We start from the raw sequence: 72,089 nt of genomic DNA, 5'->3' as shown, positions 1-72,089 counted from the left end.
CTAATAGAGATGAGCCTCCAATTCTCCCTGAGTCCCCATGTTTTAGAGAGCGTAACTTTCAAATCAGCAACTTTCCAAGGTTTGTCCCCTTTATTCAAGACAATTTGTCCGATCAAAGAAAAAGCACGTAGAGCTATCCGTCTGTCATATGCCGTCTGAGAAATCCGGATCGTCTTAATCCCTCCAATGTCCGTCACCGTAGCCGAAGAGGCTGGATTAGGAGCCACATTTTTCTGGAGGGTCGTAGCATAAGAGATAGGCGTAAGAACCGGTTGATGCGAAGTAGTTGTCTGCGCAATTGCGGTATCAAATCGCAGTTTTGGATTGAAGAGAACTCCGATTCCAATATAGGAATCAAGTGATTGATGATGAGGGTCTGCCATGGTAAGGAGATCGGCGTGCGGCGGCTGTAAGAAGAACCGCAAGAGACGCAGCGGTCGCAGGGGGGAGCGGCTAGGGTTTTTCCTTATCGCTTTTCTTCTTCTCCAGTCTTGTCTCACTTTTCCCAAAACTCATTTCCACCTTGTTTGTGTCAGTGTTATTTGTAGGCTATTTTAGAAATAACATTTTCAGTGTCCTTTTCCATAATACAGGGAAGGAAGTGAAAACTAGATTAGAAGCGAAAGCTAGCTCCTTTGTTCTTGAACATCCTCATTGTGTAATTGAACTATCACGAGACAGCTTCATAAGAACTGAATTGGAAAATATTCTCTTATGTGCATTACATATTTATTTTTTTCAAACAAGCTAATTATTTGTGTTAAATCAGTATGTTCCCCGAACATTTGCAAGGAAACAGGGTCTATATAGTCGAAGTTGTTCAATGATTCTTCAGGATGAAGAAGGGAAATGTTGGCCATCAAAACTAAAATTCAGAAGTTCAAGTGGTAAAACATTAATTATAGGTGCTTGGAAATCCTTACGCGTTGCTCATAAGCTGAAGATTGGAGATTCCATCATTGTGAGCTTGCTAAAAATGGGCAGGAACCTGTTCTCAAACTAACAAGTATGTTTTCAAAACACAGAATTCACTTAATGATCAATAGTAGAAATCAAGATGGATCCGGTAATGAATGGTTTCATCTTCAATTCTCCCAAATGCATATTTAGCCTTAGAATGGAATTTATTTTGCATATTTTCCTTTGAAAATCCACAAGTTTTAATGTGGTCCGGGACTAGTTGATCCTGACCTCTCACATGATGACATGTCAACAGCTATGTTGCACGGCAACGGATACCAAGAAATGTTACTTTTAAAACGATGTAGCTAGGAAACGGTAATAGAAGCAGAAAAGAAATCTTGATGTGTCACATTAGGTTGTAATAGGGCAACAACTCAACAAGTTTTTTTAAGCTGCAACTCTGTGGGTGAAAATACGTGAGAACAATGGAGAACTTGACGGAGAGCTTCCTTCAATCCAAAATTTAAAATACAAACTGCTGTTATTAATCAACGAAAGCTGCGCCTTCTCTGTTGCGGGTAACAGACCACCCCCCGACCCAGACTACACGGTTGTTCGTTGGCTTGCCCCGCCAACCAGTTGGGTGAAGGTAAACACAGATGGAGCCTCTAGTAATTCGGGCAATGCAGGGGCAGGAGGAGTGTTTCGCAATAGCAGGGGTTTTGTAACTAGATGTTTCGCTTTTCCTATACAAAACTCCCCGGCGCACATAGCAGAATTAGAAGCGATCGCCTATGCAATCAAAGCAGCATGGGAAAGAAATTGGCGAAAACTATGGATTGAATCGGACTCACTCTACGCGGTTCACCTGTTAAACAACAATAATAGAGAGGTCCCATGGAGAATCAAAAGGGAATGGCAAACATGCTTAAATTACCTCTCGTCTATGAATTGGAGAGCCACACATATATTCAGGGAAGGGAATCAAACAGCGGACAGACTTGCAAGCCACGGGCAATCGGCTTCTTCTATTTGCTGGTGGCATTCGGCACCTCACTTCTGTCAGGCTTTTGTGTTTGACGACATGTGCAATGTAGCCCATATCCATTTTCTGTAATTTTTCACATTATTTTCTTCTTCTTTTTTTTTTGCTTTTCTCCCCCCCTTCTGTAATTTTTTCATTTTTTTAATAATATTCGGGATGTTGGTAGTGCTGGGGTGCCAACCTAGTTGGGATGTCCGGCCTTCCTTCGAGTCCCAACCTTTATAAAATAAAAAAAATGGAGAACTTGCTGAGTTCTGCATAAGAACTCAGCGAGTTCTTGTTGTTTCAGCAACTCGTTACTCCCGACTTGCTTTGTTGGATTTGACCACAAATGACTAAAAAACACATGAGAAACGCCAACCACAAGAAAAACTTAAATATGATACAAAAGCAACAAAATACATCCAGAAGTACTTAAATGATGCTATGCACTCTACTTAACTGCTGCTTTTGATTAAAAACATCCAGAAGTTATGAAGGAAGTCAATGATCAGAATAATGCAGTAGCTCAAAAATCTCATATTCGAAATCAATTGTAGAAAAATCATGAAGAAGTAGCAAAAGAATCTGGCTCCAGTCGCTGTAAGTTCATTTCTTTCCTAGCATTTGTATGCCAAATGGAAGGTTGCAAATATTTTGTAACTCTAATTATTTTATTGTAATTTCATGTTATTAAAAGCAATTAGTCTGTTTGTTTTTCTTTTCAGATTAATATTATCTAATAATCTTAAGACAGAATCTTATATATTCTATAAAAGGCGGACAATGCTACTTTAAACGTTGAATTACCTTGACTACCGACTTAACAGATAGTACCTTGACTACGAATTTTATGAACTGTACCTTGATTATCGAATTTACGGGATGTACCTTGACTATTGGTTTTTTACGGGACTGTTTGGTAAAAATATGAACGAATTCTAATTAATTTATTTATTTTTAAAGTTGTACGCAATGCACTTACATTAAACAAATGAAAATTACATTAAAGACAGAAAAACCCTCAACCCACCCCACCCCATGTGATTCGAACCCATGACCACAAGTGTAACATCCGAATAATTAATTACAATTAATAAAAATAAAAATAAATAAATAAATAAATAATTGAGGAAATGAAATAAGTTTTCGTGTAAAACAAAAGAGGAGCAAAAGAAATAAAACAAAGTCGAGGGACCATTCCAATATTTATAATATTAATTATTAGTTATATTATTATTATTATTATATTATAATAATTAGGTTGATTTGTTCCTGGAACATCTTTCCAGAACCAAACCCTTTCTCTGTGCGCAGGCTAAGTTTTATTTTCTTTTCATCTCCTAATTCCCCTCGTAACTCCTTATTCTGATCAACTCTTGAAGCAAAAATCATACCATTAAATTCCTTATTCCGTAAGGAAGATTTTGAGACCACTATTCATATTTTTCTAATCAAAAAGTGTGGTGATCGGAGCGGGTATTTTTCACCAAAAAAGTGCTAGATCCCGATCTTTTAGGCGATTTTAGTAGTGAAAGGAGTGTATTTTTGGACTCCTCTGAACGTTGGCTATTTCGTGGTAGTCTCGGTTCGCGTTTCCGACAAGTCTGACGGAATTCCGGCAACCGACCACCGCGTTCCGGCGAGACTCCGGTGAGCGTTTTTCAATCAGAATTTTACCCGGTATAGATTCTAATATATATGATGGTTTTTCTAAATTATTAGTCTTCTATGATAATTGAATTTTTAAAGGGTTAGAATTTTAGATTTAAGTAGATGGTTATTGATTAATTAGGAGGGTTAGGAACTTTTAGAACATACATTACATATCTATCATTTTTCTTAAAACACGAATTAATTATAGGAATGCAATTTTATATTTATAGGAGAGGAAGAAACGGGTGAACAAGAACTCGAACAGTTTGATTAACTTGAAACGAGAGGTAATCCTAATTATTAATATTGATATGTTTATATATATATATATATATATATATATATATCCATATGAATTGTTCAAAGAATGATATATGTGTGATGTGATGAAAACTATGCTATGAATATTTACATGTGTACAAAATGGTCTAGGAAAGTGAAAATTATTATATAGTTGTGATGCTTTGGGGAATGGCCTGCTGATTCCGATTTTGGAGTTGTTTTTAGTCTTGTTGGTCAGATGGTGGAGAAGAGTTATAGCTGAATGGAATCAAATTTAAAATCATAGATTACGTAACGAGGAGTATATAAATGTCCGAAATTTGGATATGGGTGTGCTTAAATTCGCAGATGATGTATATTATTTTGATCATATGTTGAAGTAATTATTTTACAAGGTGATTGTCTATGGTAGAATAATAATACGTCTCATTTTAAAATCTCACTTAATTAGCTAGCTTAAGTGGATAGGTACAATGGTCTGGAGGTTTGTTGATACTGTGATCACAGGCACCTGGGTAGGGTGTCCTGAAACTGGGGGCGATAGCAGTACCGTATTATTTGGATGATTATTATGTTATCCAGTTAAATATAATAGGTGTGGAATGATATGTATTGATATATGTATATGTATAAATATTTGTAATTATGATTATTGAGTAGGCAGCTCACCCTTTGCCATATTTTTCAGGCTAGGTTCAGAGGTTCTCCTATTTGCTAGATTTTCAGGGTTATCCTGCGTTTAGATGGCAAGCATAAGCGTCTCATTCCCATTAACAATTTTGTAGACATTCATTAGGATTTATTATATTATTGGTTTGGATTATTTGCTTAAATTTAAGTGAATATTGTCGATGGATTAAATTATTTGGTTGGTTATTTAACCTTATGGTTATGAGATTTTGATAGACGGAAATAAATGGAGAGCCTTTATTTAGTTATGTTGGTGTTTATGCTTAAATATGATAATTGTTTGGTTCCCTATGCGTTTTCAATGTGCCCGGGGACGGGGGTTACAACAAGGGTCATAATTAATTTGTTTGCATGAACATTAATTAAAATACATAAACGAACTTTAATTTCTTTTTTGTTAAACATGTTGTATTTTCTTGCTAACTTTATTTGTTCTAAATCCAGATATTAAATGGTTGGAATTATTAGTGATTCCATCTGGTCCGCCAAGGAACCAACAATCATTTCTAAGGCTCCACGCCTAGCCTTATCATTGGAAATGCCTATTAGCCACAACGAAAAGTCAGAGAAATTCACTGGTGTGAATTACAAGACATGACAAGGGAACCAGAACTATGATTTTCCAGATGACTTCTAGAAAAGAAGTGAAGCTCCAAAACATCTTATATGTGCCTCATATTCGAAAGAATCTAGTTTCAGGAAGCCTCCTTTGCGCTCATGAAGTAGAGAGGTTTATTTTATCTAAAGGTGGAATTTATATGGGTAAGGGTTATGTATCCAATGGATTGTGAAAATTTAGTGCAATTTCTTATAAGTCCAAGCATTTACTATTAATAAGAATAACATTGCTTCTAATTATATCATTGAGTCATTTAATTTAGGGTAAATTCCAAAAACAACCCCTGTGGTTTCATGTTGTTCACAAAAAACTCCTGTGGTTTGTTTTTACCAAAAAAAAGGACCGTGTTATACGCCGTTACACGAAATAAGGAAAATGACTTAACACCGTTAAATTGGCTGACGTGGCAAAGGGTAAAATTGTCCATTCTTCTTCCTCCTCCTTCTTCTTCTCCTCCTCCTCAAAAAACCAAGAAGCTATGTTCGAATCTTTGATTCCAAATGCAATTTGGGGTTTTCTCTGCAATTTCAACAGCGAATTCGTCATCGTCGAACGCCTGAAATTCGTCACCGTCCTTCTCCCTCTCAAGCAATTGCTCCATCTGTTCTTCCTCTTTTAGAAATTTCCAGAAATTCTGGAAATTTCTAAACGTCTGAAATCCAACAATTGCAAAACTCGCGGTTTCTTATCCAACAATCTGAAATCCAACAATCACAAAACGTCTGAAATGTAGAGAAGAAGGGAATGAGTGAAATGGAATCCGGCGGAAAAATGTCGAGAAGAAGGGAATGAGTGAAATGGGTCTGCTCGAAGAAGAAGAAGACCACCGAATCAATCTCTTTCCTTTCTCGCCTTTATCCTAACCAAATCGAATTATTTTCGCCATAGGAACTGGAAATCTTGAAATTCCGGCGAAAAAATAGGAGAAAATGTGCTCTCCAAACGAAAATGGGAATTGGGTATTTGATTATGGGTTAATAGAAGATATTCCTGTCCTTGGTGGTGTTCCTTCTCTTGAAATCCCAGGAGGAGCAATTTGGTCTTCTTCTTTTGATGATACTGCCTCTATCAGGTGATTTGATTTTTTTTCCCTTTTTCTTCCAATTGCCAATTTTTAATTTCTAATAACAACAATTAATTTGCTGTGTTTATGGAATTCTTGTTTGGGTGATTATTGTTTCAGATGAAATGTATAGTTTCCGCCCTTCTAAACAGCTTTTTCTGGGTTCAATATCCTTTGTAAATCAGAGATCGAAGCTTACTTCAATGGAAATATAGACTGTGTTGTGACGTCTGGATTATTTCGAATCGATAATCTCTAGCACTATTATTTCGAATCTTCCATTGCAGAAGAGTTTCAGATCTTCAACGGCGACAACAGAGCCCATATCTTCAACGGCGACAACGGAGCCCAAATCTCCATTGCAGAAGACGAAGCCCAGAAGAAGAAGAAGAAGAAGACTCTAGAGCAACAACCGATCGGAGACGGCCAAGTGAAACGAGCGAAGAAGGCCTTGAGTTCGTTGCTGGCGTTGATGGCGGTCGACGATAAAGAAGGAGGCGAAGAAGAAGAAGAAGAAGGCCCTGAAGAAGATTTGGGTTTGTTTTAATGATTTTAATTTTTTTTTTCTTTTTTCTTTTTTGTTATTTTTATTTTTTTATTTTAATTCGGACAATTTTGCCCCTTGTCACATCATCAGATTTAACACTGTTAAGCCATTTTCCTTATTTCGTGTAACGGCGTATAACACGGTCCTTTTTTTTGGTAAAAACAAACCACAGGGGTTTTTTGTGAACAACATGAAACCACAGAGGTTGTTTTTGGAATTTACCCTTTAATTTATGGCATATTAGACTTGGACATGTTAGACTTGGACATGTTAATTATGATGCTTTGAGTAGATTAATTAATTTAGAAATATCCATTAATTCCAAATTGATTAACATAAAAGTGAAATTTATGTTGAGACAAAATTAACGAGGTCTTCCTTCAACACAGTGGCAAGAAATACATAACCACTTGATCTTATACATAGTGATATTTGTGACTTAAAGTTTATTTAAATTAGATGAGGTAATAAATATTTCATTACTATAGATAAATTTATTCTCTATAAGCAGGAAGTAGAAAATAAACTTAATAAAAACATTAAAGTGGTTAGAAATGATCGTGGTGGTGAATATGTTGAACCAATTGGCAAGTTTTGCTCCAAATATGGAATTATTCACGAGGTAACACCATCATATTGTCCTCAAAATAGAGCAGAACATAAGAATCGTACTTTGAAGGAAATGATGAAGGAAATGATGAACAACCCTGAGTTGCCACAAAACATGTGGGGAGAGGGGGGAGTTGTTTTATCAGTTATTCTCCTTTTAAATAAATTGCCCGCAAGAAATCAGATAAAACACCACATGAGTTATGAAATTAACAAAGAAAATAAATATAGGTCCAAAAACAGTGGATTGTATTTTCATTGATTATGCCCTTCACAGTTCATTGGTTGAGCCTTTGATCCAAGTTTAAGGCGGGTGTGTATATGCCTTTCTTATTTAAATTTAATGTTTTACTAAGTATGGGGTTATTAATTTCTCTTAATATTAATCAAAATCAGTATGGAAATTGTGTTTCAACATTCCGGATCAAATCGGCCTTCATGGCTTGGACTCGGCTTTTGAATTCATCTAGCAATTGGGCCAGAATTGAGTCTTGGACGTTTAGTCCATTTGAAGGCCTTTCCTTAATTTTATTTCTTTCTCTTATCTCATCAAACACACCTAACAAACAATTAATCCAATTAACTCAATATTTAATTTCAATATTTAAACTAATTATGGAATATTAATTTTCTTATAATATTATCATAATCAAAATTAAGTGTGGAAATTGTGTTTCGACACTTATTTCTTTCTTATTTATTTTAGTATGAACCAAAGGGAATAGCCATAGGTGAGGGATAAGGGAGAGGGAGGATCTCTACAAGAGAAAATGGTTCGGTTGAATGAAATAAAGGGGTTGAGGGGTTAAGAATAGTAGGGTTTATATAGGAGGAGAATTAGGATTAGGTTAAGGATTAATGTCAGTTTTGGTCCCTAGTAAAATAGTATTTATTCGATTCAGCCCAATAAGAATAGTTGATTACTTATTGTTACCATAAATTAAATACAACAACAACAACAAAGCCTTAGTCCGCAAATGATTCGGGGTCGGCTAACATGAACCATCATATAAAACCATGAAATCAAGTCGTGTCAGCGACACAAATTCTCTCCCTCCACTATTTCCTATCCACTACCATATTTTCCTCAATCCCCAATAAACTCATATCACTCTCGATCACCCTCCTCCAAGTATGCTTAGGTCATCCCTTACCCCTCACCACTACATCCCTTTGTCACTCTTCAGTCCTCCTAACCGGCACATCAAGCGCTCTTCGTCTTACATGGCCAAACCATCTTAGTCGGTTTTCCCTCATTTTATTCTCAGTAGATGTAACCCCTACTTTTGTCCTAATTATTTCATTACTCACCCGTATACCATAAATTAAATACAATCAATTAAATAAAACCTCATAAATAAAATTATCCTTAATGCATGTGCGATTAATTTAATAAATCAGATTAATTCCCGTACCCCGGTTTTTTCATCCCGGCTCCGATATTAATTAGTCATGATGCTTGTAAATATCTTGGAAAATTCATCATTTACCCTAAATAGCCATTATCAATAAAAATCACCTGTTGGTAAATTAACAAAAATGCAAACACTATTATATTAAATATACGTAGTTAAAATTCGCCTCGAGATTTATGTTATAAACCTCATTCAAAGTAGGCTTAATAGGCACCCAACCCCCTAAACTTGTAACTTTTTTCACCTGACCTCCTCAACTTAGGGGACAACCTCTCAACCCCTCAACTCTCCAAAAACATTACATACAACCCCTTACACCCAACCCGCCTAAGGAACAAATTTGATTTGTTTTCTGACAAGTCAAATAAAAGTGACACTCATCACTATAATCCAGAATAATACTAAACAATTCTAGTGCAGTACCGAACAATTGCTGTTGATGCTTCAGTGCGGTTAACATGTTCAAAATCTTCTCCTATGCCTTCTTGATTACTACCAATCTCTTGTTTTGTAGCTTCCAAAACAAAGAAAAACAAATAGTTAGGCTGCTTGTAGAAACTTCAAAACCCATGGATAAATTATATCTATAACCTCTAAACTAAAACATCATTAACATCATAGGTGATAACAACCCAAATTATTCTTGAATAAGGAATAAGGGAAAATTAATAGAAATAATGGCAAACCGTTATTTCTTCTAAAAGAGATATTTATGCATGATTAATGTAGAATTAATGATAATTAATGCAGGGGCGAATATGCAAATAATGAGGAAAAGGAAGGAGTCTCTAGCATTATGCCACGCCACGTGGACCATGGAGAGATATGCCATAACGAGATACGCACGATGAGAGCGAGTAGCGGAGACCCGCCATAGCTCTCAAGGAGAGCGTACATACGCCTTGACGGATCAAAGAATACGAAAAGGCGCCTTTATTACCATCCATGGATGGGAATAAATACAATTAAATGGCAATTAATAGCCATTAAAGGGGAATAAAGACTTGACTGTTCGAATACCTCAACTCTGAGGCTTTCAATGCTAAATGCTGGGATTAATGGAGAATTGATAGCCATTAAAGATGAGTAATGACATGACTCTTCACCTGCTTCCCCATTAATGCTGAAGGTTACAGAAACCTATATAAATACCCCAGCTTCCTAGGATCAAGGATTTTTCCATAAGTTATCAATTGGTGCGGTGAACATGGATCTCTAACAAACAGAAGATCACAAAATCTTGATTGTATAGAGTTTCACAAAGAACAAAACAATGGAGTCAACAGAATAGAAATCACAATCTCAAACTTTGGCTCAATCAGTACAACAAATCTATCCAAAGATACAGTTCTCCATATATTGGTGGGAAAGAGTTTTCTACATTAAATCTGGAATTTTATGATGAAAAAGATAAGTTTCCTCCCCTTTCTTATTCCATTTTTAATTAAAGAAAATTGAGATCCCTCACTCTTATAAAGTGCTTTGAATATCATTACATGTTATTATGATAAATCTAATAAACTGTGAAAGATGAAGTCATAGACACAAATCTTTCATTAAATCTTGCATGCTTACTATGCCCTCATATTTTTATGCATGACAAGTGTAATATGATATTATCATTGAATTAGTACAAACGCATGTATAAGACCCGTAATCTTGGGATTTACAAAAAAAAATCATCCATTCAATGTGATTTTTTCATTTGATATTAAAATATCATAAAAGGGCTCATGTAATTACAATTGATTTAGATCTGGTCGGTCTTTTGGATGAACATGCATTTAACTATTAGAAGAAATTACAAAAAAATTATATTTGGTTTTTCCTTGTACAATTCACCATCTATATATGGCTTTTCTCCTATATAGTACTTTTAATATCAAAAATTCATATTTTTGAATATTGTTTTGTCAAACAGTTATTTCATTCCCTTTTTTACAAGGATGTATTTATTCATATAAAAACTGTTTATCTGACATTATTAGAATTTCTTTTACCAACGTAAGAGAATTGAACATATTGAATCAATTTGTGATTATCATGTAATTGTCCCTAACTATTAAGGCCATTCTGGGATGATGAATTACCAAATTGGATAAACAAAATTTTCATGTTCTAAGCTAACTACAAAAGAGTGTAAGCGTCAGTTTTGAATAAGAACATTAATTTATGCAAAGTTCTTAGGATATACATGAGAATTCCTTAAAGATTGTTTGGATGATGGTATATGAATGTATGTGAGGATGAATTTTGGGTAATTTTCCATACACCCCGAATTGGAGGAGAATCATGGTACATGTATTTTTCTTCCAAAATTACCCTTTCTCTTTTATTTTATTCGTACAAATGAAATGATATAAGAGTAATTTTATATATAACTATATTATTAAATCATCACTTACCTTTCTTTAATTTATGACGTTTAAAATAAATATGCTATCTTGGATATTAATGCGCATTGAAATACAAAAGGACATTATTCTTAAACCATTCTCATTATGGTTATTTATTAAGAATTCATTATGATATTCATATGCAGTAGCAATCTTTATGGTATACGTGATATTATTATTAAAACAAGCACGATTAAAATTCTATTATGAATTTGTTTGACATATAATATTTACTCGGTTTTATCTTTTGACTAAGTTCCTTCTAGAGTCAGGGACCAACATGAAGGAATTATTAAGTTGATTCCAAGATGAACTAAAAATTCCATAAAGAGAATTGCATCATACATGATATTTGCCAACAAGGCAAATGCAAACATTCTTTTGCTATGAAGTATGTTCCATGGATCAAGCCATTGATCCCCAAGGTAAGTGAATATAGCTTTTATGACTTACCACAATCTTTTAATAATGGACAGAGTATGCCCCACTTCTGGAGTTCTTTCAGTGCTAACCCACATGTACAAGGGAGTTGCTAATACTACAACCAGTGCAAACACTGATATGAAAAATAAAGCTCAATCCAAAGAAGTGTATATGCAGAGTCACTTCAGAAAAATTCCTTGACTATGTCATTGGCCAAAAAGGAGTTAGAGCAAATCCATATAAAATAAAAGCCTTGCGAGGAAAAAGGTGAAAAGAGCGCCTAAATAAAAGCCATGCGAGGAAAAAGGTGAAAAGAGCGCCTAAATGAAAGCCCCACTATGGGTGAGAAAGATCCAGAGGTTGAACGGGCGGATCATCGTACTAGAAAGATTTTCAACAAGCATATCAAGGTATAAAACAATTCCTAGCAGAACCACCCTTGATGAGCAGACCAATCTGAAGGGGAGACCTGCATTTGTATCAATCTGTCATGGATAAAGCTATATGCACCGTGGTTATTCAAGAAGAAGAAGGTCAGCAGTTCTCCATCTATTATGTTAGCAAAATGTTGAAGGATGCGGAGACAAGATATTCGAAGCTAGATAAAATGGCTCCCACGGTTGTGACAACATCCATCCGCGTTAAACCATAGCTCCAAGCATAACCTCAACATGATCGATATCAAGATCAAGAGCCGGATTTACCATCACGATTCAACATTGAACTCACGGATGATGAGATTGAAAGACGAGGGCATACCGCTCTATATAGACAAGAGAACAATGCAGAAAGGTACGCCATCAAGTTAACATGAATTCGCCATTCACAGCACGGATCCTGGGGTACGAAGCGGACAGAATGTTTAAAGCTTCCAACTTGCCACAATATAAAAGAAAAGATTCAATATAAGCGGGACATTACATATCCCGAACCCAAAGGAGGGGAGCATGTAACCGTTGGAAGAAACGCCAAAGCGTACTACAGGTTGGCCACCACATTGGTTGGCCACCACACTGAAGCTTGCTGGGAGCTGGCAAACTAGATAGCTTTGTCCAGAATAACAAATAACAAGATGACAAGCAGAAGACAGATCCCAAAAATAAATTCAAAAGTGTCATTAATGTCATAGCAGATGGACCAGTGTATCAGCCACCCGTGGAAAACGCAAAAATATCCGCTCTGGATAAAACATCCCTCCATTGCTCCTTTTGCAGAAATAGGTCCAGTAATCTCTCCACATGCAGATGCATTGGTAGTAACAATGGCGATTCAAGGATGGGAGATAAAATAAAGCGAGTAAAGACACGGGCAGTTCTCGCAATGTCATCACCAAAGGTGCATTCGCCAAACTAAAGGTTGATCCGATCCAAATAGAAACAACCATTGTTGACATCATTGGAGTGACGGGTCACACTATCCAGACCAAAGGCCAGAGGTTGCAGCCCTAATTTCCATCCGTCGTCTGACAATGTACATTCCCACCAGCAAAGGAGGAGTAATGATTAGCGGGAACCAAAAGGTGGCTAAAGAGACTTATACTCGGCGTCACTATCAATCCGCCCACAATACAAAAAGGACGAATGTGAGAAATATTAACTTGTCACTACAGCTTTGGACGACACAGAAACGCTCCTTATTGCTGATGGAAAGCGGGTGCGGATCGCCAAAGGATTAAAACTTGAGATCAAAGAGGATGTTAAAAAAGTTCTCATTGAGTCTGAAAGCATATTTACATAGGAGAATGAGATCCCCACAGGAGTAAGCCCAGATGTGATTACTCATAAGTTAAATATCATTGAGGATGCGGTTCTAGTTGCTCAGAAAAGACGGAACCATGGGCCTAAAAATCAGTATTTTTACATATTCTTATATGTGCATTAAACTATTATAGTATCCTATATTTTATAATTTATTCTTTCTCGCCATACTTCTTATATTCATTTGCCTAGCTTTTAGTGCTGATATACGCCCAGTGGCTGGCGAATGAAAAGTTCCACAGGTGGATCAATTACCTCAAAGATAGGACAATTGATCCCATCACGGGCAGATCCCCTTTCCACAAAGATAAGAAGCACAGACCCTCAGGAGCTTTCAAATGAGCTCAACTTTCTCCTCAAAGATAGGAGTACACTCTCATGGGCGGATCCATCTTTAGATGATCACCATTCGAGAAAGAGTTAAAACATTCCTTGAACGTAAGGACTATACACTCTCTCACTCCCTTCCCAAAGAAGGGTTCACAAGTCCTACGGGCGGATCGCTTCACCTCAAAGATAGGTAGCAAGTTGATCCCCTAGGCAGCTTTACTTCCTCTAGAAGGAATAGAACAGCTTCAAACCTTCACAAAGGTTCGCACAACGGAGTATGGCTGGCCACCTACTCCATATTAAATCCTACAAACTTATATATTTACTTACGCAAACGTAAAAGTAAATGGCGACCATAAGGATTAAAACAATTGTACTTAAGTTTTACAAACAATCGGACAATAATCTCAGCGGCGGATCGATCTACCTCAAAGATAGGAAACAATTGATTGCCGTCAGAGACAGAATTAAAACATTTCTCAGACGTGAGAACTTTACACTCTCAAATACTCTTCCCAAAGAAGAGTCTCAAGACCTGGCGGCGGATCGATTCACCTCAAAGATAGGAAGCAAATCGATCGCCTAAGGCAGCTTAACTTCCTCACCAGGAATAAAAGCTTCTAAACCTTCACAAAGGTTCACACATTGGGGTACGGCTGGCCACCTACCCTAAACAATCAGAGAAATCCTAAACCAAATTCTAGAAAATTACTTGCTAAAAGATATAATGCATTAGTAAAAATAGTTCTGGAAAGCAAAGGGTTCATCCAACTAATGAAGCCTCGTCTTCATCTCCAAACAATGAAGGCTCGTCTTCATCCAATTCATGAAGCATCGTCTTCATCCAATTAATAAAGCCTCATCTTCATCCAATTCATGAAGCCTCGTCTTCATCCAATCAATGAAGCCTCGTCTTCATCCAATTAATGAAGTCTCGTCTTTATCCAAACAATGAAGTCTCGTTTTCATCAAAGTAATGAATCCTCATCTTCATCATAGAAATAACAAAGTCTCGCCTCCACAAAAGTCCCTAAATGGCTGATCATTCTTGCTGATCCCTAAGTGCGGGTCATTCTCCTCAATATGGCAGAACTGAACAAAAGAAGTCCCTAAGGCGAATCATAATCCTATGTCGTAGGAACAAATGGTCCCATAAAGGGCGGGTTATTCCCTTTCTAAAGGAAATATAACTCTCAAGAAGTCCCTACAGGATAACAATGGATACGGTTGGCCACCTATCCACAAGGAAGCAAAAGCCCCTAAAAGTGCATCATATCCATATATGATCCCACATAGGGCGGATCTTGTTCATAAGATCCCGCATAAGGAAGCCCCAAAAGGCGCATCATTTCCATATATGATCCCCCATCTAGGGCGGGTCCACTTTCCTCCAAGATAGAAAAATAAAACCCCATTTAGACAGCCCTAAAGAGCTTTTTATACCTTTAGGGGGGGCTTCTGATAACAACCCAAATTATTCTTGAATAAGGAATAAGGGAAAATTAATAGAAATAATGGCTAACCATTATTTCTTCTAAAAGAGATATTTATGCATGATTAATGTGGAATTAATGATAATTAATGCAGGGACGAATATGCAAATAATGAGGAAAAGGAAGGAGTCTCTAGCATTATGTCACGCCACGTGGACCATGGCGAGATATGCCATAACGAGATACGCCCGATGAGAGCGAGTAGCGGAGACCCGCCATAGCTCTCAAGGAGAGCATACATACGCCTTGACGGATCAAAGAATACGAAAAAGCGCCTTTATTACCATCCATGGATGGGAATAAATACAATTAAATGGCAATTAATAGCCATTAAAGGGGAATAAAGACTTGACTGTTCGAATACCTCAACTCTGAGGCTTTCAATGCTAAATGCTGGGATTAATGGAGAATTGATAGCCATTAAAGATGAGTAATGACATGACTCTTCACCTGCTTCCCCATTAATGCTGAAGGTTACAGAAACCTATATAAATACCCCAGCTTCCTAGGATCAAAGGTACACTTACTGATTCTCTACTTTTGTGCTTACAGTTTATTCTCAGAAATATTACTGACTTTGGCATCGGAGTGTCCCCGGCCGATCCCAACGGCGCCTCACAGGGAAGTGCTCCGATCAAGGATTTTTCCATAAGTTATCAATAGGTCAAAAGGTGAAGTTTAAATATCATAAAATTGATAACATTAAATTCAGAAATAAACTCGGATTTGGAACTTTACCATAGTAATTCATCAAAGGTGTTTGCCCTTTTTCCTCGACAAGTTGCAACATGAAAACATCTCCCTCTTTTATCCCATTTTCTTGAGCAAATTTAGTCCATCCAATGTTAGACAAACGATTACGTCTGTCTTAAAAATGTTAGATGTGATTAACCAAAAAACAAAACAAACACAGAAAAATATACAGACAGTAAAACTGGAAATTAAAAGAAGAGAGTTAGACAAATCTGAGGCCTGTATTAGCAGTTTTTTTAAGACAGATGTCGTCGCTATTGACGATCGTCTCCCAGGATACAACAAATTATGCAAGCGAACTCAATCCGTGTGTAGCCTAGTTATCACCGGAGTAGGAAAACAAGAACAATATGAACAGACAGAGAGCAGGAAGAATCTCAGAGAATATTTTCTCCAGCAGTATGTGAATTTGACAATCCATTCTATATAAATAAAACTCAAAAGGATATGTCGTTTCACGAATAAACATGACTGTACACGGACAGACACGACTTTTACGTACGAACACGACTATTCACGAAGGACACGATTGTTCATGAAAGGAGGTGTTTGTTGGTATTAAAATTAACAAATAATTTTATTCAAAATTTTCCAACAATCCCCCATATGAATAAAATTAGAAACGAGATGATTTGGATGTGGTGATAACTTTCTACAGCTGATATCTGCATAAGATAGATAGCTAATGTGCCTTGAACCTTCCCTTGTGAAAGTATATTTACTTTACTAGCTGACTAGTAGACGCGATGCTTTGAACTATTCTGCCGTTTGTGTAAACGATGATATACCCCACACAGATACCAACATAACACGGTATGGTTCTCATGGTTATGTTCGTTATGGTCATGAACATCACCTGGTTCTGCGAGAGTTTAAGAGAACTAGGCCCCACACTAGTCTCCATCGAAGCGACCCCACTTCACTCTAACATAGGTGATTTATTTGCTCAGAATACTGACGCATAATGTAACATTAAAAGCATATAGCTTAACCTTTTCCCGTTGGTGTCACTGTTTACATCTAGGAATGGACGAGGGTTTAACCCCCACAGTGGATCGCGCAAGGTTTATGCAATTAGGTTGTCCCTTTGAACTTAGATCTTGGGATCTCCAGTCAACTAGGTAGGGTTTTCCTTCACATAACGCATCTTCTCTCTGGGCTTTAGTCTCATTCCTTTCGATGATTTTTCAATTTGATCTCGGTTTAACCTCTAGGTTAGCGGATCCGCTGTGTTATCCTTTGATTCCACAAAATCAACAAGGACGACACTCGTTGAGATCAATTGACTAACGGTGTTATCACATGGAAGCTTTTCTACTTGTAACTTATCATACAAAAGCTTTTTATACCGCATATTCACCGACTGATATGATATTTTTCTTCGATTCCATCATTGTGACGTACTTATTTTAAAGCAATTTGATTTCTACATTTTTAGTGACTTTCATAAATTAAATCTAGCCAACTAATGTTCATCTACCAGCGCCTAACTCGGTTAGATAACATTACTGCTCAAATTTGTCAATTTATGATATTTCACATTTCTAATGTAAATCAACCCTTACGCGCGAGAATATCAAATATGGAATTTTCGCATATCATTATCATCTCTAAAGAAAACGTATTTTCTTTTATCACCAAGTCTTTAAAATTCATATCAATGAATTTTCCTAGACTTTTAGTGTGGCTTAAACGTTGCCACTGGTACAAGTAGGCTTACTGCCTCTGAAGTGACCGTGTTCTTAGAACCGGATCCATCTTCAATTAACATATGTACCAACACATGCCAAACGACATTTAAGAAAATAAAATTGATAATTTATTTCCTGAAATTCCAAACAAACAATGTTAGTATTGGAAAATTATAATCTATTTAAACAAAAAAAAAAATATATATATATATATATATATATTAAGTTGTTCTTCAAGCTGTCCCACCATAATTTTCTAATTATGATCTGTTCGTCAAAGCAATTAATGTGTCCTGTATGTTAGATTCGTAAATGATACCATTCGGAATATGACCTCAGATCGACCACAAAAACAACTATAAAAATTGCATGTACCAAAACGAAAAAATAAAACAAAGTAAAAAGTTAGAACCAAACTCGCAATATGGTATATAACTTTTTTAAATTCGGACTCCAAATGCAGCACAAGAACTGCACTGTTCCCAACCCAAGAACATGATTTTACTAATACTGTTGCACATTATTTGCAAACTTGCTCTTCCAAATTCATATACGGAATTGCACTAACAATAACAACATAAATCCTTGGAAAAAAGACAAGTATCAGAGTTCATCATTTTCTAAACTATATAATCAATTAATCATATATCAACAAACATGGTTAATTCCGACAACATAAATAAAACTTAGCTTTTGATCATTCGAATAATGCTTTTCTCTCAGCACTTGGAAAGAACTAAGAATCTGTTTCAAACAATTCTTCTGTAAGTGTTCTTTGGAAAAATCAGCAAACAAATTTATAATCTGTCTTAAGAATGTTAGACAAACGATTACGCCTGTCTTAAAAATGTTAGATGTGATTAACCAAAAAACAAAACAAACACAGAAAAATATACAGACAGTAAAACTGGAAATTAAACTGTATTAGCAGTTTCGTTAAGACAGATGTCGTCGCTATTAACGATTGTCTCCCAGAATACAACAGATTTGAGTAGGAAAACAAGAACAATGTGAACAGACAGAAAGCAGTATGTGAATTTGACAATCCATTCTATATAAATAGAACTCAAAAGGATATGTCATTTCACGAATAAACACGACTGTACACACGGACAGACACAACTTTTACGTACGAACACGACTGTTCACGAAAGACACAATTGTTAATGAAAGGAGGTGTTTGTTGGTATTAAAATTAACAAATAATTTTATTCAAAATTTTCCAACATCCATAACTAATAAAAACTTCACATTTTTATCCATCTTTGTTTTCACTGTCCATGAATTTCCTATTTCATTCTTAATGGTTATATCTGGACATTTGCTAGTAGCAAGACCATTATCCCATGCAAAATCTCTTGGAATTCTCTGCAATTTTTTTTTTTTTATCTCAAGGTGTGAAAAATAAATACATCATTATTGAGATTTTATTGATTTGGGTTAGTTACTACTCACAATTCGACGGTTTCTAACAGCAGATGCAACAACCATGACGTAGAAATAAGGTTTGTCGATGGATGAAGCATATTGTTGGTTTTGAACTCTGCAATATAATAACATTATTAGTCTAGGTGTTTTGGATTTTTCGATGAACTCGAAAACAAAAGAATCCCCTTGCTCAATTAGCCATTCGGAACTCATTCCAACCGTCTCCTACATAAGCTTCACCATCTGAATCTTTTTGCTGGAAATTTGCTGGCCAAGATTTTCCCTCTTGGTCTATAAGAATCACCTCGCAACACTTTATGTTTTGGAACTGCAGCCTCTCAAACCATTCGGGTATGTCCTGTTTGGAAACAATAATTAGAGAAGATTTGATGAAAGAATTAGGCGAAAAACATTCTAAAACTCCTATCTTTTTTATTTTCATTGATTAAGCCCTTGAAGAAGTCTAATGTCGTTATATAGAGAAACTGTACAAATTGTATGTCCCAATTAAGTAATTTGGGAAGCAGGTATAATTGACAGACAGGTCAATGTGTAAAATTAGAAGTTCAAGGGCTCAAATCAACAAAAACTGAAAAGATTAGGGACTTTGAATGTTCTTTCTTTTTCCAAATAATAGAGTATGAAGTAACAACCAGTCTGTAAGATGTTACTTTCGCTAAAAAGAAGCTTTGCTGAACTACATATGAAGTAGCTTTAGCTTCTGATGCAGTCTCGGGTCTCTTATATTTTCGGCGTTTCCTTAAATCACCAAAACAGATTTAAGATATAAAAGAACATTAGTTTAATCAGTAAAAATTGAATTGATCAAACATGCATTTTTGCCATATACAATCATTAAACATAATACTGTGGCAAAAGTATAATCTTCTATGACATGAAGTGATATCTCCCAAATTCTTATAATTTGAGAGATCCACCATTAGTACCAGAAACTTATATAAAGTAATTTATTGGCCTTTGAATTTATTTAGGGTGACCTATTGACCTACTAAATTTTGTTAAAGTGATATGTGCATTAAACAAGCTCATGTGACTAATAATAAGGGAATACAAGAAATAGACTCAGATGATCAATAACAGTGGTGACAATTTCTGACACAAAAGCATAATTTCCAGAGACAATCCTAGTGATATCATATCATACTATTGACACCAAAATCATTTTTCTTGTATCTATATCATATATAACCATATGGACTATATATATATAAGATAACATGATTTTGACACGAAATACGAAATTACCATAACAGATATGGAATTGAGAACTGAAATTAAACAAAATGAACACGAAGAACTTTACCTCTAGTAGAATCATTTAGAGGATGTTGAACAATAGAGGAGCTAGCTTTCGCTGCTACTCTAGCTTTAGCTTTCGCCGCTAATCTAGATTTCACTTTCTTCCATGCATTATGGAAATACCAGAAACGTTATTTCTAAAATATAACTTTTATAAAATAGCCTTCAAATAAGAACAGACACGGACACAGAATACAAAAACACTATTAAAGAAGAGTGTCCGTGTAGCTCAGTATTAAGCCCTACTAGTTATCTGACGTGTCATTGCATGGTAAGTCTGACTTTTAGTTGACATGACATGTCATTCTTTCACTAGCATTTCACGTCATTCTATTTGACGTGACAGTCATTCTTTCAGTAGTATTTAATAGATTCAGAAGATCAATAACACTATAGAATTGAGAAATGAAGTTGAACCAAACTTTACCAGAAGCAGAATCTTCTGGAAGATTATGTTCTTGCTATTAGCAGTATTTGAATTATTAGCAATATTTGACTTAGTCCTTGCAGTTTCTATTAATTAGTTCATGTCCTATTTTGTAGGGATCTCTAGCAGCTTATTTGATTTGTTTCTGTTAACACGTAGGCCAGTTTGCAAGCCACTAAGTAGTAGTGGTCAGTTATCTTTGTAAGCTATTTAATAGCATTTCCAATTCAATGAAAGACAAGTCAGTTGCCAGAATCTCTAATTGTTAACATCTGGTATCAGAGCAGAGAGACTTCATAGACAGATTGAGCGTTAAAAAAAAACAGAGAGTGCTTCCGAGAGAAGTCGACATGGGATCTGAAGAGAAGAATGGTGGTTTCTCAACACCTTCAATTCCCAAATTTGATGGGGATTATGATCACTGGAGTATGGTCATGGAAAACCTCCTTCGATCAAAAGAGTATTGGACCGTGGTGGAGACAACTATACTCTGCCCAGAGATGGTGTTATTCTGTCAGATGCCCAGAAGAAGGTCCTAGACGAGATGAAACTGAAGGATCTGAAGGCAAAGAATTATTTGTTTCAATCTCTAGACAAATCAATTCTGAAAACCATAACGAAGAAGGAGACGTCCAAGCAATTATGGGATTTGGTGAAGATGAAATATCAGGGGAATGCTCGAGTTCAGCGCGCTCAACTCCATCGGCTTCGAAGGGAGTTCGAGGTCTGGGCCATGAAACAAGGTGAATCAAGCAATGATTACTTTGGGAGGGTGATGGTCATCGCTAATGACATGCGAAATTGTGGAGAATCCGTGGGCGATGTCAAAATTGTCGAGAAAATCATGCGAACATTGACGGAGAGATGGAACTATATTGTGTGCTCCATTGAGGAAGCTAAGGATGTTGATGAACTTTCTGTAGATGCCCTACAAAGTTCTCTCTTGGTCCATGAACAGAAGTTCAAGAAAGAACCTGACGAGGAGCAAGGACTAGCAGTATCTTACAGTGAAGGCGGCAACAATTGAGGGCGAGGGAGAAATGCCTTCAGAGGAGGAAGAGGACGTGGTCGGGGGCATCAGAATTTCAATAAGGCAACCATTGAATGCTATATGTGTCATCAATTGGGTCACTTTCAGTATGAGTGTTCCAATTTGGGAAAGCAAGTTAACTATGTTGAGTTGAATGAAGATGAAGAGATGCTTCTTATGGCATATATTGAAGCTGCTGAAGCAAAAATACAGGACGTGTGGTTCTTAGACAGTGGGTGTAGCAACCACATGTGCGGAGACGCCTCTCTATTCTGTGCCATGGAGGAAGGGTTCAAACGAGACGTCAGCCTGGGAAATCACATGAAGATGAAGGTAGTTGGCAAGGGCAGTGTGAGACTGAATTTTGAAGGAGCAAGCCATGTTATTCAAAATGTATTCTATGTCCCTGAGCTGAGGAATAATTTGCTTAGCATTGGACAACTTCAAGAAAAAGGCTTGCCATTTCTGATCAAGAACAATGAATGTCGCATCTATCATCCTTCTAAAGGCCTCATTTTTTAGAGTAAGATGACGGCTAACAGGATGTTCATCTTAATCTCAAATAGCAATGCAACAAAGGAACAATGTTTTCAAACCGATGCCCAAGAAGCTGCACATCTCTGGCATTGCAGATTTGGACACTCAAGCTACACCGGCCTTCAATCATTACAGAGCAACAACATGGTAAGAGGCTTACCAAGTCTTGGAGAGAGCAAAACTGTGTGCACTGAATGTTTAAAGGGCAAGCAACATAGGGAAATCATACCAAAGAAAGCTATGTGGAGAGCAGCCGAGCCTTTGGAACTCATACATGCAGACATATGTGGTCCCATCTCTCCAATGTCTCACGGTCAAAAGAGGTATTTTATAAGCTTCATTGATGATTTCAGTAGGAAAGCCTGGGTGTATTTCCTTGTTTATAAAAGTGATGCATTTACTGTATTCAAGCAATATAGAAATGCTCGGCGAACTAAATTGGACAGTAAGAGCACAACATGTGTCTTACTTGGAGTCAGTACAGAGTCTAAGGGATATAGTCTGTATGATCCCATTAGAAAGAAAATTGTAGTGAGCAGGGATGTGATTTTTGAAGAAGATAAGAAATGGGATTGGAACAAGAGCCATTCCGAATTAGTTAAGCTGCAGGTTGAGTGGGAAGATGAGCAATCTATTGGAGATGAAATGCCTGCACTAGAGCCTGAGATTGAGGAAGCTGCAACTCCAACTGAGACAATAGCAACGGCATAGGAAGTTACTGCAGTTGAGAATTTAACAAGTGTTGTTGCTGGAAATTCTGCAAGCCCAGTAGCTGCAATTGAAAGTGCTGAAAATACTGAGAATGTGAGTCAAGGGCGCATCAGGAGAGCTCCAACATGGATGAAGGATTACGTTGTCAACTCCACTGGCGTCAGTCAAGATGATTTAGTCAACTCTACCTCACCCGCTAGCTCTGATCCTTTGACATTCGAGGAAGCTGTGCAAAATGTGAACTAGAAAAAGGCTATGGATGATGAGATCAATTCAATTGAGAAGAATGGCACTTGGACTCTGGTTGATTTACCAAAGGAAGCTGCAAGTATAGAAGTCAAATGGGTCCATAAGACAAAGCTAAATCAACATGGCAAGGTTGACAAGTACAAGGCCCGTTTAGTGGTAAAGGGATATGCTCAGCAATATGGAGTTGACTATGAAGAGGTGTATGCACCAGTGGCACGTATGGACACGATTCGAATGATCCTAGCTCTTGCTGCTCAAAGAAGCTGGGGCGTATTTCAACTAGATGTGAAGTCAGCTTTCTTGCAAGGAGAACTCATAGAGGAGGTATATGTTGACCAGCCAAAGGGCTATGAAAGGAAGCATAAGGAGGCTAAAGTTTACAAGCTCAAGAAAGCCTTGTACGGGCTTAAACAGGTGCCAAGAGCTTGGTTCAGCAGAATTGAGTCTCACTTCAAAACCATGGGCTTTGACAAAGAAGCAAGCGAGCAAACTTTGTTTACTAAGGTTAATCAACAAGGTAAACACCTGATCGTCAGCTTATATGTGGATGATTTGATTTATACAGGCGATGATGAGACTATGTTGAAAGAATTCAAGCAATCAATGATGCAAGAGTTCGAAATGTCTGACTTGGGAAAAATGAAATATTTTCTCGGAATAGAAGTTGAGTAGCTTGATAGTGGAATCTTCATCAGCCAAAAGAAGTATGCAAAAGAAGTCTTGCAGAAGTTTGGAATGTCAGAAAGCAACTCAGTTCTGAATCCAATCATTCCTGGAAGTAAGATCCACAAAGATGATGAAGGAGTCAAGGTAAATAGCTCCCTGTATAAACAACTTGTTGGGAGTATGATGTACTTAACCACCACCCGACCAGATATGATGTATGTTGTGAGTATGATCAGTAGATACATGGCTGCTCCAACTGAGTTACACATGATGGCAGCAAAAAGAATACTAAGGTATTTACAAGGAACTGTGAGCTATGGCATCTTCTATCAACGTGGAGGAAATCAAGAGCTAGTTGGCTACACAGATAGCGACTATGCTGGGTGCATATAGGACAGGAAAAGTACATCAGGCTACCCATTTCTTCTTAGCAGTGTAGCTGTAGCATGGTCATCTCGGAAGCAGCCCATAGTCACTCTTAGCACCACAGAAGCAGAATTTGTGGCTGCAGCTTCTTGTGCTTGTCAAATGGTCTGGATGAAGAGAGTGTTGACAAAACTAGGCTATGGTGGAAGCACAAGTCCAAAAATGTTTTGTGATAATAGCTCTACCATCAAGCTCTCCAAAAATCCTGTCTTACATGGTAAGAGCAAGCACATAGATGTGCGTTTTCACTTCCTGCGTGATCTAGTGAATGAGGGAGCAGTTCAGTTAAAGTTCTGTGGTAATAAGCAACAGGTAGCTGACATCTTAACCAAACCACTCAAGCTTGAAGTGTTCCAAGAGCTCAGAAAAAAACTCGGTGTGTGTGATGTTTTAGAGATAAACTAGACTATCTAGTTTAGGAGAGGAATTATTAGCAGTATTTGAATTATCACTACTAGAAAACTGTCGAACAGTGACGGAAATTTCCGTCATAAAACGTCTATTTCCATCACTATTTCACCTCAGTGACGGAATTTGTGACGGATCAAAACCGTGGTTATATCAGTCGACGCAGATTTCAGTTACGTTTATTGTGACGGAACATTGTGACGGACTGCTGACGGAATTCCGTCACTAAGTGGAAACGGATTTCGAGACGGAAATAAACGTTAAGATATCCTCATGTATTTACTGACGTTTTTTCGTCATACAACTATGACGAAATACAAAGACGGACTAACCGTCAAAATCTTCATACCGTCATTAAATTCGATTTGTGACGGAATTCCGTCTCAATATAATGTTTTTAATTTTATTTTAATACTAAATAATCCATTTAAAAGAATATTTTATAATTCATATATGTATATATATATAATAAGAATAAGAATATAGCTTAAACAAAAAATACATTAATATAAATCCATGTAAGATCATAATTACAAAAAGTAGGCTAATATTAGTTGCGTAATATTCTAATAATCTAATAAAATGTTTGTAGACCCTATATAAAATTAGCCTCCAAATTGTGCATCATGCATACCCAAAAAATTTGATGGCGCCCCTTCAAAACGCTTTAGCACGCATGCATCCGTTCCATATTAGAATGATATTCAACAACACGACATAGCGTCCCTTTGCAAAACAGAAGACCTGAAGAGAAAGAATAAACCAACAAGTAGCCCGTGCACAAGAAGAATTAGTGAGGCATGAGAATGATGCCATTGAATTTTGTCTAATGAAGCAAAAATTTACACACCTTAAGATGCAAAATGAATCCACAGAATATTTGGCTAGAATTACAGATCTTGAATCAAATGTAGAGAAAGTGGAGGAAAAATTACAGAAGCAGAGCTAAAGATGCAAAATGAATCCACATAATATACTGTGAAAGAGTCAGTATATCAGTACAAAACGTAAAATCTATTACACTTTTTTTTAATGATACGCACCTTTCCTCCAACATGGAAGACGAAAGCTAATACAACAGCTAAAGGAATCCCAACAATATAATAAGAACCCATATTAACAAATGCTCCAACTTTTGCCACCCACATCCTCTGCACGTCCCTGAATTTCACAATTTTATTTCATTATTGCAATATGCCAAACATCAGAGTCATATGAAATAAACACACAGATTGTGACAAACAGACAGGCAGACCTGAAAGCACTGTTTGGATAGCATTAGTGAAATGTGAAGTTGCAAGAATTGGCATCATATGAGCCACATATTTCACCAACTCTTTGTCATGGCTAAACAAATGGCCCCAATATCTTCGACCAGAGATAATGATCGTAGCCACAGTAAAACCCTCAATAGCAACCATAAAAACCACAGCATAGACTGCTAATCGTGCCGCTTGTGGACGGCCTGCACCGAGTTCATTTGACACTCTCTTACTGTAATCAAAACATTTTTGTTTTGTTGTTTTCCAGAAAAAGTAGGCAAAATTCAGGAGTTTATATTAATTTCACATGTACCTTACAGCACCAGATAGACCGAAAGGGAGCATGTATGTCAGCATATGCATATTAAAGCTGCAAGTGTACAAAAAACATACACATGATTAAAACATTATTGTATTGTATTGTGTATATAGAATATTCTACTTGGATCTTATGACTGATTGGCCCCCTAAATAAACTTCGAATATCAATTTAGTCCAAATTTGATTTTTCTTCTTCTTCGAATTAGTATATGATTTGATTATATATAGGTGTACCCATTTCTGTTGCTGACACGTATCAATTTTGGGAGAAAGTAGAAGCAACCTTTTTATCCATTTATTTTTGAAAGTACCATATTCCATTAGTATTCTATTTTTCCTTTCTAGTTGTGACTAATTTGTTAAAATATATTGCATTTGTTTCATTTTACACGTTTTGTACTGCGGAAAAACTAATTTATATTCCATGAGATAGTTGTTTTCATCCACTTACTCACTAGAGTCAGTATATTATGCAAATACCATTCCCTAATCAGACAGACTAGACTGAACATAATCGGGTGCTGGTTGCCAAGGAAAAATGATCCTCCATTAGGTAACAATAACAGAACTCTAATCAATGGTATTCACGCATTAAAGCACGTGACAATTTTCTTGCCATTCAGAAATCGTAGAAGATAAATTTGGAAAATTGAAGCCTTAGCTTAATAGCTATCTTATTCACACATAAAAACAGAAAAACTTGGGTTTACCGTACAAGAAACAACATGTTTGCACAGTTGTACATAAGAATGAAAAACTCTTACTAGTATCAATTTGCTTCAAGCATTAATTGGCTGGATAATAACTAGAAATGTCCACATAGTAGAAATATCTAGTTTCAACTATTCCAAACAAAATCAAATAGAATATGTTCCTGTTACTAGTAAACTAGAACTTGGGAACTTCTATTTATATCAAAAGGATTTAAAAGAACAACCATTAAATCATGATCATAAATAGTTACTTGCTAGAAGGCACTACTGATATTACCAATAATTAGGAAACCTTCATGTTATACATTTATATAAATCCCAAACTAAAAAAATCTTATTTACAAAATTGGACTAATTGGAAGTGACAATGAATTCATGCAAGTATCATACCCAATTTAGGGCTTTCAATTTTTAAATTGACCAAAGGATTTAAAAAAACAACCCCTTAGACACAATTATCATTTTTGTTGCACTTATATCATATATAATCCTATAGAACATATAAATCACATAACACGAGTATGACATGACAATGGAAAATGCAGGGTTATTAGGTTCTCATATGAGAATGCGATTTACAGAGAAAACTCACCCTACATTACCTTTTTGACATAATTATCATTTTTGTTTCATTTATATCAAATATAATCACTTGGAATATATATAGATCACATACTACAATTACAACCCAAAGAATGTGCATGAACCAACACAGAAAAGTATAGCATAGATCAGATACGATGACACTTGATCAAAATTGATATACCAACACTTATAAAGTCAAATGCACTTTCCTCACTCAACTTTGTCAGCATCACATTCATGCTAAATTGAATTTCTGTTTGACTTATGAGCACTCTGAGAAAGTATAGAAGCAGTATATATTGCCAAGAGATTCTTAGAAATTGAGCTTAAAAACATAAGAAAATGAGATTAGGACGGGTAAAATGCGTCTACGGTTATTGAAGTTTGGAGTCGATTTCAAACATATTATTCAACTTCGTTTTCTTTCCATAAAATCACTGAACTTTACATTTGATATCAATGAAGCAATTCCATCAAATTTATATACAAAAACTAATAGTTTAAGCCCAGAGATTGTTAGAGAAAAAGAAAGAGGGCTTAGAAACTAATCAAATGAGATTAAGGATGGGAAAAATGCAGCTACAGTTATTTGATATCATATAATCATCTGTCTTCTTCTACGCCATGTTAACATTCCAGTGAGTTTTTATACACAAATTGACTAGAATCACTTATTGAAATCAATATCCCAAGCTTCAGTTACCGTCTATGCAATTTACCCTTAGTTTCGATTTTTATCATAATTAAGGAATTCAAATCCACCATCTTATTGAAAAAGATAACTTGTAATACAATTACTGACATGAGAAACTAAACTTATGTTCATACTCTATCCTAGCAGCTTTATATATTCATCAACTCAACAAAAATTCTCTTATGTTTCTTTCTAATTCAATGGACTATAAGACGTCAGTAAACTCAGAATTCTATTTTATAAATAAAGTGATCAATGTTATATAGGGTTAGATATTACCTTTTCCAATAAAATCTTACAGGGAGCGAAAAAGCACCCTCCTTGAAGTTCTAGCAGGCAGAGGAAATGCAATGAAGAGCATAATGGTGGAAGGAGCTCACTTACAATAACAAATATGCCTCCAAGTTTTGTCTTAGTAGGCTGATCACATACATTAGTGCCCGACTAAACAAGTCGCCTATCACCTGAAAATTAGAGTAAGCAAAAATGTAATCGACAGGGGTATACTGAAAACACCATAAAACACCTTGTACCTTCAAAACTAATCAAATACTATAATTGAGAAATTCAACCAGCTAATTCACTTCAAGGGTGACTTACACACCCATAAATATATACCATATTATAAATATATTTAAGATTAAATGGGGTTAAATGGCCAAGTTGACCCGATCCACCAACTCAACCAGATGAACAGTTTCTCCAAACAGAGAACATATGGTGGAACTGTCATTATAATTTCATTAGTATCTCCAGGTTTGGATTCCAGGACATTCCAAAATAGCTTAAACAAATAGAGAAGACAGCAGAAAAGACAAGCAAGAGATGGTTTCCCGTTGAAATCTAAAGATGCTGAATCAGTAAACAGGTGTATCAAAATCTTAGGAACTAAAATCAAAGTAATGTTTTCTTTCAACAAAAAAAAATTAAACTAATGCTAGAACTTGGTAGTCCCTGTGGATCAAACGGATAGAAGAAATCCCTAACTTCTCAGCATGGAATAGTTTGGAAACAGAAATAAAAGTAAAAAACAGAGCAAAAAAGCCCAAGTAAATTGAAAAAGGAAACCAACGATATAAGGAAACAAAGTAACAATCCTCGAACTCGGCTTTGTGCACTTAAAAATACCAGAGAAAAAATTAACTAGAACCAAACATGACAAAAAAAAAGAAAAAAGGAGATTAAGGACCAAATCGTAAGCTTAGAGTTAAAAAAAAACTAATCTTGAAATTAGGTGGACGACTGCATTCTAGTTTCCAGATCCGCTGCCCTAAGTCGCGAGAACCACCTCCTCTTTGCAATCCCTAGCCATTCCTGAGAGTGGTAGAGAAATTACAGAAGAAAATAGGTCAGAGAGAGCAAAAGAAGTTTAAAAATGTAAGAAGCAAATAATTAAAAAGGCATGAACTCGTCGGATTCTGAAGTGAAACCGATGCCAGCAGTTTTGTTTACCTAAGGTTTCACTGTGTAGAAGAGAGGACTCGAGATCGAGAGAGAGAGAGAGAAGGAAAAAGAAGAAATGAAGATGGATACGTGGAATGGATAGAGCTGAAAGAAGATGAAAAAAAAAATATGGGGAGGAGAAGAAAACAACGTCGTTTGGAACAAATTGAACCCAAATATCCAATTTGTTTTATGTATATTATAATTTAAGATAAAGTTAAATTATAATATTACTTTACTATTGTGACGGAATAAATAAAAGCGTCTCTAAAAACGTCAATGCTCTAAGACGGAATAATTTCCGTCTCGAATTCCATCAAGTATGATCGCCAGAATTCTCCTGCTAGTTTATTGTGACGGAAAATTTCATTCCGTCTCAATTTTCCGACTCAAACATTGACGGAACGTTTAGTGACGGAATTCTGTCTACAATCTGTGACGGAAAATATTCCGTCACAACATTCCGTCTCAGTTTCAGGATTTTCTAATAGTGTATTAGCAATATTTGACTTAGTCCTTGCAGTTTCTATTAGTTAATAGCATTTCCAATTCAATGAAAGACAAGTCAGTTGCCAGAATCTCTAATTGTTAACACTTGCATTTGGAGTTTCCTTCTCACAAGGACAGTTTTCTCTTTTTTCCCTGCATTACAGAAACATAATTATCAGACAACATTATATACATCATTTAAGATTACATAAAACTGTTTTCGAACCATTAAAGATACAAATTTAGAATATAAGTTAAATGAATAACATTCTCTTACGTGAGTTTTATTTTCAAAGTCCACTTTTTGGTAAGCAAGGGTTTAATATGACAAAAAATAAAAAGTTCAGTGGTTTAATGTGTCCAAATAAAAACTCAATGGCTTAATGCACAAAAACATAAAAATAAAATATGAGAATTCTTTTTACCAAATTTCAAATATGGTGTCCTTTGCTTTCATCCAAATTTTTAATGTGTCAAAATAAAAGTTAAAAAAATTTGAACGAGTTCGATTTAACAACAAAATATTTTCTTATGAGACTTGTTATCTATCGTGTGCAAATGACCTCACATGTCATTCTTTCAGTAGTATTTATGATGGATCCAAAAGTTACTATCAAAAATCATAAATGGGACAAGATAATTACAAATAGATTCAATATTTACAAGTCTTTTATGCTGCTAAAAAAAATTCAAACAAATAATTTTTATATGAATAGACACATCCTTGTAAGAAAGAATAAAATAATTGTTTGACAAAACAATAATTAAAAACATGAATTTCTGATATTTTAAATTAAAAATATTATATAGGATAAAAGCTATAAACATAGGATGGTTAATTGTAAAACAAAAATCCAAATATGATTTTCTTTGTAATTTCCTCATCATAAGTTCTAGTCCATACTTGAGGCATCAATCATCTATTGAAAAGAGAACAAACAGAAACTTTACCTATACTAAGATCCTTTTCTTATGAAACTTTACCATATTCCTTCTCACAAGTAGTATGGTCAAAAACCATTACATAAAACACCAGATCTCCATCATATCTGAAAACCACGAAATCCCCAATTTGCAAATCGTGATCTTTAGCAAACTGTTTCCAACCATCTTGAAATCGTCTGCCATTCACCTTCACAGGCCAAAGCTTTTCCCCTTTTCGGCTTCCCAGTATAGCTTTCTCACATGCTTGTCCCTTCAAGTGCTTAGAGAAAGCAACTGAGATTAACTGCAAAACAAAAACAAAATTAAAATGATAATCTTTCTTCAAGTAAATAATTATAGTAAGAAAATAATAGGGAGAGAAAGATAGTGATTTCGCTTACAAAATCATCCTCAAAACCTGGAAGGAGTGGCTTGAAGAAATGTGGGGGAGTGAAAAGAGTTGTAGACATTGTGTTTGTAAAATGTGGTTAACTTAAATTTTTTGTTGTTTGATCTTAGTATTCAAAGTAGGCAGAGAACATATGTAGTAGGTGAATTGAATATGTTAGAATTCAATGTATATAATAAGTAACTAAATAGTGCCAGATTAGTTTCCTTTTCTATTTAATCCATATATAGCTAATTTTTGCTGTAGTGCAAAGTTAAAAGAGGAAATTAGTTTTTGCTGATATGTAGCTCATTTTTCTGTTATTTATCACCTCATGTTTTGAATGGTTAAACAAAGGCTTAATACATCATTTGCTCCATGAATTTGTTCAAAAAGTTTGACTAGTCCGTGAACTTTCAAAGTGTCCCAATAGCCCTGAACTTGCATAAAATATTTAGTTAGCCCCCTGAACTTAGTAGATATGTGGAATATAAAAACATGGGTAATTTGTCACTAAAATTATATTCATGTCGTGTTGAAAATAAATAAATTATATTTCCGTCTCCTGTTCTCCATAATTTTATGATGGTACTAAAATTATATTGATGTTGTGTTGAAAATATTAGGTTTAATTAAAATAATAACCTATTTTTTTTATTTCTTCACACCAATATGTCACACACATACACATGGGCGGATACAGGGGTACCCGGGGGCCCGGCCCCTCTGGCCGTCGGAACTTCCATGGTTACGAGTAGTTTCAGTCCCCATAATATTAGCAATAGTCTATATACACTCTATGTAGTAATATTTCATTATTTCAAGGTAGATGAGATGGTTAAAAACACTTGTTTTTTTTTTTAAAAAGGTCCTAGGTTTAATTCCCCCAACCTCAATTTATTTTAGAAAGTGTTTATTTATTTAAATTTTATTTTTCAATAATTATAAAACTATGTTACCATTATTAATTAATTTATTTATTTTCATAACACTTTTGAACTCATTTTTATAATGTTTTTTCAATTAAAAAATAATAATTTCTTATTTTTGAGACTTAAACAACTAAATTTCTAAATTAAATTTTAAAATTTTAAAACTAAAAATAAAAAAAGGGAGAAGTACAAAACTAAACCTTGTGGTTTGGGCCATTTTCAAACATGAACAATGTGGTTTAAAAGTTTGCAAACTGGTACCATGCGGTTCATTCCGTTAGCAAAGAGGGGAAATTTTTTTAACACCGTTAATTTATCAATTTTGGTCAAAGAGTCAAATGGCAAATTTGTCCATCTCCCTTACTTTCCTTCTTCTTCCTTTACCATCTTTTTTAGATTCCAGCGAATGTGAAAATCTGCAATTTCAACCCAAATCTTTTCTTCCTTCTCCATCTTTTTTCATAATTATACCAAACGTTAGCTTCGAAAACATTTGCAGCTCTTTTACCTCTGCAAAACAGCTGTAATTAGAAGAAATTCGAAACAATTTTTCCAAAAAGATCTCCATTTCGCCTCTTCAGATGGTCGAGAATTTGTTGAGTCGATTAGTTGAGCAGATTTCGACACCACTTATGCGGTGGAGGTTGCGCCAGTGGTCACCGTATGGGGATGTGGCGATGGAGGTGTGGTTGGTGCCAGGTATTTTCCCAGGATGAAGAGAGGACGATTGGCTAAAACGATGTCGTTTTTGGTGAAGCATTCTTCGACTGTCGATGTTGATGATATGACGGCTATAGGACGGGATCGTAACCGGAGGTAAAAGATTGGACCGTATTTTTGAGAAAGGTTATGAAGCGATCGATGAATTGGTTGCTTAAGAATATGAATATGAATTTCTCTCTTTAGAATAAAATAGCTATTTGTTATGTTCATAGGTTGTAAATTGAAAGAGTTTAATGTTAATGCAATGCAGATGGATTGAGATTTAATTAACGCGTTATGGCACAAACACTTCTAGTTTTCATGTCCATTTTCGTTTCGTTTTTAGATTTAGTTTGAGAAGTTGAGTTTCTGGTTCGATGATCCACTTGGCCGGTTTGAATCGGAGCAAGAAATGCAAGAATCAGTGTGATTATCATGACACCAGAAGGAGAAGTAATTACTCTCTCGAAGAAAGAAGTAGAAAATGGGTTTATGCTTGATAAATCTGGGACAGCAAGGAATATTAGGTTGAAAATAGATTTATGAACGGAGAAGATGAACAGATGACGTAGTAGACCATCGGAGAAGACGAAGATCAAAGGAGAAGAATAAGTGTAAAATAATGAAAATTTTAAAATAAAATAAATATAAAATATAAATTAAATGAAGGACAAAAATACCCTTTTGATCTGTTGACTTTGACCGTCACGTCATCAAAAAATTAACACCGTTACTCATTTACACCATGTTTGCTAACGGAATGAACCTCAAGGTACCGGTTTGTAAACTTTTAAACCACGTAATTCATGTTTGAAAATGGTCCAAACCACGAAGTTTATTTTTGTACTTTTCCCTAAAAAAAATGTAAAAATATTATAATTTTTTTAGAAATTAGCATTGAACTAATAAAAAAAATTAAATATATCTAATTACGTGTTAAGTTTGTCAAAAATTCAAAAATTCAATATTTTGGACCTATGGGGTACTCTATAAATCCAAATCCAATTTATTTTGGCAAGAGGGCGAGCCTTGGCGCAACGGTAAACGTTGTTGTCGTGTGACCAAGAGGTCACGGGTTCGAGTCTTAGGAGCGGCCTCTTGCCAAAATAAATTGGCAGGGGAAGGCTTGCCCCCAGCCTGTTAGACCTTTCTAAATCTAAATTTCTATTTTTTTTTTCTGTTAGGCCTCCATAAATCCAAATTTCTAATTTTTTTTGCCCTCTTAGGCCTTCTTAAATCCAAATTATTAATTTTTTTATATTTTTTAATTTTTTAAATTTTTTTGGCCATATGAAATCAAAAATTTTAATTTTTTTACATGTTCAGTCCTCCCTAAATCCAATTTTTTTTACTACTAGGACTATTAAACGAAATCCAGCTTAATTTTGAGAAATTATACATTATACTTAAAATTGGTTCTTGACCATTCAAATTATAACACGCATATATACAAAAAAAAAACATTAAGCAAGTTCGATTTAGCAAATTTTTTTCCCCAAACGCACATGTAAAATTGGCCCCCCAACCGAGTAATCATGTATTCGTCACTGCAAATACACAACCCACTTTTTATTTGTTGGCCAACACTCTCATTCTTCACTTGCACACAGTACAATCACAAGTACCCAATTTATAAAATGGAAAGTTAAAAAAAATCTAGATATTATGATAATCATTTTTCTTGATGGAATTTCATGATCACCAAATATTCGAATTCAATTATTCATTAGGTTACAATAACCTAATATATCCAATTGAATCAGCTTAAGGTGATGAGTTCTTGTATTTCATCTCGTAATATCCCATCAAGACATTTAGTCAATTTGTTCTTCATTCTTCCATTGTATCCAATATCAGTTATACTCGCAGATATCACTTTTATGACTTCATTAATATTTTTTAATGATTATATATTCTTGAATTTTGAAAGCAAGAACACGAAACAAACAAAAGAATAGAAAACAATAATGAAGGGATGAAAAAAAAATGAGAGAATTATGTGTTTTATTTTTTTTTCTAAAATAAGAGAAAGTGTCATGATATAGACATATAAGGAGGATAGTGGAAATGTTTTTTGCCCATTAATTACAAATTTATTTTTTCTTAATAAAGTATTAAGTCCCCTAAATTAATTTTAGTTTAATACAATTAAATCACAATTATAACCACTCAGTATAAAAAAAGTTTTTAATTAATATGTGAAATTAATTCTATTAATTAGAATTATTATGCTCTAGCATTTTTAGAAATTGAAAAGATATAGCATACAACAAGAGCCTTTGAAAGCACTCAAAAACTGTGGGCGTCCTCCGGTCTGCATTGCCTTTGATGAAATGGCATCCCTGAATGTGTAAATAGCTAGCTGTGTGTTCTGGATGAGAGTTTAGGCCACCGTTAATGGTGGAAGGTTCGAGCTTGGACTAGCTTTTCGCGTCTGTTTTGTGTTTTGCCTTAATTGAAAACGTGATTTTGGGGCAAAATTAGTGTTTTTGAGTGTTGTTGTACAAGGAAAACCCTAGTTTTCTGATACCCTAACTCGATCTTTGTGGAAAGAGAGATACAGAGAATTAGGGTTTTAGAGTTACATGTATGGCTCATTCGGGAGGTGGAAAAGATGCAGCAAGAGAGAAGCAGAGATATAGGGAGGGTAAAGTCTATACAAGGAAAGCATACAAGGGATCCAGGAACAACATCAACAATATCAATAATCTGACAACCACCGCTCCGAGGACAGCCAACACTAACAACAACGATAAAGACAGAGATAGAGACCTAACCACTCCCAGCACAACACACTACAAGAAAATAGTGAGTTAATGACTGATTTTAAAGACTATATGAAATTAGTCATTAATTAACTACTAAAATTAGTCATTAACTATATAAATGGTTGGTAATCACAATGAAGACACGGGCCCAACTTTAATACCTACACTAGCCACTAAACCCAATAGTTAAAGACCACAGCTTAAGTCCTTAAATCTATTCTATTAATTAAAAATAATAAAAAAAAATTATTTATTAGATTTTTTAACTCTTAACTCTTTCTCTCTCTGAATAAAGGAATCCCGATGACCTTTTTTTCTTATGGCTCCTTGACGCTTCCTCTCTCTAACCCTAATCCTCCAATGACGTTTCTAGAAACTTTAATTCTCCTTCATCTTTTTTCTTCTAAAGCGTAGAATCTGCAGCTTCATCCAGATCTCAAGCCCCACCGTCGAACTTGCAATATAAGTCGCTCGATTTAAGAGCACAGAACTTCGGTTGGAAGGAGGAGCGGGAGCCCAAGCCGCCCTGAAATGTCTCCTAAAATGGAAGACCGAAGATGAAAAGGAGAAATGTTTCAAGTCAAACGGGATGAGGAGGAGCTGGAGGAAAGGATGAAGGGTGGTGGCTGTTGAAGCTGCCAGAGACTGTGGCTGAGAGATCGGTTAGGGTTTCAGGTGATTTTTCAAATTGGTGTTGTGCAAGGGTTTTTCTTCTTACTTTTTTGCTAAAGATCTATGGCATTTTGTTTATTAGTAAACACTCTAGAAAAATGCTTGCGATTTCTTAGATGTGAATGATTATTTGATTTCAGTTTAGATTGAAATGCGATCCTGTAGGGATTAGAATACTGCTCTTTCCTAATAGTGTTTGTTGTGTTTTTCCTATGCTTTCTTTCTTTTTTTGTTCGACTTGGTTAGGTTTGTGTTAACAATATGTTTTATTTAATAATTTTGCAGAAATGATCTTTCAATTGCGACTTAGAATTAATTACTTGAACCATGTTATGGAGTTAAAGAGAAACATCGTTATATGGGTGGGTTTCTCTGAAATCTATTTTACATTATAAAACTTTCAGGAATTTCAATTGTACAGATAGCCATTAGGACTCGATTTCAATCCTCTATGTGTATTGGAATGAGTCTAATGATGAACTGAACTTTTGGAATGATGAGAATTGAGAAGAATTAACAATTTTCCCTGGAATGAATATCAATTCCCTTGACCTGATTGGATATACTTCAATTGATGTAGTGAAATGTATTTTAATTTGGTTCTGAGGAGCAAGATAGTAATTTTAAGCACTTTTGACTCTTGTAACTTGGATTTTATTTCACTCATTATGATAATTCTTAACATTTTTCTAGTCATTGTTGATATTGGATGTATGCAGAAAGTATATTTTTGATGGCTTGGTGATGTTTTGCTTACTTATGCTCTTTCTTTCTCTTTTGTCGATGTGTAATTGCAAAAAGACCATCAATCTTTGACGATCGACTGTTGAAACATAGGTGTTAACCACTTTTAGAAAGAATGATATTACGATACTGAGTGGAGGTCTTATGGATCTGCAAACCCTTCAAAACATGTAAATGGGTGATGGAAATTTCTCTCAGGATAGAGATGTTCATTCCATTATTGTCTTTGATGCCTTGAAGGAAAAACTTATGGGAGCTACAAAAGAGCTTCAAGATGTTTTAACTACTAGAACAGAGGTTAGTCTTACAAATAGTTGTCATTACTGTACTTGCTTAGCATATTATAACTATTTACTGTGTGTTTATATATGGTATGCCTTCAGAATTTAAAGGCTCATCAGAACAGGAACATATATCTTCCTCAAGTGCTTCAAGGGAGAACCCTTTTGCACTTCAAGCAGAAGCCATAACTGAACCGCCCCCTTGGTCAGGTTCAGGAGATGCATTTGGTCATTCACAGCCATCTGTGTAAGTTAAAGTCCCTGAAAACTTGTATGATAATACTTCTTGTCTATAAGCTGTCAATGAGATGCAGAAGTTAACCTTAATACATCCAAATGTTGGGATGCCTATTTTATATATTTTTTTCCATTTTTTTCTTTATGCTCCATGAAACTTGAGTATACCTGTCATTTAAATAATAGAGCTCTCAGTTGATTTGATGTAGTTTTCAAGTGGTTATAAGGAATTTGACTTCTATGCACGTGTAATATGTGTGCACAGTTTTGAGAAGGAGGATCGGTAACCAGATGGTGATGGAACATCAGTGCTCTAGGTCTACAAAGTTATTGGGCTGCTGCATATGCAGATGAGTTGACAAACTTCCGAGAACATGGCCATGCTGGTGAAATATGGTAACCATTCATTTATTTTTACATTTCAAACAAAGAAATTCTTCATAACATTGCTTATTATAATCTTTCTACGGAAATTTATCTAGCTGAATAGTCAGAGTATAATAGATTTTGCAAGTTGGTTTTCTGTTACGAGTCCTATCCTGTATTAGTTGCTTATAGAATCCTATACTGTATTAGTTGCTAATTTCTTCTATACTCATTTAATTGATATTATGTTTTCTTATTGCCCCAACACTCACATATGTAGATAATAAATGGTCGACCTCTTTCTCTTCTCTTTAGCCTATTTCTCTTCGTTCTTTCCTTGACCTTCATCTCCGACAATCTAAACTCTGATTCACCTTCCTCTCTAACCTCCATTTCCCAAAGCATTTATCTGAAGACATGTTGCTGCTACCAATCAAGTCTTGTTCCATGTTGATTATCTTAATTTAATTTGTACATAATATAGACTGGATATCACTATTAGAATGATGATTTCAAAAAAATTCGGTTCATATTTCTGCACTATATATAGCTAGGGCTTGATTCGTTTGCCTTCACTGATTCGTGACAAAGCATCAGCGGCTTGATTCGTTTTTCCTGTTTTGTATTCGATACGGAAATCATATCCCAACAGTTTTCGGACGTAGACTTGTTGATCCGGAGTCTGGATGACCTGGTGAAATAGCTCCTTGAGGCTTCGGTGATCTGTTCGAATAATAAAGAAGCGTCCGATGAGGTATTGCCGCCATTTTTTAACGGCTTCAGTAAGAGCAAACAGTTCTTTGTGATATGCCGAACTCCCTTACATCCGCGGACCCAATTTTTTACTAAAGTAAGCAAGTGGGTGATTATTTTGAATTAGAACCGCACCGATCCCCACATTGGAAGCATCAGTTTCAATAATAAAAGTTTGAGAAAAATCTGGGAGGCGAAGCACAGGTGTTGTGGTAACGGCCTCCTTGAGATCTTTAAACGCAACATCAGCAGCAGGAGACCAGTTGAATGCATCCTTTTTTAAGAGATCAGTGAGAGGGGCGGCAATTGTGGCATAATGCGGAATAAAACGGCGATAGTAGCCCGTGAGGCCCAAGAACCCTCTCAATTGTTTGACATTAACAGGCGGAGGCCAATTTACCATATCTGTAATTTTGCCCGGGTCTGCCATGATGCCTCTATTTGAAATCAGATGCCCCAAATAATCAACCGTGTCTTTGGCCACCAGACATTTTGATGGTTTGAGATAAAACTCGTTAGCTTCCAAACATTGTAGAACCCGTGCTAGATGCTCAACATGTTCCTCGACGGTTTTGCTATAGATGAGTATATCGTCAAAGAAAACCGTAACGAACTTGCGCAAGAGTGGCGCCAATATCGTATTCATTGTAGCTTGAAAAGTTGAAGGTGCATTGGATAATCCGAACGGCATGACTAAGAACTCATAATGTCCTTCATGAGTCCGGAATGCTGTTTTGTAAATGTCCCTATCCTTCATCCGAATCTGAAAGTATCCGGCTCGAAGATCAAATTTAGTGAAAATTGTTGCTTGCCCAAGTTCGTCAAATAATTCATCCACCGTTGGAATTGGAAAGTTATCCTTGACAGTGACAGCATTTAATGCTCTATAATCAACACAAAAACGGTATGTGACGTCTTTTTTCTTGACTAAAAGCACGGGAGAAGATAATGGACTGTGACTTACACGAATTATGCCTTGATCAAGCATCTCCTGAACTAATTTTTCAATCTCTGTCTTTTGAAAGTGTGGGTAACGAAATGGTTTAACATTAACCGGATTGGTGGCTGGCAACAAATGTATTCGATGATCGAACGGACGGGAATGAGGCAGCTTAGTAGGTGGGCGAAACAGCTCCTGAAATTCTTGCAGCACTTTGTGAATCGCGGGATCAGCTGTGCTGTCGATTTGAATTTCGCCGAGGGTGTCGTCCTCATCGTTGTTGGGAAGTCGGTGGATTTCATAAAGGTGGCTGATTTCATGAGCCTTTAAGCATGCTTGAAGTTGAGAAAAAGAAACAGCTTGTGGTTCAAGTTCGGATTCGCCACATAATTGTACCGCAAGACCATTCCACACGAAATCCATAGTGAGGCTTACATAGTCGTGAGAAACCTTTCCGAGTTGTTGTAACCATTGTATGCCCAATACTATATCAGGTCCCTTGATAGGCAAGATAAATAGATCTATATTAAACTCAGTACCTTGCAAGTTTAGCTTGACGTCCTGACACAAATTTGAACACGTCAAGGCATCGCCATTACCCACATAAACATGGAATGGTGGTGACGATTGAGTTGATAGGCGGAGAACAGAGGCGACATTTGGTTTTATAAAATTATGGGTGCTTCCGCTATCGATCAAAATAATAACATCATGGTTTTTGCATTGACCCCGTATGCGAATGGAGCGAGAATTGTGACCTTGAAGAGAGGTGAGACTTGAAATATCACCAGATAAGACGACCTCATAAGCAGTTTCTTCTAAGTTGTAAAGAGGTTCGGGCTTGACCGTGTCGTTGTCGTCACCAATTAACATCAGGAATCGCCCATTGCACTTATGATTCGGAGAATACCTGTCGTCACAATTGAAGCAAAGGCCTTTTTCACGGCGCTCGCGCATCTCTTTATAGGAGATTTTTCGAAAAGGAACAGGCTTCCCTTCCAGTAACTTCGGAGCAGCGGAACTTAGGTTGAACGGAGCTGCAACAGCAGAAGAGGCCGACACAACAGCAGAAACGGGCTTTAGTGTTGGACGATTATTACGATCATAACGATTCTCATTTTCTCGGGCTTCGTATTCTTTGGCCAGGTCGATTGTTTCAAGTAAGGTAGTAGGGTGAGCGATACGTACCTGTCGACTTAAATAAGGTTTCAATCCCGATATAAAGCAGGAGACTAGTTGATTTTCGGTAAGACCGGTGACCTTATTCATGAGTTTTTCGAACTGAGCCAGATATTCTTGAAAGGTATTGGATTGAGTGAGTTTATACAATTGACCTTGAAAATCTTCAAATTGCGAGGGACCGAAACGTTTTTTTATTTTGTCCAAGAGGTCCTGCCAATTGGTAAACATGTTATTCGCTTTCATCCAACGGAACCATTCGAGAGCATCGCCTTCGAGATGGAGAGCGATGATACGAAGACGACTGTCACTGGAAGCATTATGAAAATCGAAATACTCCTCGATCTTAAATATCCAACCGAGAGGGTCGGTGCCATTAAATCGAGGTGGTTCTAGTTTAAGTGATCGGAATTGCGGGGGTTGGTTGTTGTTGGATGTTTCGGTTGTGTGGGGATTTTTTGTGTGGCTGGCGGCGAGTTTGTTGATGGCAGCGGTAAGCGTGGTTTAGATGGAATGTTGGAGGGCGTCGTGGAGGGATTTGAACTCGAGGTTGAGTTCTTGACGGTAGGACTCGGGAAGTTTGTCTGACATGTTGAAAAGAATGACACGATGAAAGCACCAGTTGATACGACTCTACTTTGAAATCGATCAATAAGGGATCGTCTTTGGGTGAAGACAATCAAGAACACCAAACTCTATTCTAGCTAGAGCAACTGAATTGATAATTTTATTCCAACATATCCTCTCTATTACAAAGCTTGCTCTATTTATAAAGTATAAATCCTACAGCTACTGGGATTAGAAATCTAATATAACTAGGAAAGCAATAAACTATTATAATTAGGAAAGTAATAACAATTCCTTGTTGAGTAAGGAATCCTAAAGCTACTTGATGTAATCAGCATGCCAACCCGGAACGCGTGTTGGTCGCCCCGACCTTCGCAACTTCATCTCGCCTCTAACATTTCCGGTGTCTGAGGTCGTATCAGAACCCCTGCTCCAAAAAAGCCTAAGGGAAAGGATCCCCACAAGAGGGACATGACGTACGAGGAGAAGCAGAAGCTTAGCACGAACCTCCAGAGTTTACCGCCAGAGAAACTTGATAATATTGTCCAGATAATAAAGAAGAGGAATTCGTCACTCTCCCAACATGACGATGAAATTGAAGTGGATATTGATAGTGTTGACGCAGAGACTCTTTGGGAACTAGATAGATTTGTAACCAACTACAAGAAGAGTTTAAGTAAGAACAAGAGAAAAGCTGAACTTGCAATAGCTAGAGCAGAAGCTCAGCAGAATGTCCAACAGAAGGCACCAGCCGAAGGCTTTGCTGGGGCACCCCAAGAAACTAGAACAGCAGATGAAAGGAACACTACCACTTCATCACCTGTTCAAGTAGGGAACCCGGGAGACAATGGAACCAGATCAAGTAGTTCAAGCAGCTCTAGCAGTGACTCTGGATCTTCGTGAAGCGATTCAGATAGTGACAGCTCCTCAGCCTCAGGATCCTGATGTAGGGACATTAACCAAGGAGGTCAGTAGTTCATGTTGGCAGAAAATTTAGAGTAGATGGTGATGGGTTAGTAAGAGGTGATGGATCTACAAATGGAGTACGGTGGAGAAGTTTGAGGGCAAACGTTATGGAGCCGTCTTAGCGCAGTGGTTTATTTTGTGGCTTCTTGAATCACAGTTAGTTGGTTTATTTTGTATTAGACATAAAATTTGTATTTACAGCACAATCGTTTCTTATCATCCATCAGAACATTAACTTAGAGTGTTTAGTAATTACTTAGGCAGATATGTTGATCTTGAACTAGATAGGCTCTAAATATGAGTAAGAGACAATCTATTTACTATTTGTTGTGCTTGTTAATCAGTTGAATGTCTAATATTGATAGGGATATGGCTTGGACATAATGTCGACTTCTTCAACAGTAGACATGTGGGAAGAATGCTTCTCGGATGTCTTGTTATTGTGCTTTAAATATGCCATTTTGAGATGTATTACTAGATTTTTTTCCCTATTGTGTGAGATTTATTGTGTGCATTTTACCCATATAGTATTTTGTTTATCCTGTGATGTTTTGTTGATTTTAGCATATTTTGTTTGATTTTACTACAAACTTTTAAAACATTACTTGGTTAGTATTGTCTCTTAAACATAAGCTGAATAAAATGCAAATACACCTATAAAATTCCATGTGGATCGATACTAATACTATAATGTGATTGATGATACGTGATTATACTACAAAATAAACACATCAGCATGCATGCACCACATGCGACATTGACGCGTTTGTGACAACATCCAGCCATAAATCACACAGAGATTAGTTTTATCAAACCGACACTTTATCAAACCAAATTCGTAATCAAATAAACGTAAAATTATATTTCAAATCATCAAGCATTTTCAAAACGTAATACTAAATTTGCGTGTGTGTTTCCATCCTCGAATTCCATCCGTGTAGCTTATCATAACATCAATCATATCAATAATCGAGATATTTCATTCATATCTCGCCTTGCCTAACGTTAGGACTACGAGCCGTGCACTCTGGCCATACCTCCCTTAGGTATGGTCTTACAATTACTACCCCTACCCCGGGCAATCCTAGATGGACAAAACCATTTTATCTTTCAAAATATCACAACTCATTAAAATCATATTTGGACTTTAATCCAAAATAATAACAACAACCGCAATAACTTTGTCAATCCAAAAACAATTCGCACCAGATCATCAACCAAATTTCCAAAAATACATGATAATAAATAATTATTCTTCAAATAATCAAAATCAAAAGTACAAGAATATTTTAAACAATTTACTAAAACGTCACTATAATTTAAAACTCAAACTTATTTTTATCTGTCACCGGAATAGTTATTTTAGACTGAATATATCGTTATACTCGTTATATTAATAATAAACTCTACTTGGACTAATTTTATATTCAAACTCTTGTACAAATTTTACATTCTACTTTATACCGACTCTAACTGACAATTATCGATATTATTCTTTCTAATTTATAACTTATTTTAATTCCATAATTTAACGTCACTTAATTATTATATAATATTAAAATTTCAACCAACATTTTTATCAGACTATTTATGTTCGTCACCGAAATTATAAACTGTAACACTAAACTGGTATTGTTAAATTTGACTGAAAGTTCAGTTAGACTCGTGACATTGCTAGAAGTCTATCCGTATAAATTTTTTAAATATTTAAAAATTTAGACGGTAACGATTTAATAATTAAATAACATCAAATCTTTTCCATAACGTAATCTCTAATTGATCATCTATTAAATTCTTTCTATGACCGTGACCGAAAATCGTCTATTTTACTATCTAATTATCTAACTAGAACACTATTTAAAAGGAAACTAATTATACTAATATTTATTCTTTTTATTCTACTCCATGAAAAAGTGGTAATTTACTAGAGTATTTTTATATATACGAAATTAATGGTAAGATAAGGTTCTTAGAATAATAAAATATATAATAAAATCACGTAAAAGTTAGGTCCTAGAAACCAATTTGAGTAATATAAAAGTAATGATAATTAACTTCTTCAAAAATAAATTTAGAAAATCAACTCCAAAAAGATCAATTCCAAAATGATAACTCATTTTATTTAAAAATCATATTATATTACCTAGTTATATCATATAAGAGTTTATGATAAACACCATACATTTACTTTTAATATATAGAGTATGTAATTGCATCAAAATCAATTAATTCATTCAACTTACTAGTTTTTGTCTCTCTTGAGAATTGGAGCATTTAACTACCAAAGATTCCTCTTTTGTATTTTTTCTCCCGCATATCATTACTTCCCATTTTATACACATGTAACCATATAAATACTCTAAGCTTTATACACATGTCACACTTGTTACATGCTAGATGACACATGGAGGACACATGGTGACTTAATGTTATAATAATAAAAGAATTTAAACTAATTATTCTTATTATTATAATCATTATTCATTAATCATTTTATCCAAATGATAGGTTGACATTTTTTTATTGAAAGGCTGGGACGCGTCTGGGAGGCAAAGAATCCCAACTAGGTTGGCACCCTCTCCGTCCACACAACCCAATGAATAAAAAATAAAGAATTACAAAGAGAGATTAAAGGAAACAAATGTGTGCAACGTTACATAAATCATCAAAAATGAAAGAACTACAAAAGGATGGCGGAGAGTGCCACCAGATTAAATCTGTTGCTAAACAGCCAAAACGCACCAGTCTATCGGCTGTCTGATTGCCTTCCCTGTAAAGGTGAGTGTTTGTGAAGTTCATTTGGGTGCACATGGCTTGACAACGTAACCAGTCCTGACGGATTCGCCAAGGGACAACCGCATCTCTAGTGCGAAACAGTTTGACCACAAAAGCGGAGTCAGACTCTACCCAGAGATTATGCCAATCTCTCTCCCAAGCGGCTTCAATGGCGAAAATAACAGCTTTTAGCTCGGCTATGTGAGCATATGGGTCCGCAATACTAAAAGTGAAGCAGCCGGTAGCAAAGCCCCTCAATGTGCGAAAGATACCACCCGCACCAGCCTGACCTGGCGAGCCAGAAGCTGCACCATCAGTGTTCGCTTTGATCCATCCCGGGGGCGGCGGCACCCATCTAACGACTTTGAAGTCCAGTTCACGCTGCAATCCCGGCGTGTCAGAAAAACCGCCTGATTCACGTACATAAGCAAAGAGTCGGTTTATAATAATTTGGATCGAAGGAAGCACATTGTCAAACACTGCTTTGTTTCTAGTGTGCCAAATTAACCACAGACAAGTAAGTATCGCAATCAACCAACCTTTCCGCTTGGTGCGAATCATTCGCTGTTGCAATAAGGAGCAGGTCGTCAAACCGCATCCCCAGGATAGGTTGACATAAAATATGAATAAATTTTCATATGCCATTAAATGGTTTAGTACTACCATTTTCTATTTGAAATTTGATTGCACATTATTATACTCATATGATAAATATATACATAATTTGGCAATAATAATATAAAATCAATTTTTATCCTTTTAGTTATAATTTTTTATAAAACTTACCCAAAACTTTTTAAGTTAAACCTAAAAGCATTAAATTAAACCCGATAGTATATTTAAATTTGTAATTAATTAACACTTGTTGGCGATATTTTCGAAATATCCCAATTTTCAACCTTGATACGCGTTTGCGGGGATTAAAAATGGTAAAAATAATTCGGACGTGCCAGAGAAGCTAGTTCTCAAAGGGTAAAAAGGTAATTGAATAAAGTAAATAAATAAAATGCGCCTAAATTACTTGAATTCTAAACGAAAAGCGATTGACGACCGTTACAATGACTGAAAATAAAAACAACGGTCTTGGATCCCGACGTTACTTGACAGGTCGATTGGAAAAACAATTTTAAAAGATAAGTACCAAAAATAAAGCAATAAAATGACACAAAGATATAATTTTTTTTAATTTTCTTTTATATTTTTTTATTGATTTTGTAGATATTTTTTAATGTTTTTGTATTACAAATAAGCACAAAACATAAAAAACTTACAACTTAAAAATAATAACTTTAAAGCTGGAAATATAAATAAGTAGTAAAAACGATATGTACGAGGTTAAATAAAATTAACAGATATCTTTGATATTATTTGAATGCGTGAAAACGAGGACTGGAACTTCGGAAGCTCATCTCGGGGGCTGTTGCGGATTAGAGCGAAACGAAGGCTAGTATTTAAAGTCAGTGTACAAAGGAAGGGTTTACAACTGGAATTTCAGAAAAATAACGAGTAACGGGGTCGGAATAAATTATTAAAAATATGCCTGACAGAATAATTGTTTGATGGTTGAAAAACCAAAAGCTTGATTCTATTTCGTGGAGGGTACTTTAAGGGCGATTAAGAAGGCTATAAGGGATCGGTTTTTACGAAATAAAAATTGAGAATTGAAGAATTGATGTCAATAAAGAGATTAAAATTAATTTGAGCTAAAATGATCAGCTAACGAACTCTAAATAAAATTTGGAAAACGGCTCACCACAAAAAACTCAAAAGCTTGGTTCTGGGTCTTTTTAATTGATTGAGATCAATAAAAAGTTTCTAAACATGATTTGGAATAGGTGTGCAAACTAAGAATGACTCGAAAATGGGGTTTCGGTGATCTTGGTTTCACGGGAAGTGCTTGAGGCTTTGAAGAATATAACAATGGTGAAATTTGATTTAGACTAAGAAAACTTGAACCGAGGATTGGGTAATGATTTTACTGACTTAACTAAGAGATTGCAAAAAAACGATTTGAGAATTGATTGATTAAACTAAGAGAATTTTGGATTTGAAGTTTCTGAAAATTGGAAGCTTTTCTGAGGAACCTGAGATTGAAGAACTAATTCTGGGAATTGAGATTTTGTTTAGACTAATTAGATGCTAAACGATTTCTACGAATCTAAGGATTGATAAAAAAGGCCGATTTTGGCAAGGAATTTGAGAGACAAATTGAGTTGTTCTGTGTTTTTGATTGATTTTGAGTGTGTATTGGAATGAAAGAGTTGAACTATATTTATAGGATTTTGAGTAACAAATCTCATGTTAATAGCCTTTAAACTTCTCAACCCATGATCCCATTACCTTCCCATAAGTTGAAGAAAGAAAATGACTGAGTTAGGAGTTGAAAAAATGGAGGTAATGTCGTGAAATACGTTCCTCAAATAGGTAGACATGTTCAAACCCGTTTTTCAGCACTCCTTCTCTTTGAAAAATTCTACCGTCTTCGTTTTAGCTCCGTTTTGCTCGGTTTTTCACTACAAGAAAAAATGAAGTTAGGGACTGAAAATTCAGTCGCAATTAAGTCCCTAAATAAGGTTACTGACCGAATTTCATGAGTTACCGACGGAATCGTTTCGGTCGGTAACTACCTGGTCGGTAACAAGTTACTGACGATTTATTTGATGTAGTCGCGAACTTTGCGACTATGTCGCATAGTCGTAAAGATTTGTGGCTAACTTACCGACTAAATATGCGGTCGCTAACCAGGAAAATGTAGTCTTTAACCTTGCTTCGGATATAGTTCCAATCGTTACTTTAGCGACAGAATTAACGGATTTGCGACCAAATATTCCGTCGTTAAACTCACTATTCTTATTTATTTACAATTAATTAAATTACACAAAAACAGAATTAATTTTGGATTGAAGAGAGTTCTTCCCAATATAGAGAATAACTAAAACATATATGTCTAATGCATAACAAAACTATTGAAATTTATATCACATCTTTCAAATTTACAAATCTTATATCTTGCAACAGTGAGTATTCACCAGTGAGTATCCAAGTAGTCATCCAGCAATATGCATAGTTCCTGAACAAGAGGTTAAAAACACACAATCAGAACACTATAAAATGTGAGAAAAGCACATAGATCATTATGTGTTAAGCAAAAAGTATGATGTAGCATAATTTGAAAACTTAATTGCAAACAAGTATGTATATATTGCTTAATGAATAAATTCAGTAGCTGGGTAGCAGCATAACAACTATTTCCTTAGCAAACCATCTTAATTCATCTCCTTTTTATAGTGAACAATATTTGATAGAAATCAGTAGCATAATTTAAAGTTCGAGCGTATTTTAATCTTTCGAACACCCAACAAATTTACCTTCAACAAAAACAGGCAGGCACAATATCATTTGATTAATAAGCAACATAGGTTTGAAACAGAGAAAAAAAGGCAAATCAAGCAGTGAAGATCAATTATGCAACATGGTAAAACTATATAGATTAGTTGTTTGAGGAGACAAGTATAGAAAAGAGAAAGTACTGAATGAAAAATTTAGCAAAAACAATAGAACAGAGAAAAGTTAGCTTATTGAATGAAATTTAGTCCAAACTATATAATCCAATCACAATAACAAACAAACAAAAGAATTGATTGGAAAGCTACATATGTGATATTACATATTTACCTTTTTTTCCTCCTTCATACGATCCAACGTCGTTGCTTCTGCCAAAAGCCGTTGATACTTGTATTTAACTTCCGCGAACTCATTTTTAAGCTTTGTTACCTGCAATGCATCAATTCATTTATATGAATCTATGCATTTATGACAGGCTATAAAAAGGCGGAAAAAAATTAATAGCAGGCTATAAAAAGGCGAAAAAATTTAACAATAGAGTAACAATCAGGCACCAAGTAGACGATTATAGCAAGCAATATAAGTGAACATAATTCGTATATGAAATAGACAAACTCAAACTGTTCTACAAACTAAAGGTATGAAACAAGCAGACAAGTTTTTCAGACTTAAGAACAAAATATTTTCTTATGAGACTTGTTATCTATACTGTCCAGATGACCTCACACGTCATTCTTTCAATAGTATTTATGATGAATCCAAAAGTTACTATCAAAAATCATAAATGGGACAAGATAATTACAAATAGATTCAATATTTACAAGTCTTTTATGCTGCTAAAAAAATTCAAACAAACAATTTTTATATGAATAGATACATCCCTGTAAGAAAGAATAAAATAATTGTTTGAGAAAACAATAATTAAAAACATGAATTTCTGATATTTTAAATTAAAAATATCATATAGGATAAAAGCTATAAACATAGGATGGTTAATTGTAAAACAAAAATGCAATTATGAACATAGGAGGATCGTATTCCTTCTCACAAGTAGTACGGTCAAAAACCATTACATAAAACACCAGATCTCCATCATATCTGAAAACCAGAAATCCCCAATTTGCAAATCGTGATCTTTAGCAAACTGTTTCCAACCATCTTGAAATCGTCTTCCATTGACCTTCACAGGCCAAAGCTTTTCCCTTTTCGGCTTCCCACTATAGCTTTCTCACATGCTTGTCCCTTCAAGTGCTTGGAGAAAGCAACAGGGATTAACTGCAAAACAAAAACAAAATTAAAATGATAATCTTTCTTCAAGAAAATAATTATAGTAACAAAACAAAAGAGAGAGAAAGATAGTAGCTTTTGCTTACAAAATCATAGTTGTAGACATTGTGTTTGTAAAAGGTGGTTAATTGAAATTTTTTGTTGTTTGAAAATAATTTTTCCCTTCTTCCTTGACAAGTTGCAACATGAAAACATCTCCCTCTATTATCCCATTTTCTTCAACAAATTCAGTCCATCCATAACTAATAAAAACTTCACCATTTTTTTCCATCTTGGTTTTCACTGTCCAATGAATTTCCTATTTCATTCTTAATGGTTATATCTGGACATTTGCTAGTAGCAAGACCATTATCCCATGCAAAATCTCTTGGAATTGTCTCCAAATTTTTTTTTTTATCTCAAGGTGTGAAAAATAAATACATCATCATTGAGATTTTATTGATTTGGGTTAGTTAGTACTCACAATTCGACGGTTTCTAACCGCAGATGCAACAACCATGACGCAGAAATAAGGTTTGTCGATGGATGAAGCAGGACTGTTTCCCGTCTTATTGTTTGTTTTGAACTCTGCAATATAATAACATTATTAGTTAATTATATTAGAGATTCCACATTTAAACACATCAACTTTAGCATCAGAAGGACTTGTCAATAAGGTTAACTTACCATGCATTATTAGTCTAGGTGTTTTGGCTTTTTCGATGAACTAGAAAACAAAAGAATCCCCTTGCTCAAGATTATTAGCCATTCGGAACTCATTCCAACCCTCTCCTATATAAGCTTCATCATCTAAACCTTTTTGCTGGAAATTTGCTGGCCAAGATCTTCCCTCTCGGTCTATAAGAATCACCTGGCAACACTTTATGTTTTGGAACTGCAGCCTCTCAAACCTTTCAGTTATGTCCTGTTTGGAAACAATAATTAGAGAAGATTTGATGAAAGAATTAGGCAAAAAGCATTCCAAAGCTCTTATCTTTTCGATTTTCATTGATTAAGCCCTTGAAGAAGTGTGTAAAATTATAAGTTCAAGGGCTCAAATCAACAAAAACTGAAAAGATTAGGGACTTGAATGTTGTTTTTTTTTCCAAATAATAGAGTAGGAAGTAACAACCAGTTTGTAAGATGTTACTTTCGCTAAAAAGAAGCTTTGCTGAACTACATACGAAGTAGCTTTAGCTTCTGATGCAGTCTCGGGTTTCTTATATTTTTGCGGTCTCCCTAAATCACCAAAACAGATTTAAGGTATAAAAGAACAATAGTTTAATCAGTAAAAATTGAATTAATCATTAAAGAACAGTAACTTTTACATATAAAATTCAACTCAAACATAAAGCTAACGAGCGCCCCCGGGCACTAGATAAGAAAAATAATTGTCATTAATTACTATATTGAAAGAATAAATAAAAGGATGTCATTATTGATCATTAATCACTTTTTTGACTAATTAATCATTAATCATTTTTTTTGACTAATTAATCATTAATCATTTTTTTTACTAATTGATCATTAATTACTTCATTTTATTCCGACCATAACATTTCATTCCCTCTATTTTCTATTCCCACCATTTCATCTTCAGGAATTGAAAGAAAAAAATCTGCAGAAATTGAAAGAAAAAAAAATCTCAAAAGGAATGTGAAATTGTGGAAAATATTATGGAGGGAATGAGATTTTTTTCTTGACGGAAGATGAAATGGAATGATGAGAAACTCAAGTTTATTTATTCTTTTATAATTTATTATCTTTTTTCTAATGAATTAATAAACACTTTATTTATTCTTTCAATTAAAATTATAAAATTTCAAAGCGATGATGAAATGGTGAGAATAGAAAATAGAGGGAATGAGATGTTATGGTGGGAATAAAATGGAGTAATTAATGATCAATTAGTAAAAAAAATGATTAATGATTAATTAGTAAAAAAAATGATTAATGATCAATTAGTCTAAAAAAAAGATTAATGATCAATAATGACATCTTTTTATTTATTCTTTCAATGTAGCAATTAATGCCAATTATTTTTCTTATCTAGCGCCCCGGGGCGCCCGTTAGCGGGCTCGAACATATTAATACCAGAAACTTATTTAAAGTAATTTATTGGCCTTTGAACTTATTTAAAATCATTTAATTAGCCTATTAGGCGACTAAATTTATTTAACGTGATCTATTGACCTACTAATTTATTTTTTTTAATTAAAAGGATGGGCCAGAGAGAAAGTGACCGCCAGACATCCCAACTAGGTTGGCACCTTGGCAAGGCACCGAAACTCAATCCCAAAATATTATTAAGAAGAATAAAAAGGAGAACAACAAAGTTTAAACAAATCGGTAAACACATGGACCACTAAGATTACAGAAATAAACAGAATTGCAAAAAGAAGGAACTGAGTCCCACCAGGTGAAGTTCGTAGCATTCCTCCAATAGTTTGCTAAAAGATCTGCAACCTAGTTTCCTTCCCGATAGATATAAGAGATAGCCAAACAGAGATTATCCGATTTAGCTAAGCAGCGCTGCCAGGCGTACTGAACAGCCCAAGGAACCGCTGTCGAGCGACTTTTCAGCACCTGCACAACCTATAAAGAGTCGATTTCGAGCCAGACACGAGACCAACCCTTGTCAATTGCAATTTCGATCGCTGTAACCACAGCAGACAGTTCGGCCACAAAAGCAAATGAAGACGAAATAGGATAAGCAAACGCACAAAGGCAAGTCCCATCACTCGCATGGAAAATACCTGCACACCCGGCTGCTTCGGGACTTCCAAAAATGGAGGCGTCAGTATTGATTTTGATCCAAGAGATCGGGGGCACTGCCAAGTGACAGGGATGATACGAGGGGCACGATTGGGGCTCCTATCAATTCCAAGCTCTTTGAGAAGGTTGCTGTCACACCCGACCCAAAACGGCATCGGGTATGAATGGAAAATAGAATAACCAACATCTAACAGTCTAAAAATCCAACTTATTTTCTGATAGATAAAAATTCATTCGAATACCTAAAGTTTTATTTATTTATTTGGCTTGGACTTGATAATTCTATCAAGCTTCCTACGTATCCCGAACGTCTTTTAATATTTAAATCGGGAATCAAAGCCACCTAGTTCTACCTATTTAGGTAGTTCTCTTAACTTATTATTTACACGTTGATGAAATTAATAGACTTCATTTTATCGCTACTACTATTCACAATATATTTCCCGATCTACGAATTCGACTAAATTCATCAATTTTTAACATGTTAAAAATTTAATTTAATTTCCTAATAACTTAACTTAATTTTGGAATAGACCAAAAACGCTTATTAAGATCGTCAAAAATTTATTTATTATTTATTTAATATACACGAATACTTTATCTGTTCGACAATATAAAACTTAAACTTAAAAACCTTAAAATCACGTTATCAAATCAACCCAAATCACAGATAATTATCGACATTTAATCAAAACAACTCGTAACCCATCAAATGTTTTATCAAACCAATTCGTAATCAATCAAACGTTTTATCAAACCAAATCCGTAATCAATGAAACGCTTTATCAAACCAAATTCGTGATCAATCAAACTCGTAGTTAATCGAACGTAAAACCTTATATCAAAATCAACTCATAACCGAAGATATAAAACCTTATATCAAAATCAGCTCAAAACCGAAAATATAAAACCTTATATCCAAATCAGCTCATATACGAAAACATAATACCTTATATCCATTCTAGAGTGTCTCCCCTATGTGTATCAATCCATAACCACATATATCACATAATCGAGACGTCTCTTTAACCTTGCCTAATCCCGTATTGGTCTTACCCCACACTTCGCTGCCAATACCCGATTAGGCCTTTACACTGTGTAGACATGCCATGTCCCTCACTGAACATGGTCTTCAACTATCAAAACCACCGGTCCGGATTACTCTAGATGGATATAAAAATTCAGAAAATCATAACGTGCTCAAATTTCCTTTCACAGTCAAACTTCCAATAAACACAAAATCATCTGACCTAAATTAACTATTTTTGCAAAAATAATCACAATATTTAAAATCAAATAATCATTTAATAATATAACTAAAATCGTTAAAATATCGTATAAAATCATCGATTCGTAATATAATCGAATTCCAAGAATTTAATAGCTCAAAATATTATATCGATAAAATTTAATATCGTTTAAAGTCATAAATCACCGAAATAAAGATTCTAAACCGACATAGTTAATTCGAACTATTGATACTATTGGACTCGTTTCAATGTCATAAATCTTACTAGTACTAATTTAATTGGTAAATATCACCATTAGACCTTCTAATTCATAACTTTAGCTTTTGCTTAAACTATTTTATTCGTAAGATTTAAAATCATCAAAATATTCTTATTAGTCTATTTGAGTCTCTAAGATAGAAATTTTAGATCAACGCAGTTAATTCTGACCAATTTAGTATTCGTAGACGCTAAATAAATCTATTAAAATTTGACGAGTACTAAAACCAGAATTACTCAAAATCATACTTAGAATATTTTAAAAAATAATTTAGATTTAAAATACAGTTACCGAAATATCGTCGTCGGTCACCAAAATTAATCGGTGTAATCCGTTGATAGCTGATCCAAAACGTCACCGTCGATCACCGACGTGATCGGTTGTCGGCCAAAACCGCTTTTCCCAAACTTTTAACAAAAACTCTATTGTTTTTATTATTAATCACCAATTTCCTCTCTTTAATCTTATCTATTATAAAGGTAATTAATATTTTCTTTTAAATAACAAATGTGTCATTTGTATATGCACCTTATAGATAAATTTTGACAAGTGTTATTTTATTCTTTTAAAAATTCAACAAGTGGATTACCATTTTATAATGGTATGCCATTCTATTTAATTTTTTTTTTTACTTTTTTTTAAATAAACAAATATAGAATTTAGTTTTAATTGCAACATACACTTATTATATTCTTTAGGTGATTTGTAATTATAAATCTTAATCCTTTTAATTTATAATTTTTATAAAATTTACCCAAAACTTTTAATTTGAACACATTAAATTAAATTCAATAGTATAATTAATACTCCAAAAATCTATATCGAATAATTTTAGTCATGGACGTGACAGTTGCACTGAGTGGTCGAGTTCCACATACTCCCAATTGCCAGACGACCAGTTTCTTTAATCGAATGCCAAAGCCGCAGTAGGGCAAGACAGATACACGACTCCTCATTGTCGAAGATAGCCTTGTTTCTGGTAAACCAAATCCAAATACCATTTATAATAGCCGACGACCATAGGGCCATAATTTGGGAACTGAAGCGCTGTTGTGCTGCCCCCTGTAGCAGATCAGCAACCGAAGATTCCGTGCAAATTCTCCTACCAAACATCGAGCTAATTCCACGCCAAATTTCTTTAGAGAAAGGACACGAGATGAACAAGTGCTCACCTGTCTCCACGTTTGCTTTGCCAGAAAAAGCACCTGGACACAATCCCCATCCCACGACGTCGCAGGCGATCCTCTGTAGGAAGAGCGCAATGCATTTCCCGCCAACAGACATCAGAACGAGACGGGGATGTAAGGTTTCCAAATAAAACGACACCATTGAGGCTTTTCAACAGTCGTTCGCTGCCAATTATAGAAGAGCTTGGGTGTAAAACAACCATTTGTGGCCGGCTCCCAGATACAGGTATCCACTGAATCTCCTCCTCTAACCACCACACGGATATCCTCCAAAAAATCCGTTGGAAGAGACGGCAGATTTGTCCAGCCCGCCGGATATAAAAACTCCTCAATGCTACTGACGCACTTTTTACGCTCCTTCACCGTCAAAGACATTCGCTCAGCAATAGAAGGCCCGATCCAACCGCCATTCCAGAAATTCAGCCTAGAGGGCTCCCCAATCCACCAAAAATAGTGTTTACTAATTGTCTCAAAAACCCACTTAATAGACCCCCAAATCGAAGAGTTAATCATAACACAAGGCTGACCAGTCAGGGAGATGAAGCGAGAACGAAGCAGATCAAAACCAAATGAGTCACCCTGAAGCACACCCCAAGCTACTTTACCTAGAAGAGCCGAGTTCATCCGGCACAACTCCTTAACCCCCATCCCACCCTCTTTGATAGGCCGACAACAAACACTCCTTGCAACAGTGGTAGATTTTCTACTGTCAATTGAACCAGTCCAGACGAAATTCCTAATCGATTTTGACAAAAGCTTAAGCAGCGCCGCAAGCCATTTATAGATAATAAAAGAGTGAATAAAGCTACTTGTAATTACCGAATTAACCAAGGTGACACGACCGGCCAAAGAGAGACACCGCCCACTCCAATGTGCAAATTGGATTAGGGTTTTATCCAGTAACCCCCTCAAGTGCCTGCTGCGCGGAATACCAATAAACAGGGGACCCCAAGGTAGCGAAAGGGGAGTCGACCCATTCCGATACCAATTATGCTAGCTAACACACAACTCCGCCGCGGATTCAGGCTACTACCCGTGAACATCTCAGATTTAGCCCAGTTTATATGATGCCCTGAGATAGCCCCACACAGCTTGAAAACATCCCTGACCGCTCGAATGTTCCTAGAAGAGGCCTTGCAAAAGTCAAGCACATCATCCGCATATAAGAGATGGAAATTTCGAGAGCGCGAATAACCCATTGCAATCAGACCACCTGAAGCAGCCATCTACTCAGGAAATCCTCTGCAATTCCAAAAAGCAACGGCCACAGAGGATTTGCTTGACCGACCCCTCTTGAGCATTTGACAGAGTCACTAAAAATGAGATTCTCGCAGTAGCCAGAATGTTGTGGATCCAAGTGCGAAAACAGGGAAAGAAACCAAAGGCTTCCAACACATTTAAAAGGAAATCCCAGTTTAAGGTGTCGAAAGCTTTCCGAATATCTATCATTAGGGCCAAGTTTCTCACAAAACACCTCTTATTCAGAATATTTGTGCCCTCTGATGCAATAGCAATGCATTGATGAATGCTTCTACCAGGAATAAACCCAAACTGATTACCAGAAATAATACGAGGCACAATCAAAGCAAGCCTTGCCGCCAGAATCTTAGAGATGATTTTGTAACCGAAGTGAAGTTAAAGTGACCGGTGCATTAAACAAGCTCATGTGACTAATAATAAGGGAATACAAGAAATAGACTCAGATGATCAATAATAGAGGTAACAATTTCTGACACAAAAGTACAATTTCCATAGACAACCCGATTGATATGATATTATTGACACGAAAATCCTTTTTCTTGTATTTATATCATATATAACCATATGGACTATATATATAACATAACACGATTTTAACATGAAATTACCATAACAAATATGCAATTCAGAACTGAAATTAAATTAACATGAAACTAAAATGAACACAAAGAACTGAACTTAACTTTCATAAAATAGCCTTCAAATAAGAACGGACACGGACACGAAATACAAAAAAGCTATTAAAGAAGAGTGTCAGTGTAGCTAAGTATTAAGCCCTACTAGTTATGTGACGTGTCGTTGCATGGTAAGTCTGACTTCTATTTGACATGACAGTCATTCTTTCAGTAGTATTTAATAGATTCAGAAGATCAATAAATGAAGTTAAATTAACAGAAAGAACCAAACTTTACCAGAAGCAGAATCTTCTCCAAGATTATGTTCTTGCATTGGAGTTTCCTTCTCACAACCAGCATGGCCCTGTATTTTAAGGACTGATTGGAAGACCCAACTAGTTGGGACTTGGGATTAAAGCTTAAATGATGTATATAATGTTGTCTGATAATTATGTTTCTGTAATGTAGGAAAGAAAGCCAAAACCAATGCATTGATGAATGCTTCTACCAGGAATAAACCCAAACTGATTATCAGAAATAATACGAGGCACAATCAGAGCAAGCCTTGCCGCCAGAATCTTAGAGATGATTTTGTAACCGAAGTTAAAGTGACCAGTGCATTAAACAAGCTCATGTGACTAATAATAAGGGAGTACAAGAAATAGACTCAGATGATCAATAATAGAGGTAACAATTTCTGACACAAAAGTACAATTTCCATAGACAACCCGATTTATATGATATTATTGACACGAAAATCCTTTTTCTTGTATTTATATCATATATAACCATATGGACTATATATGTAACATAACACGATTTTGACACGAAACATGAAATTACCATAACAAATATGCAATTGAGAACTGAAATTCAATTAACATGAAACTAAAATGAACACAAAGAACTGAACTCAACTTTCATAAAATAGCCTTCAAATAAGAACGGACACGGACACGGAATACAAAAACGCTATTAAAGAAGAGTGTATGTGTAGCTAAGTATTAAGCCCTACTAGTTATGTGACGTGTCGTTGCATTGTAAATCTGACTTCTAGTTGACATGACACGTCATTCTTTCACTAGTATTTCACGTCATTCAATTTGACGTGACGTCATTCAATTTGACGTGACGTCATTCAATTTGACGTGACGTCATTCTTTCAGTAGTATTTAATAGATTCGGAAGATAAATAACACTATGGAATTGAGAAATGAAGTTAAATTAACAGAAAGAACCAAACTTCACAGAAGCAGAATCTTCTCCAAGATTATGTTCTTGCATTGGAGTTTCCTTCTCACAACCAGCATGTTGAAAAATAGTTTTGGCTTTCTTCCCTGCATTACAGAAACATAATTATCAGACAACATTATATACATCATTTAAGCTTTAATCCCAAGTCCCAACTAGTTGGGCCTTCCAATCAGTCCTTAAAATACAGGGTCAAATGCATCAAAGCTCATTAAAGTTTACAGCATGAAGAGAAGAGAACTGCTGGTTTTATTTTGCAAAATGAGGAAAGCCAAAAAAGGTTTTAAAGTTTTCCTCTATACATATCAAAAACTGTTTTCTAACCCTTAAGGAAACAAGTTTAAAATATAGGTGAAATGAATAACATTCTCTTAAGAGTTTTATTTTCCAAGGCTTTTTGGTAATCAGGAGTTTAATGTGAAAAAAAATAAAAAATAACATGTTTAATTAAAAACTCAATGGATTAATGTAAGGGTAATTAATTTATTAGTCCCTATATTTAGACAAAACACACTGTTTAGTCCCTGTATTTTTTAAAACACACAGTAAGGTCCCTAAACTTTTTCTCGGTGAACTGTTTAGTCATTCCGTCTGTTTGTTAGGTTTTTTTTACCGTTTATGAATTCGGAAATGACTAAATTACCCTTTACTATTTATCAGTCAAAAGCAATTCACACCTCTATATCTTTCTCTCACAAATGATTGAATCTCTAATCCATAATCGAATCACTTATGCTCACTCTTCCTGTTTGAATTGAAGGTAGAAATCGACTCAAACCTCTCTCGCTTACTAGACCTAATGCTTACGAATTTGAACGATTAAGAAGAAAATCAATAATAAGAACACTCAAAGTTGATTTTAGATGCAGTAGAGTCTAAAGGAAAGGAAAATAAAGAAAAAGAAGAACGCAGAGATGAGAAACAAGGAATTTAATGGTCTTATATATTTGATTTTATGGTAAAAGGTATTTAAGGCATTGCATTTTTATTTTAAACAGAATCTTCATGACAGTCTAACGACAGGGACTAAACAGTTCACCAAGAAAAACATTACGGCCTAAACAGTTCATCGAGAAAAAGGTTAAGACCTTACCGTGTGTTTTTAAAAATACAGGACTAAACAGTATGTTTTATCAAAATATAGGGACTAATAAATTCATTACCTTTAATGTAAAAAAAAAAGATGAGAATGCTTTTTACCAAATTTCAAATTTCGTGTCCTTTTATTTCATCCAAATTTTTAACATATCAAAATAAAAGTTTTCAAGTTAAGCAAATTTTAATCCTAATTTTTGACAATAGATATGTAAATAACATATAATATAAGAAAGAAAAAAAATTGAACGAGTTCGATTTAACAACAAAATATTTTCTTATGTAGGTAGTTGTAAAATTGCCTCCCAACAAAGCAATCTCCTTTTCTACCATATAGCACAAATGAGACTTGTTATCTATCCTATGTGGATGACTTCACACGTCATTCTTTTAGTAGTATTTATGACGGATCCCAAAGTTACTATCAAAAATCATAAATGGGACATGATAATTACAAATAGATTCAATTTTTACAAGTCACTTATGCTGGTAAAAAAAAATCAAACAAACAATTTTTTATATGAACAGACACATCCCTCTAAGAAAGAATGATAGGATAAAAGCTATAAATATAGGATGGTTAATTGTAAGACAAAAATCCAAATATGATTTTCTTTGTAATTTCGTCGTAATAAATTCTAGTCCATATCATCTATTGAACAGAGAACAAACATAACTTTACCTCTACTAAGATTTTGTTCTTGAATATGAATTTGCTTCTCTTCTGTAGCATTAGGAGGACCATATTACTTCTCACAAGTAGTACTATAGAAAACCATTACATAAAATACCAGATCTCCATCATATCTAAAAAACACGAAATCCCCAATTTGCAAGTCGTGATCTTTAGAAAACTCTTTCCAACCATCTTGAAATCGTCCTCCATGCTTGTCCCTTCAAGTGCTTGGAGAAAGCAACTGGGATTAACTGCAAAAAAGCAAAATTAAAATGATAATCTTTCTTCAAGCAAATAATTATTGTAACAAAAAAATAGAGAGAGAAAGATAGTGGCTTTTTGCTTACAAAATCATCCTCAAAAGCTGGAAGGAGCGGCTTGAAGAAATGTGGTTGGAAGGAGCGCCATTATTATCTCCAAAGTTTTCTTCGAAATTCATTATTATTGACATCTCCACTGAGTCTTCCATCATCATTATCATAGTTAATACCATCAGCATCACTATTATCACTATGAACTTGTACTTTGGGTTTTGGATGAGACACATAACTTGTAGTGTACCTTCTTCATGAACTTGTCACAATATTACTCATGTCAATGTCCTCTGAGTTCTTTCCCTCTTTCCTTTCTCTTTTCAACTTCATTGATTTCCTTTTCAGATGTGTTTGATAATGATCCTTCTTTGGAAAATATCTCATTAAGTTCCTTGATTAGCTTAATGATGTGATATCAAAAGCACAAGAGCATGGAACAAAGGAGCTTGGAGTTAAGGAGCCTAGTAGAAGCATGAGGGATCCATTGGAGCTGTCAATTGGACCTATGACGAAGAATCGTGCAAAGAAAGACCAACAAATGCTTAATGGACTCATCTTGAGCTTCTTTAAACAAGGAATGAATTCTAGCGAAGTCATTAAAGATGGTGTGTTTTTGTGTTGTATCCAAGCCCAAGCCCATAATAGTGATATGTAAAAAGGTTGATCATATTTTAAGAGAAGCTTTGGACTTGCATGTGTTTGGCATGTGCAAAACCCATTGGGACTCATTAAAATTAATGCTATAACCTTATAGGTTTGATTGGCTTATTTCTAGCTAATTAAAAGGCCCAAATAATGTTAATTAGTGGGCTGAAATTGGGCTCTAAAGGACAAAAACGAATTTAATGTTTTTCCTTGTCTAATTAGGATTTCTTTTACTTTGGTGCACTAGGATTCAACTTCCTTTTTAGTTTAGGTTTAGGTTTATTTTGTAGCCTATATAAAGGCTTGTATTCTTCATTATTTTTATGAACCAGAAATCAATATTTTTATGAACAAAAGTTCTTCTTTTCCTTTGGGAATTATTTTCAATCCGGGATTGAATTCTTTATTGTGAGCTTGAGAGACCGGGTCATCATTCTTGCAATATTATCTTGATCGTGAACAAGTATTTTGGTAAGGTACTTGTGAATCGCTAAACACTCAGGTTCCAATTTAATTATTCGAAGGTGTAAGGTCAGATCTCCTTTCATTGTCTTTAATTCTTTGGGATTGGTTTGTTATCACCAATTTATGTTTGTTATTTGATTCTATTAATTCCTTAAGATAGATCGGGAAAACTTGTTGATTTGGTTATTATCTCTTTTTCATAACCAATATCACATCAATTGGTATCAGAGCTTTGGCTCTTAAGGAATTTGTTGTTTTTGTTTTGTTTGTCGAAATTAAAAAAAAAAAAATTACCCCAATCTAGAGTCTTTAATTATTGATCGAGTTCCTCATATCTTTGCATCTAGTTATTTAGGTTCTTAGTTGTAGCGAACTGATTATTTTTGGATTCTATTCTTACTAGCCAAACCCATTTATGTGTGTGAATTTCTTCAATTTTTTTTGCATGCTAAATCATTAGTGCAAGTTTAATTTGTTAATCAATTCCAATCTAGTTTAAAAAAAAGGAAAAAAAAAAGAAAAAAAAAGGAAAAAAAAAAAAATCGGCTCATTGTTTGTACTAAAGTTACAAGTTTTCTAGAATTTGCATGCTAAACACACATTCTTAAAATTTCTTTCAAACATTTGTCTCTTCTTCGAAAATCGTCTTTTATTCTATTCTTAGTGTGCTAAACTTTGGTTATCGTTACAATATTAGTCTTCTTTGCTTCTAGTTTCTGCTCTACTTTATTTTGTCATTCTTTTGCTTCATTGGCATTTATATTACCCGAGATAATCCTTGTGATCTATCAAGATAATATAAAAGAGTGATTGAACCGGTTGTGAGGTACTTCTTTTACTTTCTTTTTCTTCTTTTCTTGCTTTAGACTAGATTTCACTTTTCTTTCATTCTTTATATATTTTGTCATGTCTAACGAACCTAAAAAGGACAACGTTAACGATGTTGATTCTAAAGAATGGCAACAAGCTATTGTAGGTGAGATGAAGAGGTTAGGGGCTATTGTGGCTGATTTGGTTTCAAACCAAAAGAAATCAAGCCAAAAGAAAGGAGGACGCGGGAGATTGAATTTTGATGATGAACTATCCGAGTCTGAAGAGGAGGAGCAGTTTGGATACCGAAAAAGGGGTAACGATCGAAAAGATAGTAATCTTAATGCTATCAAACTTAAAATGCCTACTTTTCGAGGAGCTAGTGACCCAGAGGCGTATCTTGATTGGGTACGAAAGGTTGAAACAATCTTTGACATACATGAGTATTCCGAGGAGAAGAAGGTGAAACTTGTAGTATCCGAACTAACTGAATATGCGGCTGTTTGGTGGGACCAATTAAAGCGCACAAGAAAAAGAGATGGTGATGAACCCATAAGAACATGGGGTGAATTGAAGAAGGTCATGAAAAAGAGATTTGTGCCGGCTCACTATTATAAGGAGTTGTTGAAAGAACTCCAATCCATGTCTCAAGGTAACCAATCTGTTGAAGATTATCACAAACAATTGGAGATGGCACTAATCCGAGCTGATATACAAGAAGATGAGGAAGCTACCATGGTTAGATTTCTCATGGGAATGAAGAGGGAGATTCGCAACCCTCTTGAGCTACAAACTTATTTCCACATGGACGAGATGCTCCATAAAGCGATAAAAATTGAGAGACAACTTCAAGAGGTTGAGAAAGGGAGATCAAAGTTCAAAGGCACTACTTCCACTCTATGGAAGTCAGATCCAAGAGGTAATTTCAAAACTAAATCTGAATTTAGCTCTAAAAGTGACCAAAAGCCTCAGGTTGATTCAAAAGCATTTGGGAAGTTGCAAATTGGTGGAACTACTCCAAAATACAAAACTACTGAAAAACCCACAAGAACTCGTGAAATTGTGTGTTTTAAGTGCCAATGGAGAGGGCACTATGCAAGAGAGTGTTCGAATCAAAAGGCGATGGTTATGAAGCATGGTGAGTTAATATCCGAAAGTGAGTCCGAACATGAATCAGATGATATGCCCACTTTAGAAGATTGTAGTGATATAGAAGAGGTGGATAGTAAAGGAGGACATGGAGTTAACTTAGTCACTCGTAGAACATTGAAGATGGGAGTGAGTGGTGACATTGAGCAACGAGAGCACATCTTTCATGCTCATTGCAACATACTTGGAAAAACATGCTTACTAATTATTGATGGAGGAAGTTGTTGCAACGTGGTAAGCAATGTGTTAGCAAGCCGATTAGGGATATCAACAATTCCACATCCCAATCCTTATCGGTTACAATGGTTGAATGATAGTAACGAACTCAAAGTTACTAAACAGGTGCTTCTGAACTTTTCTATTGGTTCTTTTTCTGATGAGGTATTATGTGATGTAGTACCTATGCAAGCATGTCATGTGTTATTGGGGAGGCCTTGGCAATTCGATCGATCAGCACTACATCATGGTCGAACAAATAAATTTACTATTGCTAAGGATGGGAAGAAGTATATTTTGCCACCTTTATCACCTGCTGAAGTGTTTGAAGATCAACTCTACATGCAAAGAATGTTACAAGAACAATCTGTGAGAAGGGAAAAGGTTAAGGCGAGAGAAAATAAGAGTGATAAAATCAGTGAGGGTGTGAAGAGAGAAGAGGTGAGTGAAAAGGCATTAGTGAGGTCGAGAAATGAGGGTGAGAGGAGAGAAAAAGAGAGGAGCATTAACAAAAGCCAAAATCTATCTTTATATGCTAAATTGAGGGATGTAAAGCAAGCTGATTTTGAAAACAAAAATTTATTATTATTTTATTGTAAGAGTTTTTGTTTATCTTCTGTAAGTCAGTCTAACCTTCCTTCTAGTATTTCCCCTCTTTTGCAGGAATTCAAGGATTTATTCCCTGAAGAGATGCCTAATAAGTTACCCCCGATTCGAGGAATTGAGCATCAAATTGACTTTGTTCCCGGAGCACAAATTCCAAATCGACCAGCCTATAGAAGTAACCCTGAGGAGACAAAAGAACTACAAAGGCAAGTCGAGGAACTAATGGCAAAAGGGTTGATTCGTGAATCTATGAGTCCGTGTGCTGTACCAGTCATCCTAGTACCAAAGAAAGATGGAACTTGGCGGATGTGCATCGATTGTAGAGCCGTCAATAAAATCACGGTAAAGTATCGTCATCCTATCCCTAGGTTAGATGATATGTTGGATGAATTAAATGGGGCTGTTATTTTCACTAAAATAGATCTTAAGAGTGGGTACCATCAGATTCGCATGTCATTAGGAGATGAATGGAAAACGACTTTTAAGACTAAGCATGGTTTATATGAGTGGTTAGTTATGCCTTTCGGTTTAACAAATGCACCTAGTACTTTCATGAGATTAATGAATCATGTTTTGAGAGAGTTTATAGGTAAATTTGTTGTTGTTTATTTTGATGACATTCTTATCTATTCTAAATCTGAGGCAGAACACATAGAACATGTTAAGGTTGTATTAGATGTTTTGAGAGAACAGAAATTATACGCTAACCTTTCTAAGTGCTCATTTTGCATGGAGAAAGTTGTGTTTTTGGGTTTTAATGTTTCAGCACAAGGAGTTTCTGTTGATATTGAAAAGGTGAAAGCCATTCAAGAGTGGCCAACGCCAAATTCAGTTACCGAGGTGAGGAGCTTTCATGGCTTGGCGAGTTTCTATAGGAGGTTTGTGAAGAACTTCAGTACCATTGCCGCACCACTAACCGAGGTAATAAAAAAGAATGTTGGCTTTAAGTGGGGCAAAGCACAAGAGGATGCTTTTGAGATGCTTAAGGCAAGACTAACTTCTGCCCCCATTTTAGCACTTCCAAACTTTGATAAATCGTTTGAAATTGAGTGTGATGCGTCGGGAGTAGGGATTGGTGCTGTTTTAATGCAAGAGGGTCGACCTATAGCCTTCTTTAGTGAAAAACTTAGTGGTGCAACCTTAAACTATCCCACTTATGATAAAGAACTCTATGCATTAGTTAGGGCTTTGCAAATGTGGCAACATTATTTATGGCCTAAAGAGTTTGTGATCCACACCGATCATGAATCCTTGAAACATCTTAAGGGTCAACAAAAATTGAACCGAAGACATGCCAAGTGGGTGGAATTTATAGAGACGTTTCCTTATGTGATTAAGTATAAGCAAGGGAAGGAAAACGTAGTTGCTGATGCATTAAGTAGGAGAGTTAGCTTATTGAATGTGATGCATGCTAAGTGTTTAGGATTTGAGTATATCAAAGAATTATATGTTGATGATCTAGACTTTGCATCTATTTATAAAGCTTGTGAACTTACTGCTTTTGGAAAATTTTATAGACATGAGGGCTACTTATTTAGAGATAATCGATTATGCATGCCTAAATGTTCACATAGAGAATTTCTTGTGAGGGAAGCCCACGGTGGAGGCTTGATGGGGCATTTTGGGGTTGCTAAGACTTTGGACATGATTTCTGAACATTTCTTTTGGCCTCATATGAAACGTGATGTGGAAAGAATATGTGCTAGTTGTATTAATTGTAAGAAAGCTAAGTCTAGAGTTATGCCTCATGGTTTATACACTCCATTACATGTGCCGAATGAACCTTGGACTGCTATATCCATGGATTTTGTGATGGCTTTACCTAGGTCTAAGAGAGGTAATGATTCCATATTTGTGGTTGTAGATCGCTTTTCTAAGATGGCACATTTCATACCATGCCATAAAACTGATGATGCTATTAATATTGCTAACTTGTTCTTTAGAGAGGTTGTTCGTCTGCATGGGATGCCAAAGAGTATAGTTAGTGATAGAGATCCTAAGTTTTTAAGCTATTTTTGGAAGACTTTGTGGAATAAATTGGGGACTAAACTGTTGTTTTCTACTTCTTGTCACCCTCAAACTGATGGTCAAACCGAAGTAGTAAATAGAACTTTAGGACAACTTCTTAGGGCAGTTATTCAAAAGAATCTTAAGTCGTAGGAAGAATGCCTACCATTTATTGAGTTCGCTTATAATAGGGCTATACATTCATCTACTAACTTCTCACCATTTGAAATTGTTTATGGTTTTAATCCTTTGACACCATTAGACTTGATCCCTTTGCCTGTTGATGAAAGGAAAAGTTTAGATGGAAAGAAAAAGGCAGAAATGGTGCTTAAGTTACATGAACAAGTGAAACAACAACTGGAGAAGAAGAATGAGCATTATGCAAAGCAAGCTAACAAGGGTCGACAATGTGTTCTATTTGAACCCGGTGATTGGGTGTGGTTGCATATGCGCAAGGAAAGGTTCCCCGCTCAGAGAAAATCAAAGCTACATCCTAGAGGCGATGGTCCATTTCAAGTAGTCGCACGAATTGGGGATAATGCCTACAAGCTCGACTTGCCAGGTGAGTATAGTGTGCATGCAACTTTTAATGTGGCTGATTTATCTTTGTTTGATGTAGGAGATGAAGATTTGAGGACAAATCCTTTTCAAGAGAGAGGGAATGATGTGATATCAAAAGCACAAGAGCATGGAACAAAGGAGCTTGGAGTTAAGGAGCCTAGTAGAAGCATGAGGGATCCATTGGAGCTGTCAATTGGACCTATGACGAAGAATCGTGCAAAGAAAGACCAACAAATGCTTAATGGACTCATCTTGAGCTTCTTTAAACAAGGAATGAATTCTAGCGAAGTCATTAAAGATGGTGTGTTTTTGTGTTGTATCCAAGCCCAAGCCCATAATAGTGATATGTAAAAAGGTTGATCATATTTTAAGAGAAGCTTTGGACTTGCATGTGTTTGGCATGTGCAAAACCCATTGGGACTCATTAAAATTAATGCTATAACCTTATAGGTTTGATTGGCTTATTTCTAGCTAATTAAAAGGCCCAAATAATGTTAATTAGTGGGCTGAAATTGGGCTCTAAAGGACGAAAACGAATTTAATGTTTTTCCTTGTCTAATTAGGATTTCTTTTACCTTGGTGCACTAGGATTCAACTTCCTTTTTAGTTTAGGTTTAGGTTTATTTTGTAGCCTATATAAAGGCTTGTATTCTTCATTATTTTTATGAACAAAAGTTCTTCTTTTCCTTTGGGAATTATTTTCAATCCGGGATTGAATTCTTTATTGTGAGCTTGAGAGACCGGGTCATCATTCTTGCAATATTATCTTGATCGTGAACAAGTATTTTGGTAAGGTACTTGTGAATCGCTAAACACTCATGTTCCAATTTAATTATTCGAAGGTGTAAGGTCAGATCTCCTTTTATTGTCTTTAATTCTTTGGGATTGGTTTGTTATCACCAATTTATGTTTGTTATTTGATTCTATTAATTCCTTAAGATAGATCGGGAAAACTTGTTGATTTGGTTATTATCTCTTTTTCATAACCAATATCACATCAATTAGCCTCACTTTTGTTCTTAGGGACTTGCTTGATTTTATCAAAGGCTTTCTTAATACCTTCTGCACTTGTGTTGTCCTTTGCTTCTTCTTCCACATGCTTGCTTTCCTTCTGGCTTGATGCTTTGACTTCATTTTCAATCCTCTTCCTCTTTTTAGATACTTCAGAATTTTGCACCTTTTGCTTTTCACTAATTTTATTCTTTGGTTTTACTTCATCTTTATCTTCGTCGTCCTCATCAATCTCTCTGTGTGAAGACTCCGAATTCTTGTCAGCCCATAGCAATACCCCATCTAAATGATCGCTTATATATTTCTTGTATGGATCAATTGCAAATTTATCAAGCCCAATATCTTCCTCTAAAATTCGACAAAGACAGACCATTATAACTTCCTCATAATTGGCTTCAATTAGGAAGCTCTTTTCATCATCCGATACATTTTCATCATCTGGCAAAAGGCGCATCACATGAGAATCTTCCATTTTCTTCTCATCATCTGATACATTTTCTTCTTCTTGTTTGGTTAAATACACATGCCTTTCACCATTTTTTTCTAAATCCTCAGAATTCTCATCATCATCATTTTCTAAGGATTCCACCAGACATCGCATGACAAATCTCTTCTGTACATCCAAAGCATATTTCTCCAATCCCAAATCCTTCTCCAACAACCTCTTGATCCCTTCAAAGGTCAAAGAATCAACTTGTTCTTTGATATGACTGATGCATAAGCACATGGCTTTCCAAATCTGCGACTTGGTCTCCCACGAATCAATGTTGATTTCTCTTTTCACCATGATTCTCAATTTTCAAGAGAATTTTTGTTTGCCTCTGATACCAATTTGTTGGATTACAGACATCACTCTTAGTAAACAACAATAATTCTCTATAAATACGGATGACTCTTTGTGAAACAATATAACTCATGATAAATATAGAAATGATTCCTGGATAATACACTGAACCAAATTAAAAACTATTAATTATAAGCTTATTATTTCAACAGTGAAAAGAGTTGTAGTCATCGTGTTTGTAAAATGTGGTTAACTGAATTTTTTTGTTGTTTGATCTTAGTATTCAAAGTATGCAGAGAAGATATGTAGTAGGTGAATTGAATATGTTAGAATTCAAGGTATATAATAAGTAACTGAATAGTGCCATATTAGTTTCCTTTTCTATTTAATCCATATATAGCTAATTTTTCCTGTAATGCAAAGTTAAAAGAAGAAATTAGGTTTTGCTGATATGTAGCTCATTTTTCTGTTAATTATCACCTCATGTTTTGAATGGTTAAACAAAGGCTTAACACATCATTTACTCCCTGAACTTGTCCAAAAAGTTTGATTGGCCTCTGAACTTTCAAAGTGTCCTAATAGTCCCATCAACTTACATAAAATGTAATCAATTGATCACTCGGTCGTAAAAAAAGTAAGTTAAATGCTAAAAATACATTGCACGAGTCTTAAAAAAAAGTAAAACTACCAAAATCGGAATATACGGTTCTAATATTAGAGAAGACAAGTTGTATAGTTGAACAAGCAATAACTTCATTTTTAATATATTTTTTAATTATGTAATAACATTCTAAGATACGTAGAATATATTTTCCGCATTTAACTTACTTTTTTACGACCGATTGGTTAATTGATTACATTTTATTTAAGTTCAAGGGACTAACTGAACATTTTATGCAAGTTTAAGGAGCCAATCAAGCTTTTTTGACAAGTTCAGGGGGCAAATGATGTGTTAAGCCTTAAACAAAACATGGATAATTTGTAACTAAAATTATATTGATGTTGTGTTGAAAATGAATAAATGATATTTCCGGCTCCCGTTCTCCATAATTTTATGATGGTACTAAAATTATATTGATGTTGTGTTGAAAATATAAGGTTTAATTGAAAAAATAAACTATTTATTTTTTTTATTTCTTCACATCAATATGTCACACACATACACAACCCACTTTTTATTTGTTGGCTCACACTCTCATTTATCACTGATTTTTAATATTTTATGCTTGCTAGTCATCCCAAATTGCTTTCTAAAATCTTCAAACGTTTTACACTATCAATTTGACGGTTCATGATATCAAAATAGAACCGCAATCCTCTTTTTGAGATAAAATAACACGCTCTTATGAAAATAAAAGCATAAGAGTTATTGTTGGAACTATTCCTTATTTTAAATGATGTATTATGAAATAAATATTATATTATATACATATTTTTTAAGGTAAATATTCAAAATTCAATTTTATAAAATTTATGTTGTCAATATTCTAATTCAACTGAATATCTACGGCACCAATCCAGTTTTTCATGTCTCCCACTCAATTGATTTTGGTTAACTCTAACCTCTAACCCTATTAACTTGGACTAAAGTGAGAAACAACATTATTTTCTTTCATGCAAAAGCTTTCAAGATCTATATAATGAACAGTGGTCCGAAACATTAATGAGAAATTTTACTGTGGTCCGAAATAATAACCAAAAATTCTACTAGGGTGCAAAACAATTGATGTTGATGCTTCAATATCCGAAGAAAGTTTCCTATATAATTGCAAAATATGAAGTGACCTATATGCTATATACATGATTCTAAATTAAAGAAAAAATCCGAATTTTTAAATCCTAAGTCTTTAACTCCGAATAAATAGAAACAACATTCATAACACATTTAAAATACTTATTATTATAATTTATATTTCCTTTATCAGATATATGTTATATATGTGAGTTGGATTGGATTTTAATATGATTAAAATAATATTATGTATATGTTATATATACAATTTCAAATTAAAATAAATAAATAAATCTAAAAGTCCAAACGGCATGAGATTTGAATCAAAGGCCAGAGTAACCCTCAGTTTAATAAAAAATATAAAAATGCAACCAATAAAATATGTAATATTGCAATAGTACAGATATGTCAAGTAGAGCGTCCAATAACATATGTACACACATTTTCAAAAGATGATTGATTGCGATCCGAAATACCTAAAAACGCGAAATACAGAGCTAGCCGGCCACGTGCCCTACTGCAAACTGGGTGCCACAATCACACCTGCACACACATTTATTAAAAAATGAAATTCTTTTTTGAAATTTGAATTACATTGAATTAGCTTTACAGAAAAAGAAATTAATCTGCCACTAATCAATTACCAACTTGAATTCGAGCATATACAATTCACCTCACATATTCAAATTAATCTTACCAAACATGTTTTCTCCACACTTAGTATAATAGATCAAACAACAATGGAGAATTTCATTGAGGACACTTTACAAACACAATGTCTAGAACTCTTCTCACTGAACCATGTTTCTTCCAGCCACTCTTTCCTGGTTTTGAGGATGATTTTGTAAGTCAAACGGACTATCTTTCTCTCTCAATTTTTCATATGCTCCAATTACTTTATTATCATTTTAATTTTGTGTTTTTGCAGTTAATTCCAATTGCTTTCTCCAAGTACTTGAACGGACAAGTACGTGAGAAAGCTATGTTGAGAAGCCAGAAAGGGGAAAAGCTTTGGCCTGTGAAGATCAATGGAAGACTATTTGGAGATGGTTGGAAACAGTTTGTGGAAGATCACGGCTTGCAAATTGGGGATTTTTTGGTTTTCAGATATAAAGGAGATCAGATTTTTAATGTTATGGTTTTTGACCGTACTACTTGTATGAAGGAATATGCTCCTCCTACTGCAGAAGAGGACGAAATTCATGAAGATTCTATTGGTGGTAAAGTTCGGTTCTCTCTGTGAATTTAAGTTCATTT

The 72,089-nt window shown here is 35.2% G+C and overlaps 1 protein-coding gene and 1 long non-coding RNA gene across 9 annotated transcripts; one reads left to right on the top strand and one right to left on the bottom strand.

The window, feature by feature from the left end:
• Nucleotides 1-3,217: 3,217 nt before the first annotated feature.
• On the top strand, nucleotides 3,218-5,405 carry LOC136203736 (uncharacterized). The gene is made up of 3 exons (XR_010674962.1): nucleotides 3,218-3,580; nucleotides 3,814-3,870; nucleotides 5,000-5,405. It is a non-coding gene; the product is annotated as an uncharacterized lncRNA (long non-coding RNA).
• A 19,931-nt stretch (nucleotides 5,406-25,336) lies between these two features.
• Nucleotides 25,337-29,969, bottom strand: LOC136203365 (protein DETOXIFICATION 15-like). 8 transcript variants are annotated; one of them, XR_010674805.1, is made up of 7 exons: nucleotides 29,881-29,969; nucleotides 28,813-29,742; nucleotides 26,429-26,485; nucleotides 26,109-26,347; nucleotides 25,897-26,014; nucleotides 25,704-25,829; nucleotides 25,337-25,597 (listed from the first exon to the last, which is right to left on the bottom strand). XR_010674805.1 is itself a non-coding variant. In XM_065994490.1 (6 exons), the coding sequence occupies exons 2-5, from the start codon at nucleotides 28,860-28,862 to the stop codon at nucleotides 25,935-25,937; spliced, it is 426 nt and encodes a 141-aa protein (XP_065850562.1). In that variant the 5' UTR covers nucleotides 28,863-29,742; nucleotides 29,881-29,969; the 3' UTR covers nucleotides 25,337-25,597; nucleotides 25,897-25,934. The 8 variants fall into 8 exon arrangements, 2 of the variants coding, with proteins under 2 accessions (XP_065850562.1, XP_065850561.1); XR_010674806.1 differs by having other exon boundaries at nucleotides 25,704-25,798; XR_010674807.1 differs by having other exon boundaries at nucleotides 25,704-26,014; nucleotides 28,708-29,742.
• Between the last annotated feature and the right edge of the window lie 42,120 nt (nucleotides 29,970-72,089).

This window comes from Euphorbia lathyris, chromosome 8, assembly GCF_963576675.1.
Source record: "Euphorbia lathyris chromosome 8, ddEupLath1.1, whole genome shotgun sequence".
Taxonomy (NCBI): domain Eukaryota; kingdom Viridiplantae; phylum Streptophyta; class Magnoliopsida; order Malpighiales; family Euphorbiaceae; genus Euphorbia; species Euphorbia lathyris.
The sequence above is the reverse complement of the archived record's forward strand: the minus strand, read 5'-3'. Positions and strand labels throughout refer to the sequence as shown.

Excerpts from the sequence above, each read along its gene's own strand:
- LOC136203365 (XM_065994489.1), bottom strand. The coding sequence starts at position 28,862 with ATGTATGTGATCAGCCTACTAAGACAAAACTTGGAGGCATATTTGTTA. Across the intron at positions 26,486-28,812 it reads TTGGAGGCATATTTGTTATT|CTTTAATATGCATATGCTGA; the intron begins GTAAGTGAGCTC and ends GTACACTTGCAG. Across the intron at positions 26,015-26,108 it reads TATCCAAACAGTGCTTTCAG|GGACGTGCAGAGGATGTGGG; the intron begins GTCTGCCTGTCT and ends TGTGAAATTCAG.